General features: G+C 31.6%; 4 protein-coding genes and 1 pseudogene across 6 annotated transcripts in view; all 5 read left to right on the top strand.

Annotated features, from left to right (window-relative positions):
• Positions 1–2624, top strand: part of LOC114398784 — a 12473-nt gene extending 9849 nt beyond the window's left edge. The window contains exon 5 of the mRNA XM_028360930.1: positions 2459–2624. Coding sequence (XP_028216731.1) covers positions 2459–2624 — 166 coding nt within the window. The remainder of the gene's footprint in view (positions 1–2458) is intronic.
• An 8618-nt stretch (positions 2625–11242) lies between these two features.
• Positions 11243–31423, top strand: LOC114398785 (annotated as a pseudogene).
• A 14581-nt stretch (positions 31424–46004) lies between these two features.
• LOC114400389 (transcription factor ICE1-like) lies at positions 46005–49714 on the top strand. Its single transcript, XM_028362830.1, has 4 exons — positions 46005–47107; positions 47717–47947; positions 48493–48663; positions 49373–49714. The coding sequence occupies exons 1-4, from the start codon at positions 46316–46318 to the stop codon at positions 49454–49456; spliced, it is 1278 nt and encodes a 425-aa protein (XP_028218631.1). The 5' UTR covers positions 46005–46315; the 3' UTR covers positions 49457–49714.
• A 10898-nt stretch (positions 49715–60612) lies between these two features.
• Positions 60613–70392, top strand: LOC114400755 (aspartokinase 1, chloroplastic-like). Of its 3 annotated transcripts, none has more exons than XM_028363378.1 (14): positions 60613–60904; positions 61029–61570; positions 61728–61810; positions 61943–61983; positions 62166–62320; positions 62449–62598; positions 62736–62831; positions 63086–63202; positions 64745–64864; positions 64957–65049; positions 65137–65253; positions 65576–65692; positions 65944–66006; positions 69975–70392. In XM_028363378.1, the coding sequence occupies exons 2-14, from the start codon at positions 61175–61177 to the stop codon at positions 70113–70115; spliced, it is 1689 nt and encodes a 562-aa protein (XP_028219179.1). In that variant the 5' UTR covers positions 60613–60904; positions 61029–61174; the 3' UTR covers positions 70116–70392. The 3 variants fall into 3 exon arrangements, with proteins under 3 accessions (XP_028219179.1, XP_028219180.1, XP_028219178.1); XM_028363379.1 differs by having other exon boundaries at positions 60613–60868; XM_028363377.1 differs by having other exon boundaries at positions 60613–61570.
• A 1531-nt stretch (positions 70393–71923) lies between these two features.
• Positions 71924–72089, top strand: part of LOC114400876 — an 813-nt gene continuing 647 nt past the window's right edge. Inside the window, exon 1 of the mRNA XM_028363536.1 lies at positions 71924–72089. This exon is cut by the window's right edge and continues 647 nt beyond it. Within this exon, the coding sequence (XP_028219337.1) occupies positions 71966–72089 (124 nt within the window). The 5' untranslated portion in view covers positions 71924–71965.

Here is a 72089-nt window from a genome sequence, read left to right on the forward strand (position 1 = left end):
GCTCAGCCATGCTATAAACCTTCCTACTAAAGTACATTAGACTTGTAAAACCATTTTATTCTAGACTTCTATGTACATTTTAATGATGAATCAGTTGTCTTTAATCAAATACCAATGATTAATTTGTTTCTTAGGATCTATAACTTTCTATATAAGAAAATCAATTTTAGCAAAATAAAAATACAATAGCATAAATTTGTATCTTATTTACTTTTTATGAAAACTTTATCTTCATTAATTATATTTGTCCTTGCATCATGTGCTTCAATGTGCAATGTAGGTGGTTTATGTATGCATTGGGTGTGAAAAATCCTATAAAATCTCTATTTGATAGAATACAAAGGTGTTGCGACAAAATTATTATGTTGATCAATATCTAAGAAAGGAGTACAAGACATTGCATATATGAAAGGAAAATAATATGTAAAATTCATGTTATCCATTAGATTGCCATTTGCAGGAAAAAAAAGTTATTTTTCAAATTTCACTTCAAGTAAATGTTTCTCAATTCATTCCTTAAATTGTCGCATTAAGATATATCACCAATAAGTTGTCAGATAAACATAATCAGTATCAAATATGCATAGGTAACTTCTATAAATTAAAACTTTTTCAATATAGTGTAGTTTTAACATGTATATTTATCTACATCAATTATTTTAATAGCTTAACTATTTTGGTAATCTATAAGTATAATAAAAAAAATTAGGCTGAATTGATATCGATGTCAATGAAATGACAACATTGTCAATACAATGAATGTTATTATAAAAAAGGAAGGAGTAATTTCACTAATTATTTTTTTCAAATATTTTAATATGGTTGAAGCTAATTTTGAGATGGTGAGAGAGGTGAAGGTATCCCCTTATATAATGTATATATAAGAACACATGTTCATCTTTATTAATTTTGAACTTACCATACTCTCATAAATACGACGAGGAATAATGAAAAAATTCATATGAATAAACATGTTTTTAGAAAACAGCTAAACTAAAATTAATATAAGCAATAATGCATAATAAGAAAAAAATTAAATATTAATTTTAGTGTAATAGAAATACGGACACACAGAAATAGCAACGTCTGTGTTTCTACTAATATATATAAAAGAAATAAGGAAATAAGGAGAGTAGTATTTTTTTTTCTTAACCTTTAGTTTATTACGAAAAAGATCTTGACTAATCCGGGGTTCGACCGGGATGTAAGTAAGATTTGACCAAAAATTATTAGGTATTATCTGAATGATTCAACTTTAACTTTAACATATTAACCACTGTGTCGAATCACTTAATATGTCTTTAATATACCTATAAAAAACAATAATTGTTTAATCGTACTTCATTATTTATTAGTTTCATAAGTGCTTTTTTTTCAGAGTCATACGGTCATATTAAGTATACTGATTTTTTTTTTCTCAATAGAAGCATTGAACCAATTCACAAGGAAAATATGAAATATAGGCCTATGCTGATATATTTGCTTTCCTTTTTTGCCAAGTACGTTTCCATTTATTTATTTTTCTATTTTTTATTATCATATATTTTCTTTATACCCTAAAATTGATATAAAATTATTATTCCAGATGTATTTTTTAGAATAATGTATTCTTTTTAACATTTTAAGAAGTATTTTCCATAATATACTGGAATACTATTTTATGTTTTGGAAAATATTTTTTAGAATGTTAAAAATTAAAATTGTGTTCCTAAAAAGTACTTTTTGAAACAATTTTACTTTTTTTAACATTTTGGTGAGTACATTTCAAGTATATTGTTTTATATTCTAGAAAATACTTTTCAAAATGTTAAAAAAAATGCAAAATGAAAAAAAAATAATCAAGCAACATACTATGACCATTAAAGGAAAATTTGCATAATAGTGAAGAAAACATATAATTGACTTTGGTCCTTTAATTTGGATGACTCTAAGAGGTACTTTGATGTTGTAACTTGGAGTTTGGTGGATGAAAAAACTCTAACATTGGGGTGCGTTTGATTCGCTAAAAAATAAGGGATTGAACAACACAAAAATATATGTCCAATGTTTATTTAAAAAATGATTGACGGACAGTACAAAATAAAAAAGGATGGACTAGACAAATACCCAAAAACTTGTAACTCATCAAACCTCAGTATAACTTTTTGTCTAATGTCTAACAAAAGTAAAAATACAATATTATTCCTATTTTCTGACAATTCATTATCCCACACTTTTTTTTCTTTTTTCATATGTGTCTCATTCTCTAAGCCTCCATCTCCAAACGTCGTACATTAGCCTCTGACGAGGCTACCTTGGCTGCTGGTGTGGGCACCTTGACTGTTGGCGAGGACCGCATGGACTGTTATTGTTTCCTTTTTGCTCATTATTTCTTTCTTTTCATTGTTAATTTGTTCAAATGTTCTCATCATCATCTTCCTCATTCTCGTTGTATTTTTTTTCTTTTGGCCAACTCCAGTGAAGCTGCGTCACGCCACCGTGCCTCTGCCACCATCGCCGTGACCCTATGGCAGCCTCACGCCGCTAGGCCATGTGCCCAGTGCCGTCAGGAGCCGCGCCTCCTCCATGGAGGTGCCTCTCCTTTGTTGCACCGCCAAGATGTTGCTAATGCACCTAGGATTTGATGGTAAAATTTATATTATTTTGTCCAGTACATAAGCACTTCAAACAAAATACAACACAAAATTACTTGTACTTTGCATCGACCACCAAACAACGTACAATACAAAAAGTTATCTTATGACTCAGCTACTTGTTCAGTGTTGTTCTGTTTGTCTTATCTTTTTAGCATTCAAACACACCCTATAAGAGACTGATCAAGGGAGGAATAATGACAGACCACTACAAGAGATTTAAGGATATTAAGGAAGAGAATGAGGGGAAGGAGTGTGATGGAAGAAAATGGAATGTGTTGTTGCTATAATAAAAGGAGTGTGTCATTGTGCAAAAAAGGAGAGTACGAGAGGAAAAGTTTATTTAAGTAATTTGGTTTTTATAAAAAGGGAAGGGGAGTGTACTTAGCAAAAAAGGGTGTGGATATAGGAAAAGACAAAAATATATTATGAATCAACCTTTGGCCAAGCTTTGTCTTAACAAGGTAGTTGGAGGATGAGAGTCATGGGTATAGTATTGCTATTGTCACTACCCAAATTGCTAATGGCACTACCAAATTGTTTGAAACGTCCTAATTGCCCTTAGCTTCATTTCCCCACACGCCCTCCCCTTCCCCTTATTTGTTCATCAACTTTCATGGTGCCACACCACCCTCCCCCATCCAAATCCAGCCTCCAATGGATCATTGCACAACAACTTCGCCTCCAACGGCACTGCACCACCCTTCCCTTTATTTTTGATTGAGTTTGTTGTCGTCGCCTCCCTCAACTCACTCCACAACAACTTTGCCATCATCATTGCCCCTTCCCCTACAACTTAATCTTCGTTGATGCTGTCGGCAACCTCTACATCTTTGACACCTTCCTCCGCAAGATCAATGTTGCGCCAGACTTCTCCATCCAGGTTCCTCCACCACCGTGTCATGCATTTGAGAACTACACATCGCAATGCATGCCCCACCCCCATCTAGATCCAATCACTCGTTCTCGTTTTTTGCATTTTGTTGTTGTTGGTTGGATCCTAACAGACGAGGGGGTTGTAAGGAAGGGGGGAAGGAAGGGTTGGGGGGTTAGGGGTCGGGGATGTTTGGGTTTGGATTGGTTTGGTTTAATAGGCGGGGAAGGGTTTGGTTTGGTTTGGTATGATAGGAGAGGGTTACAGGGAAGGGAAGGAAGGGTTGTGGAGACAACAACAAAAATACGATTTTGTTGTTATATAGTGTATAATAGAATCCTATTTCTGTTGCACACATAGGGTAAAAATAATTGAAATACGATTTCATTATATATTGTATAATGAAATCGTCTTTTTGTTAAAAAAAATTTCAACCCCACTCAACAATGGAAACACGATTTTATTGCACATTTGTACAATAGAATCATGTTTCCATTGCACATTTGTGTTTCCATCCAAGGAAAATTTTTGAAATATGGCACCCACCTGGATAGTATCATTAGCAAAAGTGGTAGTGCTGATAACAACTCCCTTATGGGTCTTTAACTCTTAATGTATGCTAGCAGGCTTGGCGTTTGTATTGCAGCAAAATGGTTCCGTATTTTTAGGAGACTTTCAAATTTTATGCATTAATTTCCTTAGAATTTCATAGTACTGATCCTTTATGTTTGAGTCTTTTATATATGTGGCTTATGACACTACCTTTCTAATAACGTTGTATATGCCTTCAAAGAATAACACTTTAGACTTTTGTTTTCAATTTGATACACTTCATCCTCTAATTTATTAAGATGATCGCAATCAACATTAAATGGTGTGAAAAGAAAACAAAATTGTGGTATAATTTCCATTGACTTAGTGTGTATTCGGATGAACGTAGATAAACTTAATTTTGAAAGGAACTGATTTTGTAAAATTCATCTTGTTACAATTAATTTTGAAGTGATGTGATTTATGTATAGATTTTTTTTTATAAAATAAATTTAGGAGTAAAATTTAATACAAAATTTTGGATCCAATGCTGAAGTTCTTCACAATTAATTTTGGACTCATAATCAATTCTAAATTCTTCTTCAACATGAAATTAAATATATATATATATATATATATATATATATATATATATATATATATCCAAAATTAACTATGGACTCCTAATTAATTCTTTAACGTGAAATCAACCAAATACTTAAAGATATAAGTTAGTTTGAACAAAAGTAAACATGATCAAACAAATATGCAAATTCAACGGGGAAGAAAAAGATTGCATAATTTTACCCTTGATAACTTGCATGAATTGGGAATTTGGTAGGGCCGTGAGATTGTCTTATTTGACAATGAAGCATGTAAATTCTTATGTATAATGGAAATAAAGAAGGACCGGAAGATGTTGCTTTCATTAATGGGCATTATCTTCCTTAAGGATCATTAAATAAGATAGATCATGACAGCCAAAATCATGTTCATTCTTCATGATAATCTCTCTCACCATGAAAATGCATGTCCAACATTACAATTTAATTTATAAGGGTAATTTCAATCAAACGCTGACTGATGTAAGATTATTCCATTTTAACTAGATATCTTAGATTCAAATTTTGAATATACAATTGCATTCGTTACTCAAAGATAAAACTTTGTCGTACATAGCGATTATAACCAACTCAAACATGATCCATAAGATAATATATGAGGTCTAGACCAAAATATTATTGGATAATGATTCTTAAAGATAGGATTTTCTATTGGGTATTGACGATTTGTTTCGTATTATTAAGAGTTTTTGTTTCACAGATTAAAAGTATACACATGAGAATGTAAGAATGTAATATTCTCATGTTTGTTACAAGTTTTAAAAAAGCACTCTCAAGTATTATTGATTCACATTATCATTCCCTCCATTTTTACTCCCATTAGAAGGGACGAGTAAAATATGAGAAAATTATTGTCTAATATACATGCAACTTCTATTTTTATTTAAATTATTTTAAATTTTGAAAAACTATTCCCAAGAATATTAAAATGCAACCAAACATTTTTTTTAAATACTCACAAATTCCCATCTTATATTCTTGGGAACAACATCCCTAAGAATGGAAAAAGTTCCATGAAACAAACGTTCCCTAATTTGTTTATGTTCGAAGGGATATTTAATTTCGATTATATTTTGAGTTATCTCAGTTCAATTTAGTTTAGTTTCATATATTTTTTAAGAGTATAATTTTTTAAACAATTATGTATTCATAATATAATTTATTGATTTAATAAACAATATTTTGTCTTTTTTGCACTAAAGACATCTCTCAATTGATAGTTGAAGAGTTTATTTCAAAGCGTAAAGATAACCAAAGTAAGTTTTACCTCTTTCAACAAAGTTTTCTCCATTCATATGGTCAACAATTCAATCCTAACACTAAGGAACTATCTACCAATTGTGCTACGCCTTGTTAGTTTAGTTTTTCTATCCTATGTCAAAGGCTATAAGTGTTTCTCAGTCTATGGAGTTAAAAACTAATCTTGCTTGTGGTGCATGAATGTCACTATCCCAAAGAAATTTTGTATACAGATGAAATCAAATACGGATTCTCTCATTAAACAAATTGTTCCCTCACATGTAAATACAACAAGACCTTGTACCATTATACCAACCCTATGGGTTAGACCTTGTTAGTTTAACATGATATTTTTAATATTGTTTATCTTAAAATATAGTACCTTCATCCCTAATTATAAGATATAGTTTTAAAATTTTTATGTCATTTTTTATAAGACTTCATTTCAATTGACTTGTGCATTAATTATTTTGTTTGACTAAAATATCCATATTTATTTGATTCATAAGTGAATGCTACTTTGAATTGTTTCTTTCTCTCTCTTATGAGGATTAGAGAAGATGAATAGATTCTCAATAATGTTAAGGATAAATTTGAAAAAAATATTACAATTAAAGATAAATTTAATGCTAATACTTAAATCAATCAATTTTCTTAATATGCATAAATTAGTCAACAATGTCTTATAAATAAGAACAAAAATAATGCATATATTGTGAGATATAATTTAATTGTAGTTATATATTTCTTCAATTCTATGATTTAATTGTACGTAACATTGATGTAAAAAAACAAGCTAATTTATAATTTTTGTCCTCTTATTTTTAAATCAAGACATTTAATTTTCTTATTTTTTTAGGATAAGTAATTTTGCTCCTTCTATCAATTTACAACTGATCATCCAAAGTCAAACATTAAGTTTATGTATTAAATTATGTAGGTGATTGACATGATATTTGTGTGACAATAATTAAATAGAGTGAATAATAGAAATAATCATGATAGGAGTTGAATTCATGATCTTTTATTTAAAAATAAGATAATAAATAACTAAGTCACTTGTTTTGTTTAGTTAAATTTATATACCCTATTTTGTATTTATCAATGGTTAAGAGTTATTATTTTTTTTTAAATTGTAAAATTTTATAAATTAAAAAATATATTTAATATATAATTTTTTTAATTTTATTTTATATCATTTTATAAATTTTTATTTTGAATAGTTTACATAATTTTATTTTAATGTTACCAATTTATAATTGAATTTCATAAATTAATATATAAATTATTTTGTAAATTGATTTTAATATACAAAATATTTTTACTCTAATTGTATAAATCAATATAATTGCATCAATTAATATGTAAATTATAATTTTATTTTAATAAGTAAAATATTTTTATTCTAATTATATAAATTAATAAAATTTTAATATTTAATTTTCTAAGAAACTTAGATGATAATATTTTCGTTTTAAATATAAAAAATTATTTAGTAAATAAGTGTTTTAGTACCAATTATATAAATAAAAAATTACATAATTTAATATGTAAATTATTTATATAAATTATTTTATGTAATTTACAAAAGTTATGTAAATTTTTTTATATATTAATAATACAAGTTTTTATTTTAATTATGAAAAGTGATAATTTTTTAATTTTATATATTATTTAAATATTATTTAAAATTTACCTTATTTGTATAAATTACATAAAATAATTTTTAAAAATAATGTATGTATCAGTTTATATAATATTTTTAAATTATAATAAAATAAGAATAATTTTTTATGTATAATAATTTATTAATTTATATTAGAGTAAAATATTATAATAAAAAATGCATGTAAAATTAAATATGAAATATATATATATATATATATATATATATATATATATATACTAAATATTTTATTTAGTTTATAAATTTTTGTTATTGACTAATAATATATGTAAAATAGTACTTATAAAATTAGTTAAACAAAATAAGTGTTTTAATAATTTATTATGTTTTTAAAATAAAAAGATCGTGAGTTTAATTTTTATCGAGACTCTTTTTATTTTTTATTTTATTTAATCATTTATATCATATAAACAATTTACATAAATATCATGTCAGCAGTCAGCACTAATATATTAGATCATTAGATGATTAATTAACGGTCAACGGATAAAAATCATAATTAAAAATATAAAAACAAAAATTATAATTTTTATATATATATATAACATTGACCTTAATATATTATGTTGTAAGTCTTATTAATCCGATTTTGTCTCAGAACATATGTTGTGGGTCTTAATTTAACTTAGTTTTTTTTATTCATTAATTGAACTGAGTTTAGGTTCATAAAACAAACCATATACGAAATTTCATGTCAGATACATATAAACTTGTCCTAAAATTTTCCATAAGCACCCCTAATTCCTTTTACTCCATTTTCAACTCTGTCCATGTTCATTCTTCATGAATGTAGACAAAATATAATACACGTTCTTCATGAATGTATAATAATTAAGAGATGAATTGTTATTATTATTATTATTATTATTATTATTATTATTATTATTATATACACATTTTAATATATATTAGGTTTTTTACAGAATAATTTTTATTTAATAATGAATATTTAATCTATATATATAATTTCATATTAAAAACCATATTTTTAACAAATGTATATAATTTATATGAATATATTATATTATAAAATATAACATTTAATAATATTATTAAATTATATATTATATATAAAAATATTAAATATAGAAAATATGTTTTTACATATTTATATAAACATTACATTAATAATTTTTGTTAAGTAGATTTTTGTTTTTAAAATTTAAACAATTTAAAGTATTTTTATGATGAACAGTAATTAGAAATGAGATTTTTTAATATGTATAGTTAAATTAAAAATACATTAAGAGCCGTGCTAATTGGTACGAAAATATTTCACACGAATAGGTACGAAAGCCACATGTTTTAAGTTTGATCGGATAAAAGCAATAGATTAAAAAGTAGAATGAAAAAGTAAATGGAAATCACGGAAATAGCTACAATTCGTATGTGATTTCGTGCGTAACTTTTCGTAATACTAAGCGTTGCTCTTCCGTACATTAAATACATATACACTGTTACATTTATTATATTTCATAAATATTATTCGAGTTTACTATATATTATATTTAATAAAATAAATAAATAAATAATACTATTATTTATTGTCCAAATAAATACTAGAGTACATTAATAATATTAAATACATACATTATTATACTCGTTCAAGTGTAATTTACTTGTTCCTTTCAAACAAAGTGTAATTTACTGGTTTGTAAATAGATATCATTGCGTTTGAAATTTGAATTTATTGTATTTCCAATAATACATTAAATTAAAATCTTAAATTGCATTGTTTTACTCATTTTATATAACGTATATTTTTTTATCTGGATGAATCAAGAATAAATTTAACTCACGCACTTAAATTTCTTTGACTTTTATATCACATATATTATATAATGTTACTTAATTTACCTTATATATAAAATATCATTTTATCACATTCATTGTTTCAGTTGTTAATTTAATTAATTATTTTTAATAGATAAATTTGACTAGTATACTATAATCACAATATAAAAATGATAAAAGAAAATAAATCATAAACATTAATAATTTTAAACAATCACATCTTATATGGACTAAAATAACTATCTTGAATGAAATTGTTCTTATGAGCTATTTTCCAATGGGATTGTTTTTATGAATTTTTTTATTGACAGTGTTTATAGAATTGTTTCTCAATTTTGTATATTTTTTATTATACCATATTTATCTTTATATCTAAATTACATTTTAATATTTTTTAAAAATTATCACAATATGGAAAAATTAGTTTAGAAATAATCGCGTGCGTATGAATACATATGAAAAGTCATATTTTCAATAATCATATATTATATTTATTAATTTTTAATTCATTGTTTTTATTAGTATATTAAATTTAATAAAACATTTTATTTAATAATTTTACTAAATTAAATGATAAATTACATTTAATAAATATAATAAACAATACTGTTTAATGTTTATATAAATACCATACTAATAAAATTAAACAAATAAATAATTACATATATTACATTTGATAAATATTATTTTATAATATTATTAAATTTAGTTATATATTGTATTTTTTAAATGAATTAAACTGTACTATTTAATATATCAATACATGTATATTATTTTTTTCTATCAATTTTATTTATATTAAAATAAGTATTTATCTTGAGTAAGCAAAATAAGTATTTATCTTTTGAATTAGATAGACTAAAATACAAATAATATATCATACTAAAAAATAATTTGATTAATTAGATAATTGATATATAATAATATAAGTAAATTAAGGTAATATAATACTACTACATAATACCGTTAGTAGAAATTCGTAGTAATATTTATACTATCAATTTATTTCTATTAGACAAAGATTGTATTGATAGAGGCTAATTCTAAAATTTAATAGTATTTTTTATACTTTAATAAATGATTTTTTTTACCAATGAAATTTCTTTTGTAATACGTGACGGAAGCACTGATTGGCTTTTTGGTTCATACATTTAATACTTCTTTTTTTTATATATGAAAAATACTTCTTTATTTTTTAACCAATGAAAGATACTTCTAGGAATCCAAACGAATACATATAAAATATTTTTTCTGATTTTTTAATTTTATATTTATTTCTATTAATTAATTTTATAAAAAAATAACTTTCTCAGAATTTTAAATTGATTATTCAAAATAGAAAACAAAACAGTTGCATATTTTGACCTTATATATTGGATCAAGCAACCTAATGGTCAATTTTTTCCATCGATTAAAATTTATTAAAAATTATAATATTTTGTATATTCCACTTATTAATTAATGAATTTCACTTGTAATTTCTTAATTTTTTTTTGATAAATTTTAGTTATAATACTAATAACTAATAATGAATTAAAAAAATATATTAAAAAATATTATTATTTTTGAACTTAGGAACCAAAGACAAACAGGCGATTAGTTTACGGTAACTCACGTATTCTTGGTTAAAAATATTATAAGTAAACCTTTATTTAAATAATACATTTTCTTTAAAAGAATACTTATATTATATGTTCATCAGACAAGATAAAACAAAAAACGTTTTGCAACTCTTTCCATAAATATTACACTCATCAACCTTCATTTCTTTATGTGCTTTCAATTCAACCCGTGAGATCCTCTAAAACTCCTACACTCCACACCTCTTCTTGTTTTCTTTTCCTCAGATCTTCACGCCGGCATGCTCAGAACATTAGCCAGGTTTGTCATCTTCAACATTCCTTTCTTTCTAATATCAAACCTTAATCATTTAATAATTGGTCAATGTCTTCGTAATTTCTTGTGCAACCTTTGCTATGTTGAATTATTACTTGGAGCTACTGGGATTTTGAAAGTTTGTCTTTTGATTAAGATTCAGTTAATTATTTTGCAGGGTGTTCAAGCGCACCATCACCCTTAATAATGATTTGCTTCAAAAACGCAGCAGATTCTATGCAACTAGGGTTGGTGGAAGAAGGTGAGTCTCATTAAAGCTCTTTATTATAATTGCTAGTGTTTAAGTCCTGCTCTTCATTTAATGAGTGCTATTATATAGTAGTATATATGCAAATTCTTGGCAAAGAGTTGAAATTGAAACATAATTTGATATTTGAGAGTAGCAGCTTATATATTTAATCTTAAAAGTGTGTGTTTGAAAATGTTAACTTGCTAACAAGTTTCACCTTATCAAGTTAATTATTTAGCTCAATTAATTAATCAGGATGCATGAGTTATTGTAAGTTTTCCTATTTTTACTGATAAAAAAAGTTCACCCTACCAAGTTGTGAACTTATAAATAATTTCATCCTTCAAAAACATTGAATTGTAATTTTGCCTCTGAAAGTTTAATCTGAATTACAGTATATACTAAATCCTTCTTGCATATAATGAGTTATACTATTTTTTTTATTTATTTTCTGGGCTCCGATTACTTTTCTAAATTTCCACGACGTTAGTGTGGAGCATGCTTTTATTTATATTAGAGAGAAGAAAAAAAACCATTCTCTTAAGTTTTCAATTTTCTTTCGTACAAGTAATGATATTTAGACATTTAGTTTAGTTTTTGGAATTTTTTTAAACACCCATTAATATTTTCTTGGAATTAACTTGTTTCTGATTTGATTTATATATATTTCACAAGTAATGATATTTAGACATTTAGTATAATTTTTGTAAACACCCATTAATATTTTCTTTCTTTACATTATCATCATATACTTTTCTTTCTCTCACCAAGTGTTGAATAACATTTGGGATATCCAAAAATCATTTTTGATATTTCACCACATAGGAAGGTAAAAACTATAATCACTACATGTCTTGTTCAACTTCAGTTCTTAACAGTTAATATGTACAATGCAGATTAGATAAATAAAGAGAAAAAGTAAACAGAAAAAGGTTACTAGCTACAAATCTAAAACCACTACTTAACTCAATTTTAGTTAGTGGCGTTGACAAATAAAAAAGCAAAACACTGTAGAATACTAATAGTTAAGTACTTAAGTTCCTTGAAGTTAAAAGAGACATATAAATAAATTTAAACTTTGAGAACGGAATTCCGTGAAGCACATGGAACAAATTGTGCTAGATGCCTCCAATTTGCATATGTTCTCATGCTGTAGATCTACCAAAGAGAAACAGCTAACTTAATTTAATTGAGCAATTTTATTTTTAAACGTGTCAGCCACTTAAGTGATTCTTGTAGATTTTCCAACTAATAATGGAACAAAACAGTACAAAACTTTGAAAACAATTTCAATCCCTTTATACACACACAAAGTCGTTTTCTGCCTGGTAATGACATTTCTAACCAGAATTTGTAATTCAGTGGGAGTGAGTTAGGGTCTTGTTGGGATAAATTTTACCATAAACACTTATAACAAAAATAAAAAAATAATTTATGCATAAGTTTAATTTGTAGATTTTTTCTTTCATTTAACTTCTTTAAAAAACTTACTTCCCCATTTATATTAAGAGTCAATTACATAATTCATCAAAATTAAAAAAATTAATTAATTAATTTAGTTGATAATAATAAATTTATCTTAAGTATAATATTTTTTTTAAATTATCTTTATCATTAATATTCTTCTCTCTTTTCTTTTTCTTGGTATAGATTATTCTTTGTTCTCTCCCATCTAATTACTATAGTAATTGTCTATCAATATACTAGTTAATTATGAGTATTTAGTATAAAAATAATTAAATATAAGAAACCATACGAATTGAGTCTTGTAAAAAAAATATCATCTTTCATTTAAGTCTTATAAATAGAAAGGAAAGGAGTATTTTAATCTATGTATAAATTAATTTTAATTGATGAGAGAAATTTATTTTATTTTTCTTTATTGTTTTCTTCTCTTTATTAAAAAAAACCTTTAAATAAATTACAATAAATCATAGATTTAAATCTCCATACCATTTGGTATATAAAAAGAGGAAAAAAAAAAAGTAAATCAACTTTCTTAACCTTAACATTGGAAAGCAAACCCCATTACCAAGGATACTTTCTCTTTGCTCGTACTTTTTTCAAGTCCTTTAAGGAATATGCAAAATCTTAATCAATCTTGTACGAAGAGAGAATTTGGTCCACAACATCATCCTCCAACTTTGCGAAAAAGAAACGATGCTTTCTGATTTAGACGTTGAGATGAAGCCGATAGCATTATTTTTAGATAGAGCCCATATCATCATCATTTATGAGCATTCCATTATTCCCATGATTCCATCTTGCACACAATCGATTTTCTTTTTTCTTTTTTCTTCCCCCATGATGATTGACATTCATTCATTTTGGTTCCAAATAGCAACAGGTTAGAGGGAAAAGTGGCACTCATAACTGGATCAGCAAGTAGACTCGGCAAGGCCACGGCCCATGAGTTTGTCCAGCATGGGGCCCAAGTAATTAGGGAAATGCTAGGTGCACCCAGCAATTTATTGAATGGGCCATTTTGTCTTTCATTAAAAAAGTTAAATAAAACATTTAAAAAGCTTTCCCTCTCCTCTCCCGGAATCATTCACGCCTTCTTCTTGCTTCTGCTTTTCTTCCCTCTTCCGCGAGCTTACGTTTTCTCCTCTCTGCGAGCCCGGCTACTGCTTGTTTCGGTTGGACGACATTTCCATTTGAGGTAGGTGTCCCTAACCTTCCCTTTACTTTTATTATGCACTATAGTTGTAGCATTTCGGGTAGGTTAGAAGAACCTTAGGTTAGTGGAACCTTAGGGTAGAAGACGCCAGAAAAAATGGGGAAGGGGAGCTTACGGTGGTGCCTTCCGGAAGATCCTTTTAGGGTTCTTCCAGAACAAGGTCTTCCGGAAGATTTTCGGAAGAAGGGTTCTTCCGGATGACCTTTCAGTGCTTCCGGAAGCACTTTTCGAAAGACCCCTTCTTCTAGAAAGTTTCCGGAAGAAGTAGTTCTTCCGGAAGTTAGGTTTTTTTTAAAAAAATAGTTTTTTTTAAAAAAAAAAGTTAGTGTATTTTATTTATAAATAAAGTTGGTTATTTGTATAAATTAAGTTGGCTATTTTTGTTAATTGTTTTTGTTTATTTTTTATATCATTTTAGTTGAGTATTTTACTAATTATTTAATTTTAAATTACTTATGTATTTTTTTATAAATGAAGTAGTTTATTTTTATAAATAAAGTTGTGTGTGATTTGGAAATTTTTTTTAAATACTAATTATTTTTTATATATGATATAAATTAAGTTGTGTATGTTTAGAAAATTTTTTTCCCATTTTTGTTTTATTTTTATATATAATTTTAGTTGTGTATGTTTACTAATTATATATTTTGAAATTAGTTGTGTTTTTTTTGTCTATAAATAAACTTTTTTATTTTATTATAAATAAATTTGTTTATTTTATTATAAATGAAGTATTTTTTTTATAAATGAAGTTGTTTATTTTTTTTTAAATTAAGTTGTGGATGTTTAATAATTAATTATTTGTACATTAGTTGTGGTTTTTTATAAATGAAGTTTTTTTTTTAAATTAAGTTGTGGATGTTTAGTAATTAATTATTTTTATATTAGTTTTGTTTTTTTTTTTATAAATGAAGTTGTTTATTTTTTTTTTAAATTAAGTTGTGGATGTTTACTAAATAATTGAGTTATGTTTTTTCTATAAATGAAGTTTTTTAAATTTTTTTTAAAATTAAGTTGTGGATATTTACTAATTAATTTTTTTTACATTAGTTGTGGTTTTTTATAAATGAAGTTTTTTTAATTAAGTTGTGGGTGTTTAGTAATTAATTATTTTTATATTAGTTGTGTTTTTTTTATAAATGAAGTTGTTTATTTTTTTTTTAAAATTAAGTTGTGGATGTTTACTAAATAATTTAGTTGTGTTTTTTTTATAATTTTTTTTAAATTAAGTTGTGGATGTTTACTAATTAATTTTTTTACATTAGTTGTGTTTTTTTTTTATATGAAGTTGTTTAATTTTTTTTTTAAATTATGTTGTGTATGTTTTCAAATAATTTGATTTAAATTAGTTTTATTTGTTTATAAATAAATTTGTTTTATTTTTATAAAGAAAATTGTTTATATTTTGACCGAAAAAAATACGTGTTCGACATGATTTGCAGATCATGACTAGAACACGAGGTTTAGGTTGTGCCATAGGTAGACTTGTAGGCAGAGATAGACATGATGACCATGATGCAGCTGATGTTCCCGAGAGGCGTAGGCCTACTGCCTCAGCCCATAGGCAACGGGTTCATCAGATGACTGCGGAGGGACGTGATATGGTTGAGGACGTTGCTGACATGACTGACGATGTCCCTGATCTGGCTGCGGAGGCACCTGAGATGCGTGCGGACGTACAAGGTGCTGATGGTGCTGAGGGGTCAGGTGCTGATGATGCTGCTGAGGGATTCCCTAGTGGGCCACGTGACCAGTCAGTGCTGGCATCATTTGCGGACCATGTTGCACATGCTGTTTGGAATGGACAGATATTTTAATTTGTTAATTATTTATCATTGTTGATTTATTTGTTTGTCATTAATTTTTTTAAATAATTGTATAATTTGTACTTCAAATCAGGAACGTCCTGATTTGAAGTTAGTGTCACATGAGAGGAAGGTGACACTGATTGGGAGGCCAGTGCCTGAGATTGAAGGCCTGGTGGCTGCCACAGGATTAAGTCCACTGATCGATTGTTCAGTTATTACTGGCGATCCTGGACTGATATCCGCATTCGTGGAGAGGTGGTACGGTGAGACTAGCACCTTCCACCTTCCGGTAGGAGAGTTGACGATCACATTGGATGATGTGTCGTCACTCCTTCATTTGCCCATCGCTGGTGCGTTGCACAGTTTCCATGCTCTTTCTATGGAGGAGGCCAGATTTTTGCTGACAGAGTTGCTTGAGGTGTCTGTCGAGGAGGCTAGAGCCGAGACAACACTGACACGTGGGGCATATGTACGACTAGGATGGGTTCGAGACATTTATGAGAAGAGATGTCAGGTTCGGCGGTGGATTGTCGCAGCTCGCGCTTATCTGCTACACCTGGTCGGTTCCATTCTTTTTGCTAATAAGAGTGCAACATACGTGCATGTGGTTCACCTTGACGCTTTCCGAGACCTCGCTCAGAGTGGTGGTTATGCTTGGGGAGTTGCCGCGCTGGTTCATATGTATGACCAGTTAGATGAGGCTTGTAGGACCACCACACGACAGCTTGCGGGGTACTTGACGCTACTACAGGTAAATTTTGTGTTTTTTAATATGTTACGTTCGATTATGATTTAAACATGTTTTTATGTTATGTTAACCTCATTTATTATGAAGTGCTGGATCTATGAGCACTTCCCTAATGTGCACCAGTGCGTGACAGATGATACATACCAGGAGACGTCCCCACGTGCTTCCCGGTGGTTGACGTCGAAGGCGCACATGAAGGGAATCACAGAAGCACCTTACAGGGCACGTTGTGATGCTTTGACCGTCACAGATGTGTCCTGGTTGCCGTACACGGAGCATCGGGGGGTTAGGTGATGAGGACATGACCAAGAGCAAGGGCAAGGATCCACTTGAAGGACTTGGAGGACCTATGACAAGGGCTAGAGCAAGGAAAGCCAAGGAAGCTCTTCAACAAGTGTTGTCCATACTATTTGAATACAAGCCCAAGTTTCAAGGAGAAAAGTCCAAGGTTGTGAGTTGTATCATGGCCCAAATGGAGGAGGACTAAATGACACCACTTTGTCTCAATTTTAGAGTGTTTAGTTTGTCTAAATAATGGCCCAATCCTTGTAAAGTTGGCTGACCAAAAATATGTTTTGGGTTAATCAACTAAAAGGGCTTTAGTTAGGTTTAGTTCAAGTTGTAATAAGGGCCCAATTGGCAACCTAGGCATCAGCCTTTTGGGAGACCAAATGGTGGCTGACTTGTTGGCTGTTGGGGGTGACTTTTGGTTGCCACAATTTCAGTTACACTCAGCCATTAAGTTTTTTTTAATTCCCTAGGTTAATGGCATTAAGTTATTTTAATTCTAGGTTAGTGGGTCATTACTAAAATCTGCTGTAAAGCTTCTATATAAGCTGAACCATTTTATCAATAAACACAAGTTGAGTTTTATTCAGAAAATTAGAGTTTATCTCTTTTATCTTAGTGAGAGTGATTCTCCTAAATTCTTGAGTGATTCAAGAACACCCTGGCTGTATCAAAGGACTTTCACAACCTTTGTGTGTTGCCCTCGCTGGAAAGAGTGATTATTTCCTTCCTATCATCTTCACCCTTGTTCTTTCAAACCACAATTCCAGAAAATCAACCTCTGCCCAAAATTATCTCGTGACCATAACTCCCATTTTACACACTCAAATTAAGTGATTCTTGAGCCTAAATTGAATTTCAAACGAGACCTTTCACCTCGTTTTGGAATCACCTCATTTGGAGCCCTGTAGCTTCCGTTATTGCCATTTCTATATTTCTGTCCAGCCACCACTTAACCTACGTTTTACCATTCCATTCATCCATTTTATGCCAGAAACCACCTTATTAAGACCCACGAAATTAACCACCTTATTTTCCATCCTTTCCTTAATCAATTTCCGCATTTTCCATCAAGGTTTAATCCTAGACGATCCTAAGTCAGCCCTTGTGCCATGAGGGTTCATATCATTTGGTATCAGAGCTCCGGTTCTAGGATCAACACTTCCTTTGCTGGAAATATTGGGTAACATCCTTCTTTATTCTCTTTGCCATTTATATTACCTTCTTATTCATATATATTTTTTTTAGGCTGAACCATTGCAAAAGTTAAGCCTTTTGATCTCTTTGTTATAAAAAAAAAAAAAAAAAGAAGCAGAATTTCGTATAAGCAAAATTAAAAAAAAAAAAAAATTGGGCTGAATGGTTCATGCTTGAAGAACTTAAAAAAAAAAAAACTCTTTAAGGTAATATATTGGTTGCATGAAGGATTGTTACTTGAATTCCTAAATTCTGAATTTTATTTCCTTCATTTGTGCCTAAAAACATTGTTAGCCTTTTTCTTGGTTAACCTTTTCCTTGTCTAGCCTTACCTTACACATATTGGTGAATTGTTCTTTGTTGTGGCCATAATCTCTTGAATTGCCTAAGAACTCAAGGGGAATTAGAGTGGTAAAAGGCAAGAGTGTTTCATTAGAGAAAAGCCATAATTGTGTGATACACTTGAGTGGGTGAGGTATTCAAACAGCAACTATAATTGTCTTGTTACGTTTGATTTGTTTGTTTGAGATGTCAGGTACTAATCCTAATGATGGAGTGGGGCTTTCGCAATTCCAAATGCAAGCTTTGATGCAACATATGGAGAGGTTAATGAAACAACGAGATGATGCGCTCCATGAGAGGTTGGATCAAATGGAGAATAGAGATCATAATGAAGAAGAAAGGAGGAGAAGAGGGAATGATGGTGTTCCTAGACAAAACCGAATTGATGGTATTAAACTCAACATTCCTCCATTTAAAGGAAAGAATGATCCGGAGGCCTACTTGGAGTGGGAGATGAAAATAGAGCATGTTTTCTCATGCCACAACTATGAGGAGGACCAGAAGGTGAAGCTTGCCGCCACGGAGTTTTCCGACTATGCTCTTGTGTGGTGGAACAAGCTACAAAAGGAGAGAGCAAGAAATGAAGAGCCAATGGTTGATACATGGACGGAGATGAAAAAGATCATGAGGAAGCGGTATGTGCCGGCTAGTTACTCAAGGGACTTGAAATTCAAGCTCCAAAAACTAACCCAAGGCAACAAGGGGGTTGAGGAGTATTTCAAGGAAATGGATGTGCTCATGATTCAAGCAAATATTGAAGAAGATGAGGAGGTAACTATGGCTCGATTTCTTAATGGTTTGACTAATGATATCCGTGATATTGTTGAGCTGCAGGAGTTTGTTGAAATGGATGATTTGCTTCACAAAGCAATCCAAGTGGAGCAACAATTAAAAAGGAAGGGAGTGGCTAAGAGGAGTTTTACCAACTTTGGTTCTTCTAGTTGGAAAGACAAAGGTAAGAAAGATGGGGCTGCTACTTCTAGTAGTTCCACACCTATCCCATCAAAAACTCGCTCAAAGTCCCAAGAGGAACCCTCTAAAAGGAGTAGAGATGTGAAGTGTTTCAAGTGCCAAGGCCTAGGACACTATGCTTATGAGTGCCCTAACAAAAGGTCCATGGTTCTTAGAGATGGAGAATATATAAGTGAATCTGATGTTGAAGAGGAAGAGGAGAGTGAGTACGTAGAGGAAGAGGAGACTCCGGAGGGAGATTTGTTGATGATTAGGCGGTTACTTGGTGGTCAATTGAAGCATGAGGAGGAGAGCCAAAGAGAAAACATCTTTCACACTAGATGTTTAATCAATGGCAAGGTGTGCATGGTGATCATTGATGGAGGTAGTTGCACCAATGTGGCTAGTGCTAGATTAGTGTCAAAGCTAAATTTAGCTACTAAACCACATCCTAGGCCATACAAACTTCAATGGCTTAGTAAGGATGGGGAGGTGCAAGTGAGGCAGCAAGTGGAAGTGGACGTTTCCATTGGGAAATACAATGATAAGGTACTTTGTGATGTTGTTCCTATGGAGGCCAGTCACTTACTTTTGGGGAGACCATGGCAATTTGATAAAAGAGCCAATCATGACGGTTACACCAACAAGATCTCTTTCATGCACCAAGACAAAAAGATTGTGCTCAAGCCATTGAGTCCACAAGAAGTGTGTGAGGATCAAAAGAAAATGAGAGAAAAACTTCTTCAAGAGAAAAAAGAAAAAGAAAAAGTGAGCAAAACACTTGAGAGTGAGAAAAAGAGGGAAACACTTGAGAGGAAAAAGAGTGAACAAAAGAAGAGTGAAACACTTGAAGTGAGGGAGAGCTATTTAGCCACAAAAAGTGAGGTCAAGAGGTTGTTTCGTGCTAAACAGTCACTATATATCTTGTGTTGCAAAAATCAGATTTTGACCACTAACACTTTTGATGATTTTGAAGTGCCTTCTAGTGTTAAAACTCTTTTGCAGGATTTTCAAGACATGTTTCCACCAAATGTGCCAAGTGGACTACCACCTTTGAGGGGAATTGAGCATCAAATTGATCTCATTCCAGGAGCTTCTTTGCCCAATAGGCCAGCCTATAGAAGTAATCCACAAGAAACCAAAGAGATTCAAAGACAAGTGGATGAACTCATTAGCAAAGGTTGGGTAAGAGATAGTATGAGTCCTTGTGCTGTCCCAGTGATTTTGGTCCCTAAAAAGGATGGGACATGGCGCATGTGTTCTGATTGTAGAGCCCTTAATAACATCACCATTAAATATAGGCATCCTATACCTAGGCTTGATGATTTGCATTTTTGGAGGACTTTGTGGAGCAAGTTGGGCACTAAATTGTTATTTTCAACCACTTGTCACCCACAAACCGATGGGCAAACGGAAGTTGTTAATAGGACTTTGGGAACTTTGCTTAGGACAGTTTTGAGGAAGAACTTAAAAACTTGGGAAGCTTGTTTACCCCATGTTGAATTTGCTTACAATAGAGTTGTTCATAGCACCACTAATTGTTCTCCTTTTGAAGTTGTTTATGGTTTTAATCCACTAACTCCTCTTGATCTTTTGCCTATGCCTAATGTTTCTGTTTTTAAGCATAAAGAAGGTCAAGCAAAGGCGGACTATGTGAAGAAGCTTCATGAGAGAGTCAAAGATCAAATTGAGAGGAAAAATAAAAGTTATGCTAAACAAGCCAACAAAGGGAGAAAGAAGGTTGTCTTCGAACCCGGAGATTGGCTTTGGGTGCACATGAGAAAAGAAAGGTTTCCAGAACAAAGGAAATCAAAGCTTCAACCAAGGGGAGATGGACCATTTCAAGTGCTTGAAAGAATCAATGATAATGCTTACAAAGTTGAGCTGCCCGGTGAGTATAATGTTAGTTCCACCTTCAATGTCTCTGATTTATCTCTTTTTGATGCAGATGGAGAATCCGATTTGAGGACAAATCCTTCTCAAGAGGGAGAGAATGATGAGGACATGACCAAGAGCAAGGGCAAGGATCCACTTGAAGGACTTGGAGGACCTATGACAAGGGCTAGAGCAAGGAAAGCCAAGGAAGCTCTTCAACAAGTGTTGTCCATACTATTTGAATACAAGCCCAAGTTTCAAGGAGAAAAGTCCAAGGTTGTGAGTTGTATCATGGCCCAAATGGAGGAGGACTAAATGACACCACTTTGTCTCAATTTTAGAGTGTTTAGTTTGTCTAAATAATGGCCCAATCCTTGTAAAGTTGGCTGACCAAAAATATGTTTTGGGTTAATCAACTAAAAGGGCTTTAGTTAGGTTTAGTTCAAGTTGTAATAAGGGCCCAATTGGCAACCTAGGCATCAGCCTTTTGGGAGACCAAATGGTGGCTGACTTGTTGGCTGTTGGGGGTGACTTTTGGTTGCCACAATTTCAGTTACACTCAGCCATTAAGTTTTTTTTAATTCCCTAGGTTAATGGCATTAAGTTATTTTAATTCTAGGTTAGTGGGTCATTACTAAAATCTGCTGTAAAGCTTCTATATAAGCTGAACCATTTTATCAATAAACACAAGTTGAGTTTTATTCAGAAAATTAGAGTTTATCTCTTTTATCTTAGTGAGAGTGATTCTCCTAAATTCTTGAGTGATTCAAGAACACCCTGGCTGTATCAAAGGACTTTCACAACCTTTGTGTGTTGCCCTCGCTGGAAAGAGTGATTCTTTCCTTCCTATCATCTTCACCCTTGTTCTTTCAAACCACAATTCCAGAAAATCAACCTCTGCCCAAAATTATCTCGTGACCATAACTCCCATTTTACACACTCAAATTAAGTGATTCTTGAGCCTAAATTGAATTTCAAAACGAGACCTTTCACCTCGTTTTGGAATCACCTCATTTGGAGCCCTGTAGCTTCCGTTATTGCCATTTCTATATTTCTGTCCAGCCACCACTTAACCTACGTTTTACCATTCCATTCATCCATTTTATGCCAGAAACCACCTTATTAAGACCCACGAAATTAACCACCTTATTTTCCATCCTTTCCTTAATCAATTTCCGCATTTTCCATCAAGGTTTAATCCTAGACGATCCTAAGTCAGCCCTTGTGCCATGAGGGTTCATATCATTAGGGCCTTTGAGGAGATTTCATCATTCCAGGGTCAGCTGAGATGGGGTCCTATGGTGGTCACAGCTCGACCGGAGAGGGTGGTACGGCAGTTTGGTTACATCCAGAGCATCCCTCCGCCGCCTGTTAGTGCTCGATTGTCACACGATGATATAGATGACAGGTGGATGCATTTTGCAGAGCACTTACTACCTGTGGGTTAGCTTTGTCTAGTGCCTGGGCAGGTATCTGCGGATTACATGGAGTGGTTTTTCCGCATATCTCACCCATTCATGATACCGACCCAGGCAGGTGACCAGCCGAGAGATGCACCAGCTGCAGACCCTGAGGACTACATACAGCTGCCCAGCCCCCAGGTTCCAGTGGCATTTGACCCCCCTCCACATTTGGTAAGATTCTTTGCGCGTTTAATGTTTGATGAGTTGTTATTTATTTTAAATTTTATAATAAATGTTTTTAATGACTTTGACAGGATGATTACGACGGATATGAGACGATTGCACAGAGGTTGGAGCGTGTGCTTAACCTTAGGATAGTCACTGCAGGCACAGGGTTATATGAGATTATGCAGGACTGCCTGACGATCGCGAGAGGGGGAGTCAGTGCTGATGGAAGTGTCAGTGCTCGTCAGATACGCCGTACGGACCATTGATTATTGTATTTATTTTTTGTCTTGTAGTTGACGTGAATATTTGTAATTATTACAATTTTTTATTTAATATAGTTGACTTGTTTTGTACAGTTTATTATTTTATGATATTAACTGACGTATGGATTGTGATTCGGATCGTGGTCCTTAAGCGAAGTTTTCGAGTGTTTTAAATTTATTTTTTAAAAAAGTGAACCTAAAATCATGAGTTTTGTTCGTAAGAATTACATTAAAAATAAATGTTTTTAAAATCATTCATAATTCATAATTCATAATTATGTGTTAGTAAGATATTTAAAGTAATTATCATATATAATAAATTATGATTCGATCATAATTTACACTATTAATATATTTTTTTATATAAAAAATAATAAGCTCGTACCAAAAAAAAAATATTAAAAAAAAATACTTGACAATGAAATCGCCATATAAGATACTACAAAGATCACTTCAAAAAAAATTCATGTTCAAGTACCCATGTTTGAGATTTTTTTTCGTGGGTGTGGCAGTACCGTGAGACAATGGAGGGCGGTCATTTCTCGTGTTTGGACGTCAAAGAACCCAAAAAAATTATTCTTGTTCCCCGGTTCCGTCAAATAACACGTAAAAACAAAGCCAGGAAATCCAAAAAACAGGAATCCGACCTTTTTTCATGTTCAAGTACCCATGTTTGGGATTTTTTTTTCGTGGGTGTGGCAGTGCCATGAGACAATGGAGGGCAGCCATTTCTCATGTTTGGACGTCAAAGAACCCAAAAAAATTATTCCTGTTCCCCGGTTCCATCAAATAACACCTAAAAACAAAGCCACAAAATCCAAAAAAATACAAATCCGACCCTTCTAACAATTGATTTTTTGGACCATTGAAACAACACATTCAACTTTATTATGGGAATTAAACACGCCGTAAACAGATAAAGGTTACATCAACGAAAAAACAAAAAATAAACATCGCATTCAGTTGTTTAGCGATGTCCCAGTGACCTCATCTTCGATTTTCACAACATATTTAGTAAAGACAGCTAAAATTTCTATTGGTACATATTTTTTCCAGTAGTTAGATTGTACTAACACTTTTAGCAGTTCTTCGTTGGTCCTCAGCTCATTTATTTCATATTTTATAACCGTATCTGAATACTCAAAGCGACCTGATTGGCGGAAAAACAATCGTCTTACCGTTTGTGATTCGTGAATTCCAAGAAGGGGAATCCCTTTAGGTGCAACTTGTTTTATTAAATTCTTCAGTTCATCGATGGTACATGTTGAAGGAATTTGAAATTTCTTAGGATTTTTTCCTGTGAACGCGCATCCAACAAATTTGTTCTGCGGTGGCATGTTCCATTTCCCGCTGTAATACAGGATCGCGTCATGAGTACGGGGCATAGTGCGTTCAAGTAAGTTTATTATTCCATCTGGTGTTCTTCCAACGGTGCATAATAACTCAATCGGACCAACACAAGAAAATTGATCATTACACATTAACATTATGCACCGTTGGAAGAACACCAGATGGAATAATAAACTTACTTGAACGCACTATGCCCCGTACTCATAATTTCATACACTGAAAGCGAATTTGGTTACCTGTATCGGTGAATGGCTTCCAGTAGTGAATTTCATCCAAAAATTGTTTGTCGGATAGCTGAAGGGTATTGTGTATTCTGGTTTTTAGGCTTGCAAAATCACAGGTATTTGGTACTCGAATGGGCACCGGAGTTGAAGTTTGGAAGTAAACGCCAGAATCATTGTGAATAATTGATCCATTTGGAAAAATGAAAGCCAACCTTGAGTTGACAATCGTTTGACTGCTAGTTTCTCCTAAAAATGTCATACTTTGTGTATGAATTGGGAGACTATTTGAAGGCAAGATAATGTGTGATTTATTAGTCGTGTCTGCTATATATATAGATGGTTGTGACCGAGCGATTGCTTAACTTTGTTTACAAAAAAATAGACACGCGTGAACATGTTTCGTGTTTATGTTTCCTTCAGAATGTGTAGTCAAGTCAGTCAATGTGTTGTCGCGCTCAAACTTTAATACACATGCAAGTCATTATGTGTTGTCAATTATGACAATGATGTATGCTACACGCGTAAATGATTTTTGTTGGACCAACAATTTTCTTGCTTAACCAAACGAGTACTTAATAATATTAATTGGTTAGTAATGGATTACAACAAATTATATCGCATAATGAATACAATTACATAAACAATGCATGTTTAGTCTTCATTTAGGTCGACATAGTGTCTTTTGAATGACATCAAGCTTGTGCATTGTTGCATTCTACTAATATATGGAATTGTCCACTGCTTTGCCTGAGAATAACAATTGTTTGACCACAACAACACTGGAGGCGGTAAGGGACAATGGTCTTTCAAATAAACCTGTTGTACATCAACAAAGATTATATCATGCGGTGACCGTGTCAAATGAACAAGCGAAGTCATTGCATAATTGTTATACTAACTATATTCAATGTACCTGAACAAAATGATTTTCAAACACGTGACCGACACATCATGCGGTGCCCAGAAGAATTAGGTGGTGATTAACTTCTAAGAGGAAAAAATGTCATCCTTTGTTGTCGGGACAGCGATACAAGGATTACGTTATACCGTGATGCAATCACATATCCCATCTCCGCTATATCCATCCACTTGTCCACACTAACCTGAATCAACCAAACATACACATGTAAGTAATTTAAAGTTTGTTTTTTAAAAAATTAACCTAAAAACATACCTTCGAAAACCCATTAACAAGTAGGGACAACTTTAATTGTTCAAATCTCTCTGTGCCACTGAAGAGGTTCATGTACTCATGCGACCACCTGCCAAGTTCTTTAATCTATTCATTACGCACTAACGGCCACGAATTTTCCCCCATACCTAATAAAGCGGCAATGGATCGATATCCATAGTTACCGTCCACTTTCACATCCACAACGTCACGAATGAAACCTTGAATGAATGGCGCAAATTGATCCAACATCGGGATGATCCTTGTTGGCTGAGGCGGTTCAAAACATGATGCACTGCGTTTGACTGGAGAGTTGTTGCTTTGAACAAAATGAAAAGCATCAACATACTCCCAGTAAGACGGATCACGCTTTGTGGATCTTTGACTTCTTTTCATCGGTTTCTTCGGTGCACCTTTAGTGTTGACCTTTGACGGAGGAGGGTGCATAAAGTTATGATCAGGGTATGCAATTTCTCGGAGTTTACTCTTCAGAGTTACTTTGCCAGACACATCAAGTTCATCAAACCTTTTAGATATGGTCTCTATCTCTTCCTTGATGCTGACTTCCGTCTCACATAACCCTTGGTCTGAAAAACAAAGTCTCCTCCAGAACATATGGACTGACTACAATGGGATGCTGCCAGCAGTATACCTAGAAAGCTCACATGCACAAGGAAGACCGTGCGTGCTTCTCATCACACAATCACAAGAAGAGGGATTGTTGTCGAGATAACGTAGACGGTCAACCTCAGAAGCAATCTGATTTAAAGCGTCCCTTGAAACCATCCCAAGAAGCCTCTTGTATAAGGTTTTTTTATATACATGGTCAACCACATGCGTACTGGTTTCAAAGGATGCTTTAATTTCGACGTGTTGCAGCGTGATCATGTTGTTCATGGCATCCCAAACACTACATAGGTCTCCAACGCTATTTTGTAGTACTCTTTTGAGAGCCCAATGAGTTGATTCAACCCTACATTTAAAATACACAACAAACATCAAAATATACAACAATTAAATACCATTTATTACTAATCCTTACTAACAAATAAAATCAGTTCACCGATTAAAGATTTGCACTTCGCCTTCACATTCTTATCGATATGAAACCTGCACAACAAATTAGTAGACTCGGGGAACACAGTTTTCACTGCATTCATCAGTGTTAGGTCTCTGTCAGTGACAATAACAATAGGGAGGCGATCGTTTCTTAAAAATAGGCCTCGAAATCATTCCAAAGCCCATACAATATTATTAACACGCTCAGCATCCAGATATGCAAACCCAACAGAGAATGTCATCGCCGTTGGTGTCACTCCAACAAAGTCAAGTAGTGGGAGTCTGTACCTGTTTGTTTTGTAGGTACTGTCTATAAAAAACACCAGATGACATGCATTGCATAACTTTACTGCATCTGGGTGATACCAAAACAGATCACACACCACAACTTCATTCTTCAATCTATGCCAATGAATGTATTGATCACGTTCGAGAAGCTTCATCAGATGCTGCATTTCGGTATCAGCTCCTCTTATTGAAGAACGATATGCATTTCTTACATTGTAAATTTGCGTTATCATGGTGCAACTGTTGGCATTGTGTTCCTTCAACGTTAGCAAGATGTTTTTTGGTTTCACCATCGACTTTGTCATATCAGCAATAATTTTCTTTTCTTCCTTAGTCAATCGCCCAGCGTATGAATGTCCAACTAAGGACTTGGCCAATTCATGATTGTGAATCCCACAGATCAACTTCACCATCCAACCTTCCCCTCCATGCACTAGTTTCCCATGAAGCCTGAAGGGACAACCACATTTCCTACTCCCAGTGTCTTTTCTAACAAATTCTTTATTCCTGCACTTGTACGTACCACTCCTTTCACACCCAATTAAGACAAATGAACTTCTTCCTTTGCTACCGGTCTCTGTGTCAGACCTCATAATCACTGCAACAAATCCATTTTCATGGGCAACTGTTCGAGCCCATTGCAAAACATCATCTCGAGTACCGAATACCTACAGCGCAACCCAAACATATTAATTTTTATACAAAACATCAATTCAACCAAATGACTCAAATTATCTATGATTACCTGAAACGTATTAAAAGCATTTGAACAATCCACATGTGGTCCATTCACCCCACATTCTTCTTCATTATCATAATCATAATCCATATGAACTTCTTGTGACATCGCATAGTCATACCTCCATTGATCTTCGTCCATCTTAAGGACATATGCATCATACACAAGTATATTCAAATTATCATATAACCACATCCACAAATTTACTACACATTAAATAACAAACATATTAACAGGACATATGCATCATACAGAAGTATATTCAAATTATCATATAACCACATCCACAAATTGACTACATATTAACTAACAAACATACTAACAACTAATACAAATATATTCTAAATTTATAACTGCATTATTTACTTAAACTAATCTTAACACTATAATAAACAACTAATAAAACATTTTTCTATTACAACAAAATACAATTATGTTACCTAAATCATTTAATATTATACCAAATCATTATATCGGATTAAACCAATAATCCACAATTATATATATATATATATATATATATATATATATATATATATATATATATAAATTTTAAAACAGAAACAAAAAAATTTGTTAATTATGTAACATTCCGGAAGAACTTCTTTCGAAAACAGCTTTTTCTTCCGGAACCAGCTTTTTACTGTTTTTCTTCTCTAAAAACCAGCAAGAAAACATAAAATAATACCCATAAATGCGTACCTCCGACGAAAAACTTCAAATACGGAACACCTGCTTCACGGGACCACCAAATATTCAAATACGAAACACCTACTTCACGGGACCACCAAATCTTCAAAGCTACACAGGGTGAAATGGAAAGCAACATCAAGAAAAGGAAAGCAACGAAGGATGCAGGTGAAAAATGGAAGTGTGTAAATAGAAAAGGAAGCGCAGTAAATTTAAAGAAAACTACACAAGGGCAAAATCATCATTACATATTCATTAAATATTATTTTATTTTTACTTATTATTATAAAATCAAATTTATTTTTACTTGACATTGTTATAAAATAATAATTATTTTTTTATTATATATTAACTTTTGTAATACAAATTAAATGTTATCATAATAAATATTTTATATTTTTAATAAAATATACGAATTAATTAATTTTTATGATTTAAATTATACTAAATTGTCACACAAATTAATATTTACATATACATGCGCGTAAAAAAAAATTACAAATATTAGTCATAATTATGTTCACTAATTATTTATGTATAATAATATTATTTATTTTATAACTTAATTTATTCATTAAAATAAAATAATTACATAAAAACACCATTTTTTTTTAAAAAAAAATTCCGGAAGACCCTTCTTCCGGAGGAAGAAGGTTGTCTTCCGGAAGAACCTTCTTCCGAAAACATTCCGGATGATGTTCTTCCGGAAAGTATTCCTGACTTCTTCCGAAATCACAAAATCTACTTCCGGAAGAAGGTTCTTCCGAAAATTTTCCGGAAAATGAAACTTCCGGAATGATTCCGGAAGAAGGTTCTTCCGGAAAGAGGCTTCGCGGGAGGGCATTTTCGCCCATTCACTGTTTGTTGGGTGCCCCAACAATATTGTTGGGTGCACGTAGCAACTCCCAGTAATTATTGCTGACAATGACACGGAGCTTGGCCCACAAGTTGCAAAGGAGTTGGGCCCATTAGCCCGCTACGTGGAGTACGATGTCACAGTGGAGGCGAGTGTTGCTAGGTGCACCTAGCATTATTGCTGGTGCACCCAACATTCTAAAAAAATGGCAAAAATGCCCTTACTTGATTTTCCTCTTACGGATCAAGTTGATCCGGAAGAGAGGAAAAATAAAAATTTTGTTAATTATACAAGATATTTAAAGATATTTATTTTATAATATAATTTATACATTTAAAGATATTTATTTCATTAATTATAATATAATTAAATTTATTTATTTATTTTATTAATTATAATATATTTATAAATATTGGTTTATTATAAATAATTAATGCTAATCAATCATAATCATAATTCATGCTAATCAATCAATCATAATCATAATTCATGCTAATCAATCATAATGCTAGGTGCAAATTTCATAATCAAAAACTGCATTTTAAAATTGCTAACTCTGAATTTTGTGTGTTTTTGATTCTGAAATTTGCAGCTTACTTCATCAAGGTTATTTCTTTGTAACAAGGTGTTCTTTTGAACTTTGAACAAGGTCAGTACTTGATATATTTGACGAATTTTTTTTTCAACGTTTAGCATTACTTTGGTAGAAGAGTAAATATTGGCTGTAATTTGGATCATTCTTATTAGATTGTTGTTACAATTTGTTTTGACCTTAGTCACAATTTGGTTGTAAATAATGACATGTTGACATATAGATAAATAGTATTGATTGATTAGCATGACTGATTGATTAACATTAATTATTTATAATAAATCAATATTTATAAATATATTATAATTAATAAAATAAATAAATATATTTAATTATATTATAATTAATGAAATAAATATCTTTAAATGTATAAATTATATTATAAAATAAATATCTTGTATAATTAACAAAATTTTTATTTTTCCTCTTACGGATCAATTTGATCCGGAAGAGACTTCCGAATCAACTTAATCCGTAAGAGGAAAACCAAACAAGGGCAATTTTGTCGTTTTTTTAGAATGCTGGGTGCACCTAGCAACACTCAGTGGAGGCTCAAGTGGCGGAAGCCGTGAATGTTGTCATGGCCCACTACGGCAAGCTCGACATCATGTACAACAATGCGGGCATCCCAAGCCCATCAGTTCCACCAGGCATAGTAGACCTAGACCTTAATGAGCTTGATTTTGTCATGAAGATCAACAAAAGGGGAATGATTGTTGATATTAAGCATGCGGCCCGAGTCATGATTCTAGTGGGCTTAGGGTCCATTCTATGCACATCAAGCATAAGTGGGGTTTTGGGTGGGCTTGGGCCTCATCCTTATACAATATCAAAGTTTACAATAGGGAAGTAAAATCTTTGGCTAGTGAGCTATGCAAAGTTGGGATTAGGATCCATGCATATCCCCAGCTCCAATTCCTACACCTATGGTTTTGGCTCAAATAGGGAAGTTTTATTCTGGTTTGACCCAAGAACAGATAGTGGGTATTGTGAATGGGTTTGGTGAGCTCGAAGGTGCTAAGTGTGAGGACATTGATGTCGCAAAGGCTCCTTTGTACTTGGCATCAGATGAAGCAAAGTTTATCTCAGGCCTAAACCTCATTGTGGATGGAGGATTCACCAGCTTTAAAAGTCTTACATGCCATCTCCAGATCAAACTGTTTAACCCTAGTTATTAACTGAGTATAATTTCTATGTATTGTCGGTGTAAATCAACCAATCAAAAATCATGTTAGGTATGATTTTTATAATTATTATTATTATAAAACTCAACAAATTTATGGCATATGATAATTTATAATTAAATGAGTGTAAAATTTAATTATATTGTGAGCGTATAGATTATTTTCTCTTGTTAATTTGTGTAATGTACTATGGTTGGTTTATGAGTATGTTGAAGTGGTTTTTTTTTTTTTCTAATTTAAGAAGTCCTCTCTATTTATGTTTTGATCCAATGAAAAGAGTGGCGTACAAAAATTGAGTTCAGTGAAGTCCTGAAGGACAAAATAAGTAAATAACTGTGATGAGATCAAACTCTTGTGGTATATGTTAAAGGCATAGATAGAGATAGGGATAAGAGTGAAGGGTCCTATACATCTGGTCTGGCCCACGGGATGGTTGCCATGAGCAAGGTGTGGCCTACATATTTGATAATTCGTTATGGTCACTTTTGTATACACTTTACACACATTTACTATGATGGGACATAGGTGAAGGTACAAGTGATTCCATTCTACGTTTATAAAAGTTTAATTTCCAAATTTTATTCATATCACGAGGGTTACAACTCAAATGTTAATAAACTTACCCACCTAACTAGCATGTAGTGTGGTCATAGTCTTCTTATCATGCTCAGAAACGTATCCTAATATCTCAAGGTAAATCAGTGAGGAATAATGAAATCAACAATGATTCATAGTCTACAAAGTTATGTTTGTTAATAGGAAATTTTTAAACCTGTTACAAAATCGTGTACAATTTTTTTATTTTTCAAATTCAACACTGAAGTTAGAACCCATCTTCCAGCATATAGTCATACTTATTATACATTTTACAATTAGATTTTAATTGATTATACTTGTTTTGAGGAGACAAAAGTATCCAAAAAGGCATCCAATGAGATTTGTCTCTAGTTTTTAAAAATCTATATTCCTATATAAATAAAGACAAAAAAGAAGATTTCAAAAGACAAAACAGAACGACAGGACACAATTTTCAAAAAGGTCGTTATTTCAAATGCAATATATGGAGGTAAGGATAATTTTTAGCTTTTTATATTTTGACACGAAAAATCCTATAAATTTAATGTTTATTTAAATAAGCCAAAGGAATAATACTAATGTAAAAACAAGGTAAAATTTATTTTTGTATAATTTAAATTTAAATATAAATATATTTGAATATATAAATTATGTTTTAAATTTCGAATAAATGATTTAAATTATAATTAATATAAGTATACTTTTAGTTATTGGCAATCTCTTTTAAAAATAATATAAAATAAACATTTATGACGTGTATTGTACACACTAAAATATTAGTTTAAAATATGAGAGTGGATGAAATAGAAAAAGTTTTTATGAACAAGAATAAAAAACACATTTAAAAAATATTTTTAAATATATAATTAGCTTACTTCACTTTTTATACTTGTTTTTGTATGTGTATTTTTTATTAAAAATTACAGGTATCTTTCATAAGAGACAAAAAAAAAATTCTCTTTAAATATTTAACAAATACATGCCTAAAATTTAAACTCAAAATTATCAATTAAGTTGAAACAATTTCACATAAATTTATTCAAGCATCCTAATTGCTTTTGTATATGTTAGAAAGGAATTTTTTATTATCTCTTTATTTCTTTTTAAAATAATTTAATATTTTATAAAATATGTAAGAGAGTATAAATCCAAAAAATTTGTACTTTACACGGTTAGTAGAGAAAAATAAAATGAAAATCAATTGAAATTAAAAATGTACAATAAAACAAAAAAAAAGGTAAAAGCTAATGGCGGGAAAAGGTTCATTTATAAGGTCACGTGTATCAAATCCAAGACAGATTTTAAGTATTTATATACATAATATATTTATCTTGAGTTGAGTTGTAAATTTGTAATCTCAATTCTTAAAATAATTAAATATGTTTTTATTCTTTTAAATTTGGATAATTATTTTTTAGTTTTTTTAAAAAAAATTATTTTTATTAATTATTTAAATTTTTGAAAAATTACTTTTAATTTCTCTTTGTTTATTATATTTATGGTTTTATAATTTGTGATTACTTTTAACGTGAAAATAAATATTTTTAATTTAATTTTTTTAAAAGTAATTTCTAACGATTTTAAATAACCTAAATACTTGATTCATATGAATTGATGATTTTTTTTATATATTTTTTGACTGTTTTAAAGAAGAAAAATAAAAACACAAATGTTGAATTGTGATATTTTTATTTTTATTTATGGTAATTTTAAACTGTGACAAATTATTTTTAAAGAAATTAAATTATAAAAGTTCAGCTACGAAAACTATCATAAATTAGACACTATTAACAAAAAGAAATAGAAAAATTAAGTAATATTTTAAAATTTTGAGATATTAATAATTTTTTAAAAACTAAAAAAATAATCATTCAAATTTAAATGCCCAAAAACATATTTAAATCTTCTTAAAATATGTGAACATGGAAATCTTAGAACATGGATAGACATGAAATCCTTACGTGAAATAATATTAACATTTATGTTTAAGGGTTGTAAATAATTAAAATATAATTGATAGTTAATTTAAGTGAAAGTGTGTTAATATTTAAATATGTGATTTTTGCACCAACACAAATACAACTGTAAAAACTAAAATGAAAATATAAATGGAGAGTGTGAGCTGTAAAGACAATGACTTTTATACATTCCTTTGCCATTCAATTACTATGGTCCCACACTTTTGTCCGGACTTGGCTTCAACCCTGCATGGGCTTCTGATTTCTGCCCCTTCTAATCTCCAAAGGATCTAAGAGGCTTTCTTCTTCTAGACATGGTGACGATAACCACATTTTATTTAAATGCACACATAATAATTATTTTATAAAAATAAATATTTTTTTTTATTCAAATGAAAGAGTCGAACTATTAGAAAATTTACAATAATTTTCGTTTGTTTTTCAATCAATTGAATTAAACATAACACAAATATCATTTATATATACAAATTTTAGTCTTAACATAATTAAATATTTTTAAAAACTAAATTTAAATTTCAAAAATTTATATATTTATCTTATTATATGTTTTTAATATCTAGATATATAAGGGCACTCCTATTCAATAGTAGATTTTAAAAAATGAGTCAATGGAATCATTCATTAAGTAGGAAAGATATATGAGTTATTATAAATTTTTTAACATTGTTTATAATTTTTATGGATAACTTTTTTATATAAAAAAAAAGCCTATAACTGGGTGCGAAGAAAGGCCGAAAGCCCAAAACTAATCATGAAATAAGGGCAGGTCTAGCTAGAATTAGAAATATGACTTTAATGTACAAGCAATTATCAACAACTGGTTTGCTATAGTAGGAAAATTTATATCCTTTGTTTTTTTGGGTAGTGGCTTCTACAAATATTAGGAAATATGGATGAGCTACCCAAAAAATTAACTAATTAAGAGAAATGCCGTGGACGTACTCTCAGACATATTTTACCTGAAAACACTTTTTTTTATTAGTTAAAATTTATTAAAAATTATAAAATTTTATGAATGTTACATTATATTTATATAGTGAATCTCTCTCTTAATATTATAATTTTAATTAGTGAAAGAATTAATGTGTATTAGAAGGATTGTGTTTCTAAAACTCTTTAAAGTCAAAGTTTTTTATATATAATTTTAAAAGTTTTTCCTCACGAGATACTTAAAAAAATATTTCAAAGGAAGAATAATAAAAAAGAGTTGTTTCGTATTCTCTTGATAAAGAAATTTTTATAAATATTTCAATTATTTTAAAAAGTTTGATATTGATTGCTTTTAATATTATTTTTTCATACAATATAAATTATATGATTAACGAATTCATGAGATGATACAGATTTATATATATGTTTTGATGCAAGAGAGGACTTGCCCTTGTCTTGGCTCTTGCATGCTACTCTAGTCACTCACTTTCTATCCCTTACCTTATTTGCATGTGAGCCACGTGTTGTCGTCAAGATATCGATGACAGTGTCACGTGACCAGTGATTATGTTTGAAACTGATCTTAATAGTATGAATTATAGAAGATGGACCCTAAAATCTATGTTGGCTACGCAATCAAAAAGGGTTTTGCTTTTTTTTCTGCCATCATGAAATGATATATAGAGTTTTCTGAAACAACACCATTTCAGCGAGGTCATTTGGAAGTCCGTTGAACTTTTCTTCTTTTCTTTTTAATCTATCTTATTCTTATGTAAAATATGTTCGACTTGTCGATAAATGATTTCGATCATAAAAAATTGTGATTAGTTATTTTTTAATGGAATTTTATTTTCTAATTAATTTTTTATTTATATATAAAACTTGAATCTCAAACCTTACTCAAGAAATTAAAGACTAATTAATTTTAGGAAAATACTATTTGGTATGAAAATTATTTTTTACTGTTGCACGACTGGTGATTTTTGTCATAAATTCATTCATGTGTTTTTAAAATATGTTAATGAATATTTATTTTTTAAAAAACTCATTGACCTACTTTGTTACAGGTACATTTCGTGTCTTGTATTCTTCGTACCGAATAACATAACTACATAACTGTTAATTATACTCAAATTAAAGATATGTTGATGTTTTATATGTATGATAAAACGGTAATATTTTTAACATTCTATAAAAAAATCCTAAACAAAAATAATGTACTAAATATCTTAGAAATATAGAAGAATAATATTATCGTTACTTAACAATTAAGAGAATTGTTTTCAAATATTGTAGCACAATTTAAAATGATCAAAGATAGAAAACCCTAACATGAAAGAAGCCAATGAGAATTGAGTGGGGTCGTTTCAAACACGCACTTCTTTTTTATCTATAATTTTTTTTTTGTCCTTGAAGTTTGATGAAATCGCTTGGTTAGTTTGCAGATACAAGGAGGGAGGGACAAGTGGATGGGAAATAGGGCAAGCGTTGAACAAGAGTACGTAGGTGTGATAAAACCAGGGATAAAAGGGATCACGAGATGCTTGGGTTTGTTTTGAAATATTTATTCCAAAAACTTGCTTTGAATATTGCTTCGTTCAAATGGCAACTTGAGGTTCAATTTCTTGTTCAAGCCACCATAATTCTATGATAGACTATACTCGATAATTGATTTTATAAAGCATGGCTCTATAAATAAATATGTAAGTACTGATTTAAATTTTATAGCTGTACAAGATTAAGTTGTAAAAAAACATTCTTGTGAATTTTCAATATTGAGATAAATAACTTTTCTTGGACTGATCAGAAAACCACTTTTTTTAAGAAAGAAAAAGGACAAGGCTAGACTTAATTTCCCAAATTAAAGTTTTATTTTAATGAAAAAAGATAAAGAATAGAGTTTAAGTATCACTCTCAGAATTAATGATATATGACCACATGTAAGCAATTTATGGCTTTGGCGCCTCAATGATAGAAAGTTGATCAAATATATTGGAAACAATCAAAATAATGGAGCAAGAATGAGAAAGAGAAAATCAATTTGCTCTGTATATTAAAATTTTCATGAGGTGTATATATTTCTAATTTTCTACCTTTTCGCTTTCTGGTCCCCAAGGCCCAACAGTAAATCTTATAGTATCTTTAATTCTTTATCTTCCCCGGTGAATTAATAATTGAGTATATGCATGCATGTCATAGATCATTCAAAATGTAAACTAATCAAAAGAAACTAAAAGGACATGTAACAAGCTTGTGATTTCATTAAATTGTGGCTGCTGGGTGCTCTTCTTAATTTAAATCTTCAAGTTTCAAATATTTCTTGTCAACAAACATGTTGGCTCATGGAAACTACACCACTTGTTCAAAATCCGAACAACACTGTATAGTTGATGAATCTATGTTGGTTTGTTTCATGAACTATTCGATCCTACCTCACCAACGTTTTTTTTCTTTAAAAAACTGGGTAATCATGATACTAAGACTAATATATGTGAATTGATTTATTATTTAAAGCAATATAAAAAAAGCATAAAAGGTTTTGCAGATAATTTAATTAATTACTAATCATTTATATACAAATTTTGCTTGGGGAGTACTTTTCTTGTATAGTAACATATTTTACTAAAATATTGCATTTGCATGTGGAATGAAAAGACCTCTATTTCTTAATTTTTTTTTTCATTTCTTTTATTATTATATATTTTTAAAAAAAAGAAATGACATGAAGATGATACAGATATTCTGGAGAATGCTCCTATCATTTATTTCCTCAAAACTAAGCATGATAATGGAAAAATGAAGAGGAAAAGAAGTTAATTAATGAAAAGGATCGTTTCCATGCATATGGAATTTGTTTTGGACGCGGGCACAACATTAATGTGAAAAATTAGAAATGAAGGAGGCGGGTTCTTCATTTATGGTTGGAGGTTCTAAAAATATTTTCATGCAGACAATTATACTATATTCTACTTAAGCAAGCTGGTTGTTCTATTTGGTTTCCTGTCTCATATGGACATTGTGGACTATTTAGGAACAGCATTATTTTTTGCAACAAGAAGTTGAATTTTTTATTCTGTTACGAAACTCATTTATGCTTAGATCTTCATCCATATGGTTTTGTGATTTATATTTAAGAGGATTACATCATTATTTAATCATAATTCACATCATTGCCATATATAATAAATTTATCGCTTTTATTAATAACCATTTTAAAAGTAATATCAATAATAATTTGTAATTAAAAGATAGTATAAAGTTGTTTTAAATAATCTATATCACCGTTAAATTATATAATTTGTAAGTGAACCTTTTGATTATATTTTGATAGTTTGAGAACCCTTATACTTTTTTATACAGTAACTCTTGTCTTTCTTAGAAAAAAATTACTATATATACGTTGAACTCTATGAACTATGAAGTATGAACCATGTATCTTCTGCTTATATTGTCTCATATTTGCACGAAATGGAATAATATATTCACTCTTTTCACTTCTTTTAGCAGAACAACCCATCTAATATAAGGCCCCATTTGAGGTGCTTTAATTTTTGGTTTCAAGTTTTAAAATTTTTACAGACTAAAACTAGTTTTCTGTTCTTAATTTTTAATTTAACTTTTTTGTTTCCAAATAGTTGTCAATTTTAGAACGATGATCTTATCGAAAGAAAATAGAACAATGGTCACTCTTGAGCCTTGCACGAGATCGTAATTGCCACCATTGGAGGTTTTTGCCGACAATTGGTTTCACGGTTGGTTCTGAAAGATTGTACAGTAAAAAAACTAATAATACACACAAAAATTTCACGAAATATAAGATTGTAACTCATCCCAAACAGTATATCATTGTAGTAGAGTATCCCAGTCAATGATTATAAGAAATAATAACACCCTTATACAAATACATTTTTCTCTCAATAAAAATCCAAATAAGAAATAATAACACCTTAATACAAATACATTTTTCTCTTCTTGAAAGTTAAAACAAAAACAACTTTTAATTTATTCAACTAAGGTTTATCTATTAAAATTTAATATTTTATTTTACATTTAAGTCATGTAAATTTTTATGATAAAAAATTTAATTTCTAATATATATATATATATATATATATATATCTTATATTTTGACTTAAAACTTTACTGTTGGTTACTTGCATGGCAGTGGAGTTGCCATGTCTGATTGAAGTTGGGAACCGATTGGTAGATGTTTCGTTTCGTTTCAACGAGGGAGGAAAGGAAAAAAAAAACTTAAAACTCTGAATAGGAACATCTTTTTCTAGTTTTCAAATCTCACATGAAAGTCTTTCAAAATTGGGTGAAAATCAATTTCAACCCCAATTTTGCCAAACAGATTTTATTTTCAAAAATATTGTACGACATCAGAAACTCTTTTCACTAAATATTTCGATGTTCTAACATCACCATTCATGCAAGATATACTTTAATTAACAATTTTTTTAAAATAAAAGAAACATAACATATTGACAAAAACTTACTACTTCACTTTTTTGTTTATTTCACAAATATGATATATTGATATAAAATATTTACTCTTAACAGCAAAGAGAAAAATGACACCCCAGTGAACCAGCCATATAATTATCTTGCAGAAGAAAGATTTTTCCCTGCTTTTCCCTGTATGCGTGTGAGCTTGATCAATATATGCTCTAATGGGCGTTTCAGAAAATTCTGATATGTAGTACGGTCGTGGCACAATTGGGTGATTCACTGATTCATGAGTGTCCGAACAAGTAGTAACACCTAACAGCTACACATGCTGAATCCCGTTCGAACCTAACTTGGGTTGAGACATGTGGGTTTGCCCAGCCAAACTGTAACCCTGTACCCCGTAATTCAGCTATGAGTAATTTTTCAGCTTCAATGTTGCCATTTTCACTTTTACCGTGGAAGATGTTTGTAACATTTTTTTTCAATATGTTCAACTTTTTTTAAAAAAAATTAAACAAATACTTTTGTGAGTGATTAAAAAATAAACAAATTTTGGCAGTGATCATTGTTTTTTTATCATTCTCAATCCAATCAAATTTAATTAGTTTGGTTCGGTTTGATTTTTACAATTTTTTTGAAACCTAACTCATTCATGAATGGTTTGGTTCGGTTCGAACCAACAAATTACTCATTTAAATTTAATTTTTTTTCTTCTTAAAATTACTAATTTATACCATGATTCATATTAATATCCAACACAATTAATACAATATTATCATATCATATGTCTGAAAATAGTAGAATTGATTCATTTAATACCATCAATATAATATTCTACAATAGACTAGACTTGACTGATACAAATTAAAACAAAATATTCTTCAACAATATTTATTATAATAATTTAAATCACAACTATTTCTTACAAACTAATTTCTTGCAATAAGTTTTGGTACAACCAGATTTGCTAGAACTAGATTTATTGCAACAGGAAAATAAATATGAAAAAAAAGTGAAACAAATAACCATGTACTTGAAAGTAATACCTTAAAAAAATTTCAATAGTATTTTCAACACTTGAAGTCTCAATATTAGCAGTATCTAAAGCCAAACCAAACAAATCAAAAAAATTTGATTGATTCGATTCGGTTTCGATTGAATTTATAAATTTAAACTCATGATTCAACTAATACATGAACAATTTTAATCAATTCAATTTGATTTTGACCAAAATACATTAATGATCCAATCCAAACTGGTTAAATCGATTTTGGTCTATTTGGATTCACGGGAGACCCATACCCGTAAACATCCCTAACTTAAAGTATAATTGATTAAAATAATGACTTGAATGACTACGTAGTATACATTATTTTACACTATTAATTAGTTAAAATATTATTAGTATATGTAAAAGTGTACAAACTTAACATATAATGACAAGACTATTTTATACTATAATTTATTTTCTTTAAAATAAAAATTGGTTGAATATTTAACTAATTGATTATACGTTTCCCAACACAATATTTAGTTGATTGATTGAAATATTTAAAATAGGATTAACAATTGTTAAATATACCTCCATAAATCCTTAATCATACCTCCCGTTCATATATGTAATTATTTATTAATAAACTATAAACATTGAATATATGTTTAAGGGAAAAAATATACATGTTTGAAGAGTACTGTCACCATATAATTTGTTGGAAAAAACAAAACCTATTTTAATAATTTCTATATCTTGAAAGAAGTTAATCTTTAATTATCAATTAGAATATATCCTTGATGCAAACTATAAAAAGTGTCCCCTTATAATTTCAAACAATCAAATCTTTGTTTATAATAATAACTAGTGAGGTTATTGGTGAGATGCACGCGTTGTTTTCTTTTTATATAATTTATAATTAATAGCAATTAATTGAGAACATAAGTTTTTAATCAATCCAAAATCTAATATATTAAATTTTAATTTAATCAGTATGTTCATTAATTTAAGAATTATAAAAGTTTGATGCAAAGAAGTTTTTAATGTTTTTATTATCAATGTTGTTACCTAAAATTAATTAAATTGAATTAATATAATTAATCATTGATTTTTATTATTTTTTATTAGCAAAACATAACAACCCCCTTCCCTGTCCAACTTCAAAAAATAGTTATTGGAAACTCATATTAGCAGGGTAGCTTAGCTAATCACAACCACCTTTTTTACGTCACATGGTTCGCACGCCAATCCTTTTCATAGCAAACATCTATAATGTCTCTTCCATAATTGAGAAGGACAAGAGAAATTAAAAGGAAAATGAGAGATTGAGAAGAAGGGTTTGAACGATTTGAGAACATAGTTGGTAAAAATTGAGATTGAGAGGATTCAAAGAATGTAGTCAACAAGTGTGAGATTTTAGGACATAAACTTTGATAGTACTAAATAAGGAGAGAGAACGAGAGAAGGGCATAAATTCCGAGATAAATTTTGAAACTTACAAAAATTGAGTTTTTGTTCATTTGAAGCAAGAGAGGACTTGGAAGATGAGAAAACACTACTGCGTTGTTAAATTGCAAAAATTGAAAAAACATTTACTCCTTATTCAGTATCTGCATACTAATTAAACAAAAATTATGCAAATCAAATGTCATTAAATAAAACTAATAAATGACCAATAAAAAATATTTAATCTATAATATATATATATATATATATATATATATATATATATATTATAAAATAAAGTTTGATTATATGGAGTAATATCACATCACATATTTATTTCCACTAAAATTATAATTAAATCACATTATTCAATTCAATTACTTATTCAAATAAATATTATTTTATTATGTAAACAAATTATATTTTATTATATATTCATTCTATTCTAATAGGGCATTATTTAATTATTATTTTATTTCTGTAAATAACTATCTTATCATAAATATCTAAAATAATAATTAATAATTATTATAATTAATTAATTCATATATTAACTGATTGGTATATTTTAAATCTTAAAATGATTTTTTCTATCATAATAAATAAATAATAATTATTTTCAACAACTATTTAGTAAGAGTGCACAAATATGAAGGTTTAAACCATAATGGATTCGTCAATAATAATTTAATTATTACATTTCTATGCTTTGTCATTGTCTTCTTCTTCCCCATCCTTCTCAACTCTACCATATGCTGACATTTCTTACTCCTATGATCGATCCTCTTTAGAACTTAAGAAAATCTTGCATGATTTGAGTTACAATTATAAATACTTGAAAGTATATTGTTATTTTCAATTTCGTTCATTATTATTTTTCTCTTTTGAAATAACTAATAGATGACACTTTTTATTCATTTCATTCGGTTTCAATGGAGACATCAATTAATACAAACAAAAAACATAAATGCATCGACCTTTTTATTCTTTCTCTAAAATAAGTTTTTTTTCTTCTTTTTATCTTTTTCAATTTTATTTGAATGTTTTTTTACACAATTTGTTTAATATTTAGTATTGAAGATTTGTTTGTTAATGCTATTTTATATTTTATTCACTTTCAATCTATTATTATTTTTCAGTTTATTAATTTCATTTTAAATAGTTGATTATTGACAATTTTTATTCCTTTTATTTTATTTAGTTTCAATGGAGCAAATACATTGATTTATTTTTATTCTTTCTCTACTTTAAGGTTTAGTTTATATTTTATATATTTACTTTTTCTTTGATAGTAATATTTCTTTCTTTTCTTTTTTTTTTAAAAAAATATCTTTCATTATTTTTCATTTGATTTTCCTTTTCTTTTCTAAGGTAAGATTATATATGATTTGTCTTTTTTTTAAAAGTATTTTTGTTGTTTTTCATCATTTGCATTGTTCCTTTCTAGAATAGTCAATGCTAATATTTTTATTCTTTTTTATCTGGTTTCAATGGTGGGATAAATGCAAACAAGAAACACAAATTATTTAAGCTGAGTTTTTATCTATTTTATTTGATTTTTTTTACATATTTAGTCTAATAGTTTCCATTTCTTTATTTTTCCTTAATTTTTTTTTCAAAGGAACTACTTTTTTAAAATTATTTATGATGCTCTTTAATTTTTTTTTTCAACCATACGTACTAAGAAGAAGACTTTATTAGAAGAGACAATACAATACATGCTTAGGTGATCTTTATGCTTTGCCAAAATTAGTAGTTGACATAACACTATTGATTGGAATATATCCTTGGTGTAAACAATTTTTTTTTTATCTTCTTCCTCTAGTGTAATATTTTTTTTTTAATTTTTATCATTAATTTATTTTTATAGTTTATTTTATGCTTTTATATTTTCTTCTTCTAACGCAACATATTCTCAAAAGACAAAACATTACAAAAATATTATGAAAATAATTTAACAGTATTATTTTGGTATACCAAAATTTAAAATGAATGATTATTTTCAAAGCTAATTTAATATAACACTTAATTTGGTATATTAACACACACATTCATTAAAAAATATACAAAGTAATTGATAATATATTACAAAATTATAACACTATAAAATAATTCAAGTTATCAAATATAAATTTGATATTCATGTAAGACACGAGGTATTATGCTAGTTAAGGTTGAAAGAAGAAGAGGAATAGGCATCAACATTCAATTAAGTTTTTGAAACATTTAATTAAATTACGGCTAAAAAACATTAGTAAATCATGACTAATTTAATTAAAAGAATTAAATTTCATGAAAATTATTGGCAAAAATATTTAATTAAGTTTTGAAGCGTTTGATTAAATTATGGCTAAAAAAAATTAGTAAATAATGGCAAATTATTACTAATTTAATTAAAATAATTAAATTACAAGAAAAAACAATTTTGTTGATGTGGTATATTGATAATGGTGAAAATTTTAGCGGAAAGATGTAGATTGCAGAAATAACAACTTTTATATATAATATAGATTATAGATAGATAGATTATATATAATAGGTTATTATGGATACAAACTACAAAGAGAAGCAACAATAAAAAGTGTAAAATCTAAAACCTTTAATTTTATTTTTTTTGCTAGATATTTAAAAGCTTCAACTACAAATTTAAGAATTCACTAAAGAGAAATAATTAACAGGTTATTTTTTGGATAACTAAATAAATATAAATATTTTTCTACTAAACAAACATGATATTTTTTCAACTCAAGACAAATATTATATATATATATATATATATATATATATATATATATATATATATATATATATATCAATACAAATGGAAAAGAATTAAATATAAAAGGAAAATTTATAAAATAAAATTACAAAGAAAATTAAATAATTATTGCTTTGCTCTATTCAATTGCTTATTTCCTCTTTTTATTTTGAAGTAATTTTTAACTTATCAAATTTCTCGTAGTTTCATCATTAAATTTACAACATTCCATTGGAAGAAGCATCCAACTGATATCCAATCTCACCTCCCTTGACATGATACTGTCCCAGAAAGGTAAAAAAAACAATGACACACACCATCAATTTTGAATGTGTCTTAGTAATGACAACAATTTTACTAGGTCGGAGAATCATATGGTAACATGTAAAGTTATATCGCATTTCATATTTCATCCAGTAGGACAACAAATGTCCAATGTTTATTTTATAAGTTGTTATGTTATTTTTTTTCATTTGTCAAGGTCTAAATTGTGTTTCTTAAAACCAGAAATGACACATGATTAATGAAAGATTACCTCTTGATAGAAATAAATGACAAACAATGTAATAATGAAAGAGCAAAACCTCCTCTATATTTAAGTAGGAAAATAATGCCCTCTTGATATTTCCATATTCAATTTACGCTCAATGCAACATTAATATATGTTATCAAATTTGAAACAACAAATATAATTTTGTGAGAGTTAGAAGCTTTAAATGACAATGGAAAGACAATTAGGATATAGGAGAGATTTGTGTGGTGGGAGCTGCAAGAAAAGAAGAAGATTTATATATAATAATAATAGTAGTAGTGAGAAAAAAATAAAATTTTATAATTTTATTTTGAAAAATGATAAGTTCTAAATCACAATAATAAGTATTTGAACTGTGAAGAGTAATAAAAAAATGAAAACTTTTTTTATATCTAGATCATATATATCTTCTGGAATAAAACAATTACAAACGATAAAACTTTTCCTCTAATATTTAAAAACTTGAACTTTATATTGTTGATTAAACTAAAATAACTTTACAAGCCAGGTGATACTTTTATTTTATTTCAAATATTGTAAAAGTTGACAATTTGTAATTTTTTTTACTTCTATTTTAAGTCTGTTTGCAATACTTTTATCATTATAGAAATTAAAGAAAATTACATTTTATAAAGTAATAAACCAAAATAAAAGTTTTGTAACACAAATCATAAAATGATCTATCAGTGTCTTGTTGATCTAAGTAAAACTCAACTTGAATATTACTTCAAACCATTTTCATAATAATAAAAATAAAAAAATGTTAAAATGATTCGATAATGACAATGTTTCTTTGTCTTAACCGCGATATCTCTCTACATCACAATAAATACACTCAATGGCTAATTCCATTGGAATCAGGTAAAATAGTTTACAAAGAACACCGTTATCTCTTTTTGGCTGTATGAATTATCAAACTTTAACAGAACGCAGTTACTTCCTTTCCTTAGGAATTCTAACAGAACACCATCATATCTCAAACACTATGATACAATAAGAGTTAAATAAGAGAAGAGTTTCGAGTTTCCCCCAAATAAAAAAAACCAACAGCGCAGAGAGAAACAGACACACATGGATAAACCACACCCCACCAACCGTTTCCCTCTCCATTCATTTCCTGGCCACAACAAAAAAACAACAAACACAGCAATATAGCATCGCATAAACGTTCTCACTTCTCACTTTTCTTTTTCCCTCTTCTCCGTTTTCATGAATATGGAGCGCTACACGCTACCGGCACCACCCAATATTATTCCCGAGGAAGAAGAAAACATTGCCATTGCCATGGGTGCCCCTCTTATCCCTTCCTTTAAATCCATGCTTCAACAACACCCTCAACAACTTGACTCTTACTTTAACTCTTCAATTAGTTCTACTACTATCCCTTTTGTTCCTAACATGGACTCTTTTCTCTCTCTTGACCCTTTCTCACCTTCTTTCTTCAACAACAGCAGCAGCAGCAACATGGCCCTCGACCCGGGTTTTGATTTGGGCCTGGACACTGGGCTTCACTCTTCTGCTCCTGCTCCCCATCTTTTTTCCCAGGCCCACATGATGGGCTTCGAGTTCTCGGACCTCGAAGCCCTGGCTGGACCTGGGAATGTAAATGTCCCGTTTGCGGACGGGGCAAAGGCGGCTGCTCTGCTGCGGTCTCCTCATTTCGAGCCGCCGCAGCAGCAGCCGACGCTGTACCGGAAGCGGAGGGGGACAGCCGCGGAGATTCCGGGGCTGGAGATGGTGAGAAGGAAGGGGAGGAAGTGGCAGGAAGGAGGAGGGGAGGGTGAGGAAGGGAGCAGTGCTGACGTGGGCGGTTCCGGGTTGAACTATGAGTCTGATGAGCAGAATGAGAGCAATGGGTTGAAGCTGAGTGAGAATGGTGGAGATAACAAGGGGAAGAAGAAGGGGCTGCCCGCCAAGAATCTCATGGCGGAGAGGCGCCGCCGGAAGAAGCTCAATGATAGGTTGTACATGCTCAGGTCTGTTGTCCCCAAGATTAGCAAGGTATGACTAACAAAAACCACAAAATTTGGTTTTGGAAATAATTATTTATTAACTGTTGGTCATTACTGGTTTTGTTTCAATGCTTGTTCTCTTGTTGTTCATTACAGATAATTATTAGTTGTTGTTTCAATATAGAATTAGAAATAGGACAAAAGGGTGTTGCTAAGTTTCACTTTGATAATCTGCTTAATAAAAACTTTAATTTTAATTGGAGAACACCTCCAAGTCTCTTTTAAAGTCTTGTTTTTTCTAGTATCATGAAATTGTGCCTTTTTTAGTGCCTTTCTAAGGCGTTGGAAGATAAATTTATTATTTAAAATTGACTTTTAACTTCAACTTTTATTTATAAAAGTTTGTATCTAATTTTGTCCTTTGAAATATCATGGTATTGTGCCTTTTTAAAATTGTGTCATTTTGTGACTAATGTTTGGTGGAGAATCTAGTGTGGGGGGTTGTGTATTCATGTCAGTTTTAACGAATTTGTAGTTTAGAGGACTGTGTTGGTCTGATTGTTGTTGCCAGTGACTGGTTTATTAAGGTTGAGACAATTCCTTTATGTATTAGGAGCTTAGGAATGGTGCATACTAATGTTCTTTCATTTGTTGGTAGATGGATAGGGCTTCAATACTTGGGGATGCAATTGACTACTTGAAGGAGTTGCTGCAGCGGATTAATGATCTTCATCACGAGCTGGAGTCAACTCCACCTGGCTCGTCGCTGACACCTTCTTCTTCTACAAGCTTTCAGCCTTTAACACCCACCCTGCCAACCCTTCCCTGTCGGGTCAAGGAGGAACTGTATCCTGGCACCTTGCCAAGCCCTAAAAACCAAGCTGCAAAGGTGATTTTTGATTGACTTAGTTGCAAAAATTGTTGTTTGTGCAAGGTGAAAATTGCAGCCCGTTGTTTGCAGACCATGTGAATTATGTTGCAATTGAAACTACAACTAATGCATCTGATATTTACAGATCTTAGATTTGTATAATTATAATATAAAATGAACTTGTGAGTTATAGCTGGTTAGTATATCTTGATGGCATGTGGTGGAGTGGATCCACAAGGTGAGCAAAATTTGCACCTCTCCTCATATCTCCGGCACTCCCTTCTATAACGTCCTGCTGTCACCTGTCATTTTGGCTAGACTCCTCCCCCTCTTTCAGCTAACAGACTTCTCCTACACATTTCCACTACTGCTCTTTCCTTCCTTGCCTGTCTTCTTTCTCTGGTAAACATGAAGTGGAGGCCAGCAGTTGTATTCCTATCAAAGTCTAAGAAGAAACTAATGATTACCGACTAGATTGATATATTTTTATGTTGACAGAATTTAATTGCATGTTGATTTGCTAAATTGTTTTAAATTGACTTTAGTGTTTCTGACATTTATAGGTTGAGGTTAGAGTAAGGGAAGGGAGAACTGTCAACATTCATATGTTCTGCACCCGCCGACCAGGTCTTTTGCTTTCTACCATGAAGGCTTTGGATAACCTCGGATTGGATGTACAGCAGGCTGTTATTAGCTGTTTTAATGGCTTTGCTTTAGATGTGTTCAAAGCTGAGGTATAATTCTCTCTCCTGTGCCAAGCTTCACCTGAACATATCTATTATTGATTTGCCTTACTTTTATTATGATTCTCGTCATTGATGTTTATTTGGGAATTAGCACATTATGCCAAATGGCATTGCTTGATCCATGTAGCCAAGTAGCCAATCCTAACTAGTGGGAGAAGGCTTGGTGGTGGTGTACTGGTTGTTGATGCAACACATTCTGCATATTCAATATTGATTTCTGGTGCCTACATCTGTTCATGAGACAAATGTGATAATATTTTGTCTTCCAAAATTATACCGACAATCTTGCAACAGAGAATTATAGCAATTGCAAAATTAACAATTTAGGTTTGACTTTCTGAGTTGCATTTGATGTTGAGGTTGAATCTTTGTTAAAAGATTATATGAAGAGATTTGAAGAGAAGCTTGACTTGGTAGCAGAATAATGGTTAGTTAAGAGTTAATAAATTGACATGATACATGAGTTTGAGAGCCCCATCCCACGGGTCAAATACATACGGGGTGTGTTAGATGATAGGGACCCCAGTTCTAGCACAAACCTTAGTTAGAAGTGTAAAGATTAACTTCAAAGCTTGAAGAAAAGTCTTATGAGACTTCTCTTTGTTTGTTCTAAAGTTTTTGGTGTTTATCACCAATCATTAACTGTACACCATCTTGAGTTTTAGCTTTGATTATAGCCTTTCTTGTTTCTTACCAGCAATGCAGAGAAGGCCAGGATGTCCTCCCTGAGCAAATTAAAGCGGTGCTCTCGGATTCTGCTGGCTTCCATGGTATGATGTGATTGGAATGCTTGATAAATGCTTCCCCCTGATAGAGGAGCCAACCGTAGTTGCTGTAGCTTGCAGTTTGTAAATGCATTGCTTCTTCTTCTCCTTTGAACTGTTTAGGCCCAGATCAAATAGGTTAGTTAAATCTGTAGTTTTAGGAGTTAGCTTTGATATTTTGTTCAATTCTGCTTCTGACGAAAGCGAACTTATGCTGTTGTCTTTATTATTAAGAGATGTAATAAATCGTTTTATTTCTTTTCGTTTCTTTTTTATTCTGTCCCAATCTAGTTTTGTATTAAGTTTGTTGCCTATTTATCTTGAATAGGATACAACTCGGTACAGTCTTAAGAATTTTGATATTTTTCAAGAGAATAGCCTCTTGGCCTCCAATGCCTGGAGTAGAAATCATTTCACTGTCTTCAAAAATTGAAAAAGTCCTCATAATCTAGGCCTTTCAAAACAAAAATGTCTTGTAACTCAGTAACTCACAGACCATGTTCAAAATTTAGTAAGTGAAATAGGATTTGAAAGAAAACCATCAGCAAAACGGGAAAAACCAGAAAAACGGGGGTAGAATACTACGAATACATCAAATTACGAGAACAGCATCAACAAAACTAACACAGAACAATGTTAACGTGAGTTAACAACATTAACAACATTATATATGAAGACACCTATTGTTCTTGTCAGGCAATATTTCACCTTTATCACTTAATACTACACAAGATATAAGGTGGGTTGGGTAATTAAGAAAAAAGGTTGCGGGCGGGTTCAATTCTCTGCTAACAAAAACTAGCATTTAAACAAACTAACACTTGTTGATAAGAAAAAAAAAAACTTATACTACACACGTCACTATAGCTTGCATTCTCTCCAACTCCCACATTCATGCTCCCAACAAGTCTCCCCCAGGCTCCAGTCCTTCATCCAAGTCTTTGAAAAATCTCTGTTTTGTTCTACAACAAAGATTGAATTACCAGATGCAGATTGCAGAGGATATATTAATTTATTTCTCTTTATGTAGAACAAAAAATGATTATACCTGTAGTCAAATCTTAAAGAGTGTGTCCGCAGTGATACAAGGCTCTTGCAGTCTTGCTTATCTTTCCATTATCATCAACACCCGTGTTTCCAAAAACATTCATCCTTGTTTCTTCTATCATTTTAAGAATATAAAAATAGTATATATGTCATAATTTAAAATTAAAATTAAAATTAGCATACACTTAAGTTTCACATTGATTACGTATGTTATAAATATTTATATATTTCCATATAAATATACCATTTTAATATTATGTAAATATCCGAACAGTCTAGTATAATTTGTATTATGCATTGTATGGACTTAATTTTTTTTAAATTATATAAAATTTTATATGAAATAAATATTTTACATTGATCCAGTAAAAAAAAAATGATTTTAATTACATTGATTTCCGTTCTCTAATTTTGAACAGCTTGGAATTAAGGACATTGCAGAATGATGGATTCAATTAAGAAAAGCCAGTAATATGCACCCAATGATATATTGAATGTTTGGAACTGCTACAAGAAAAAGTTAAATTTATAGTAGGCTGGGATTTAAGAATCCATCACTTATAACATATTGAGTGTTCAGCATTGTTGCCGGTACACCCAGCATTCTAATAAAATGACAAAATTATTCTTGCTTGATTTTCCTCTTACGGATCAAGTTGATCTGAAAGTCATTTCCGGATCAAGTTGATCCATAACTTCCGGATCAGCTTGATCCGGAATCTTCCGGATCAACTTGATCTGTAAGAGGAAAAATAAAAAATTTGTTAATTATACAATATATTTAAAGATATTTATTTTGTTAATCAATCAATCATAATCATAATTCATGTTAATCAATCAATTATAATCATAATTCATGCTAATCAATCAAATTCCCTAAAAGATGATATATCTATATATAATCATAAACATGAATTATGATTATATATAGAGAATTATGATTGATTGATTAGAATGAATTATGATTATATATAGATATATCTTCTTTTAGGAAATTATGATTGATTAACATGAATTATGATTATGATTGATTGATTAGCATGAATTATGATTATGATTGATTAACATTAATTATTTATAATAAATCAATATTTATAAATATATTATAATTAATAAAATAAATAAATATATTTAATTATATTATAATTAATGAAATAAATATCTTTAAATATCTTGTATAATTAATAAAAATTTTATTTTTCCTCTTACCAATCAAATCGATCCAGAAGTCTCTTCCGGATCAACTTGATCTGTAAGAAGAAAACCAAACAAGGACAATTTTGTCAATTTTTTAAAATGCTGGGTGCACCAGCAATAATGATATTGTTACCAAACACAAAATGAACCCATTAAGATTATAAAAAGGAATTTGATGCTGTTTGTGTGGGCTAGTTATCCTCTAAAACCTCTCATAATAACTTGAACAAGAAACCTTGTCACCGTTCACATCCAGAGCTTTTAGCTAAGCAAAACACAGGCTCTAAAGTAGAAGGAAGCGCCACGAAAGCTGTATTGGATTGGGGGTTGCAAACATTGATCCTTTTAGTCTCCAAGATTAGCTATATTTTATGTAATCTAAGGGATACAACCAGGATCTAAGACCATGTGTCACGGGACAAAATACATATATTCAAAATAGAATAAGAGATGTGATATCATTATCATATATATTGACACAACTAACAATGAAATATATTGGGAGAAATAATTATCTTATCTTATCCTATTTTTTATGAGTCAATTGGAAAAAAGACAATTAAATATTTAAATAAAAATAATAAATACATGGAAGGAGTATAAAATTAGGGAGACAAAATATACATATTTAAGATATTTATGTATAATTTTTTAGCAAGTGCATCCCGTGAAATGTATGTACATCCGCCACTGGCTACAGCAGCATTCACATTTTATACGCATTGGGTTGCATGATGGAATCAGCCCTTGCTTGAGGGAGACATTGCATCATTTCATCATGGTGATTATTATAACAGTAAAAAATGACAAACCGTAGTTTGTGCTTGTTATGGCATGCGATGCAACTTTTATTTTATTTTATCGACTCTTGGATTGAACTATGTATATCATAACCTTTCTTTCTTCTTAATATGCATGTTCCTGTAAGTTTCATATGTTTGTACTCTTATTTGTGCTGGTTTGGTTGTGTGTGAATTTTCTTTGGGCCGGTTATAATCAATTCTGACTTTTTGTTTTTTTAAAAAGCAGGCTAATACAATGATTCCATTAAAGGAAATTTAAGCCTATTAATAATATGATTAATTGGTAATGAGTTTTTAACACTTAATTCTGATATAGGTGAAAGACACTATATGCCTAATTACTAGGCTCACGACAAGATGTACCTAGAGTTAATAAATAATATGTTTAGGGTTTCTTTTGTTGTCAAGATATACAATTGTTCTCTTGTTTTTTTTTTTACTTAAATATATTTTTCATACATGGAAATAGGTCATTTTTAAATTACTATCTAAAATTCATTTTTTGTCAAATAACTATTTGATTTTTTTTTTGTTTCAACTTAGTACCAGTTATAGCAGATAGAGTGTCACGTCATCAAACCTTATCACTGAAACCTCATTATCATGTCATCACCTTCTCCCCCTCTTACAGCATGCCAGCTGCTTCACGATCAACAACAACTCAATTTCGAAATCAATTCCGCTCACCTGCGAAGCAATTCAAGCACCTAGGAAAAAGGGGATTACTGTTGAAAGTTACACAAAAATTTAATTAATGAAAAAACTAAAAAATTCAATATCGTACTCTTTGCAACTTGGAACCCTAGTACAAAAAGGGAACACAAATCATCAAAAATTAAAGAAGCGAACAAACTCAAAAAGTATGAGAAATTCAAATTCCTTTTTTATTAACTATAACAAGAAAAAATACTGATATATAATTGGTGTAGGTAATTATTTACATAGCTTCCACCACACAAGTTAACTTGAAATGGAACCAAAGACCCAAATCAATTACTAGCTACTAACTAAAAGCTGAAAAATTCAAAGTCCTTTCTTCGATTAAGAGAAAAGTGAATTTAGATGTGGCGATTTGAACTTGAACTCGACGAGAGCTAGGATGAGAGATCGCGACTAGAGTGAAACGCTAGCTGAATTTATAGAAAACGATGACACTTGCGCACGTTTTACTAAAAGTGCGAACTAAACCAAGTGAGCAAAGAAGAAGAAGAAGGAAAAAGACGTCGTTGTAGAGTAAGAGAAGTGATTCAGAGGAAGGTCTATGGTTGAACCGAACGAGACGAGAGGTGAAGCGAAAAGCATTTTTTTTCTCTGAGCTCAGCGTGAAAAGGGTAAGACGGGATGTGAGATTTAAAGGAGGGGTGCATGGAGGTGCGTGAGTTTGAGGGAGGGGAACCTGAGGAAGAAGGTGATGATGTGACAATAATGTATTAGTGATTAGGCTTGATGATATGACACTATCTGTCACATCATCACTTAACAGAATAAGACTAAAGACAAATACTAAGTTGAAACAAAAATTTTTTAGGTAGTTTTTTTGACAAAATGAATTTTAGGTAGTAATCTAAAAATGACATATTTTTTAGGTATGAAAAATGTATTTTAGCCTATTTTTTTTATTGATATTGGTTGCTCCATTGAAAAGCTAATTTAGAGCTTATGATCAGGTGGTGCCAAGGAAGCAATTCTTGGCATATTTGACCATGTCTTAACAAGACTTTAAATCAGTATTTTAAATTCATATAAAGTGCATCATATTTTGTGTTATTTTTGCTATATATGTCACCCCACTAGATATTGCTTATGGATGTTTGTTTGATGTAGACTAATACCATGATATCTCTTTTATCCTGTTCTTTTTCATTTCCCTTTTCCTTGCAAAGAAAATTTGGTTTGATTAAGAGCCAATTCATTTTAGAGTCACAGTCATTGATAACTATTCAAAATCTCTATTTATGTTGTGTAATTTACATTTTGATAATTCATACTGTATTTCATTTACATTTAAATTATGATGACGCTCAAATTATAGTTTCAACAATGTGGCAAATTATATGCATGGTTAGATCCTCAAAGAGGGACATGTAGGAGAAATTAAGGTAGGATATGAAAAAACACAATCTTGACTCATCATCAATTTTGATTGGTGTATTTTTTTATTTGGGAAGAATTTAAACAACATTTCAATTTTTCAAAAATTTGGTGTTCTCTTTCTCCTAGTGTAAGGGTTTACTCTTATTTTGCTAGGATTTTGACCTGACGGAAGATTCTAGGGTTTACCTAATCTCCTGTGACTTATTTTCACTGAGGCCTACCTAACTTCTGACATGGACAAAGGGAAGAAGAAGGTGGAGGACGACGATGAGGACCCTATAGTGGTTTTATCAAATGATGAGGTACAGGACGAGGAGCAACATGAAGAGGCATGAATGGTAGGAAAATGTTGTCGGATAATGTGATCAACCCTCGGGATTTCAAGACTACCATGGTAAACTTACGGAAAGTAAAATTAGGGGTTGAAATAAGGAATGTCTCTAAGAACCTATTTTCCTTTAGGTTTTTTAGACACAAAGATAGGGATCTTATCTTAAAAGGGGCACCATGAAACTTTGACAAAAAGCTCATTGTCCTGAAGAAGCTAAGGAAATATGAGTCACCAGAAGAGGTGGACTTATCTAGATCACCCTTCTGGGTGAGACTGAATGAATTACCCATAGGGTTTTGAATAAAGAGCACAATTGAGGTGATAAGGGGAGTATTGGGGAAGTTTCTTTCATAGGATGACAAAGATCTGAACCGACTAGGCTGCTATCTTTGTATAAGAGTTTCAATTGGCATTATAAGACCTCTAAGAAGTGGAGTGAAAATTAAAATAGGAGAAAATGGGGCAAAGAAGAGACATATAACATTTAAAAGGTTTTGTAACTTTTGCTACGTATGTGGAAAGGTGGACCATGTGCTTAGGGAATGTGACAAGAGGAACGAGGAATTTGATGATGAAGAGCTAGAGAATTACCCGTTTGGACCAAACCTAAGGGGCCTTTCTACGAGGTCTGAGGTTATAGCTGCCAACAACCATGATGTGTCTTTTGGGAGATTAAAAAACCTAGCCTTACCATAAAGGACAAAGGCCCAGATCTCAAGACATCAATGGATGATAAGGCTAATGAAGAAGGAAAAGAAAGAGGGACCCATCAAAGAACAAAGGATGAGGCCATTGGTTCCATGTAGCCCTCTCTTTAGAGAGCATTTCCCTAGTGCAGGAAGAACAATTAAAGGAAACAACCAAACCTTTTGGAGTGAGTATAGGGGGGATCAAGAGTGCATTAAAGAAGCATATAGGGAGAAATGGACCTAAGTGAGAAAACAAGAAGGTGCTATGTTTGTTCCTAAACCAAAAGGAGAGGAAGGAAAACATGGGGAAGAAAAAAAACCAGCAAGTAAATACCCTCCCAAACAAAGAAGTGAAAGAGGGAGGTGTGTGAGAAACCAAGTTTTCCTTAAGTAGAGCGACACCTTCATGGGGGTAAGAGACCTATGGAGGGAGTGAGGAATGAAGTAGACATGGATGTGGAGGAGGAGCAACCTCCTAAAAAAACTCAACTATTCATATCGACGAGATCTATTTAACAGATCCTCCAAGAGCCATGAGAGCCATAACTTGGAACTATCGTGGGCTTGAGAATCCACAAGTAGTGCGAGCCCTTAAAAAGCTCATCAAAAATGAAGTTTCTGATGTTGTTTTCCTCATAGAAACCAAGAAGAAGGTTACGAAAATTCAGTTTTTAAAAGGTGTGGATCTCTTGAATAATTTGGTCGCGATTGATTGTGAAGGAGGTGGAAAGCACAGAACGAGAGGCTTAGCAATTTTGGGGAAAAACTCTATTGATGTGGAGGTGAGATCCTTTTCACTAAGCCATAACCATGGGGGAAAGCCTACATGACTCTATTTTATGGTTTCCCTAATGTCGAAAACAAGCTAGACTCTTGGAAGTTGTTGAGAAGTATGAAGCCTCTAGAGTTAGCCCCATGGATCTATCTTGGAGATTTCAACCAAATTCTAACCCAAGAGGAAAAGTGGGGAAAGTGTCAATCCAATTTGCAACATATGATGGAGTTTAATAGAGTTTTTACTAATCTGGACCTATATTACTTAGTTTGTGTGGGTCATAGATTTACTTGGTCTAATATACGGCAAGGAGACAAGAACATCCAAAAGCGACTTGATAGGGAAATGGCCAACACCTTGCAGAGAGCTTCTTGGGTAGATTCAGTGGTTTCCACTTTGCCAAGGCATAAGTTAGATCATAACCTGATTTTGGTGGAATGTTATGACTCTTCCACCAGAAAGCATCCCAAAGACAAATAACAAACTCGATTAGGAAGATAAAAAAATTCAAATGGGGATATCATAACTAAAGAAAAAGGTATCGAACTTGTCATTTCTAATTATTTTGTTGGCCTTTTCAAATCTTCTCAACCACAAGATATTGATGCAGTGACCTCTCTGGTTGTTGGGAGGGTGTCTGAGGGCCATTGTGCGACCCTTAACTGGGAGTTCTTTAGAGAGGAAGTTTGGGATGCCTTTCACCAAATGCACTTCACAAAAGCCCTTGGCCCTGATGAGGCCCTTGTGGTGTTCTCATATTGGGGATGATGTTACCAATAAGGTTCTGCACTATCTCAATAATGAAGGTGACCCCCGGATATCAACAAAACCTTCATCGCTATGATTCCCAAGATAAAAAAAACCCGACAAACCTACAAAGTTCCACCTTATTAGTCTTTGTAACGTCATCTTCAAGATGGTTACAAAGACCATAGCTAATAGATTGAAGCAGATTTTGTCGGAGGTGGTCTTAATGCCCTGGTTTCTTTCAAATGCTTTCACCACATGAGTGTCAGACAATGTGGTAGAAAGGGCTACATGACCATTAAAGTGGATATGCTAAAAGCCTATGATTAGGTCGAGTGGGACTTACTTATCAGTTTTCTTCAATCTACGGGATTTCCCCAAAAATGGTGCAGTATGATCTATAGATGCATAGCTACCACATCTTTCTCCGTGCTTATTAATTGTCAACCTGGAAGGAATTTAACAGCAGAGATAGGGTTACACTAGGGGGATCCCCTTTCTCTTTATCTTTTTATATTGTGCATTGAAGCCTTCTCAGCCTTTATTACCAAGGCAATGGCAAATAAAGTCCTTAACACGATTAAAGTTTGCCCAAGGGCGCCTAAGTTTCCCACATCTTCTTTGTCGATGATAGTATCCTCTTTGTTAGAGCAATCCAATGAGAAACCCTCTATATCCTGGTCATCGTTGAAGCCTATGAGAAAGCTTTGGGGCATAGGAATGATAGGATTAACTTTTCCAAAATTGACATTAGCTTCAGCCAAAATGTGCCTTCAAACAAATCTCATGAGCTAGCCATGCTTTTAAACATAAAGGATGTTAGTCACCATGGAAGTTATCTCGGTTTGCCTACCCTAGTTGGGTGATCAAAGGTCTACATTTTTCAATATGTGAAGGAGAGGGTGTGGAAAAAACTGAAAGGGTGGAAAGAAAGCTTCTTGTCAAAGTTGGAAAGGAGACTCTCATAAAAGCAATCATTCAATCTATTCCCATATACATTATGAACTGCTTTAGGCTCCCTTATGCACTGTGTGAAGATATTGAGAGGATGATAGCTAGGTTCTACTACGGGGTAACATTGAAACCAAGAAACTGCATTGGATTCACTGGGACAAGCTATCTGAACCTAAATCTAATGGTGGATTGGATTTTCGTAGGATACACTTTTTCAACAAAAGCCTTTCTCGCTATGCAGCTTTGGAGGTTGATCGAGGAGGAAACAAACTTGGCTTCTAGGGTGATCAAGGCCTGATACTTTCCTAACTCATCCTTGTTGGAAGTGAAGAAACCGTTTAGGCCAAGCTACAATTGGACTAGCATTATTTCAACAAAAGACGTGATTGAAGATGGTTCAAGTTGGTGAATTGGAAACGACCATTTTGTTAAGATTTTGGTTTGATAGGTGGATTCCCAGTAACCCAATCTTACTAAATTAACACATTGCTCAGGATCTCAAAGATGAAGGCCCTTTCAAGGTTGCTGAGTTGATTGACCATGAAACTCACACCTAGGATGTGCAAAAATTGAATGCTATGTTTCACCAAAGTATCTGCCAGATAATTCTTTCTATCCCCCTTAGATACTTTAAGCCACCTGATGATGGAACCCTGATTTGTGAATCCAATTTTTAACATCAGCAAACTGGAAAACCAATTTGGAACTCTATGAAATTGGGGAAAATAAAAGGATAAAGCGGAATTAGAGAAGAAGATGGAAAGAATAGTGCCACAATCTTGGAAGATTGATAAGTTGAGGATGATTCGCTACAAAGAATATAATTCTTTGATAAGAATCTAAGGTTTCACACAAGAACCAAGAGAGACACCTCTTAATTGTGTCTAATATGAAATTTCATAAAAACCGTCAACAAAGTGTTTAAGAAGTCTATTTATAACTCCTACTAATAACCCTAAATTAGGCCCAATTCCCATTAACTAATCTAATAACTAAAAGAATTAAAAATAACAATAAAAAAGGTAACAGTCCATTACAAGTCCAAAAATAGGCCCAAAAATATAATTAAAAATGAAAATAAATCTTATTCTAAAAGTTGACTAAAATAAATGAACTTCACTTCTTCTTCTCTTTCATCCATGAAAGAATTTAGTCTATTGTCAAGCTCTTCTTGAAATCTCTTACTCCTTGCTCAAGTGATTGGTCCATCCATGTTGAGCCCAGCTAAGCCAAACTCTTCCTCCTTGGATAGTCCTCTATCACTTAAGACGAGACTTTGGCGCTTCACGGACTCTAAGGCTTATTCTATTAAGTCAGGATACTCTCAAGTGATTAAAAAGATGATTGTGGAGGTGTTGTCATAAGATCTATCCCTGGGAAATTTTGTAAAGGTTTGTGGAAGATTAAGTTCATTCCTAAATGTGTCCACTTTGTGTGGAAAGTGTGCAAAGACATTCTCCTTGTGAGACAAAATTTGTCTAGAAAAGGCATGGATGTGGACCCAATTTGTCCAAGATGTGGCCAAGCGGAAGAAGACATAGTGAATGCGTTCCTGCTTTGTGATGAAGTGAGGAGAATTTGGTTTGCCTCAACTTGGGAGGAAGAATCAAAGTTGGTCAAGGATCTTCCTTTGCGGGCTGGTTTGTAGAGTGCCTTTAGCTTAGGGACCTGGGCTTCTCAGCCAAGATTTGTGAATTGTTATGGGCCATTTGGTTCCACAGGAATCAATGTTTTTCCAGCAAAAGAAGTATCCCTTTGAGTTTGTTTTGGAGAAAGCTCGTTCCATTTAGGGTCCTATAAACTGTGGCCTCTCTCCATTTAAACCGAATCCCAAAAGCTGGGTACGTCCTAGGGAGGGAGTCATTAAGGAAAATTTTGATGCTTCCCTTAAGCAGAATCATGGAACTGGTTTGGGAGTGGTTTTTCGTGACCACTATGGTGAAGTGTTATCTGTGGGCTCTGTCCTTCTCCCTAATTGCTATGAAGCGCATATTATAGAAGTGATAACTTTCAGGGGGGTTGCAAAAATGACAGTAAATCTTTCCTTTGGTTTGATCCAATTCAAATCGGATTTCCAAAGACTAGTTCAAACGTGGAAGAACAAGGACTCGACTGGTAACAACTATTTGGACAATGTGATCAAAGAGACTCTGTAGGATTGTTAATCCTAATTCTCCCAATATGTTGATTTTTGCTCATAGATCAGCTAATAGGGCTATGATTTTTTGGCTAATTTTGTCTATGATTGTATAGAAAGATACCGGGTGGAGAAGATCCCTCACCAATTACAAACCTTCATGTCTTCTTATGTAAGACTTTTTGTCCTTTTTTTGTGAATGAAATATCAATCTTTATTTTTTTTTAAAACATAAAAACATTTCACCATTAAGTAAAAAAAATCATCATAAACCTTTACATTACATGAATTAATTCAAAATTCAATTAAATTATAAAGACTTATATAATATTTTAAAAGAGGAAAAAAAGTTTTAGTCCTTAAGAAGTTAGTTAAGGAAATAACACGTTTTTGTCGTTTCAGAAATGAAACAGAGAATAGCCGCCACCAGAAGCGTTGCACTCACTTTTCCCTGCCATCACAGACAGTCACAGTAGTTACTCTTAGTCAACACCAGAGGCAGAGAGACTTTTAGCTCTCGGTCAAAATCACTTCCACCACTCTGATCAAAACCACTGTTCCTAAAATAAAACCCTAACCTCTCTCAAATTTTCCATTTTCCGAGTTTCTTCTTCTGAACCGCTTTCCTGCATTTTCGCCAAACTCCTTCTCACAAGTTATTTATTACTTTGAACTCCATAAATAGCCCCCGGTTTCTGCTCGAACAACCGTTACATGAAATAGAATTAACTATTGCTTTTTATTCTTTCCTTTAGTTTTTGAATTTTGATAATTTCATTGTGACTGAATGGATATAATTTGATAATTTTTCGCAGATCGAGCTTTGAACATTTGAGGCATTTCACTGATAACTGATACAGATTACCGAGGACATTTTGTTTTTCGTTGTTGGTTGTGCTTATTGTTTTTGGTTGGATTTGATTTGAGTTATTTGTCAAAATACGTATAACTCATAATAAGCATGGCAAGCACTATGCAACTAAGTTGGGTTAGTAAGAGCACGGTCCCCGTGGCTTTGAGTAGAAGAGTGTGTTGTCAATGTCAACCACCCCTGTGGCTGCCATGGCGAATTGGGTTTGTTACTCCCGTTCCCCTTGTGAGGAGAGTTTCGAGTGAGAGGGTGGCGGCACTCAGGGTTAGTTGCAGCAAGGAAACTGAAAGTGATGTGGTTGAGGGTGAAAGTGGGGGCTTTGCGGAAACTGAAATGAGTTACACATGTGTCATGAAGTTTGGTGGCTCCTCGGTTGCCAATGCTGAAAGAATGAGAGAGGTTGCCAACCTTATTCTGAGCTTCCCGGAAGAGAGGCCAATAATTGTTCTCTCTGCCATGGGAAAGACAACTAACATGCTTTTGCTGGTATTGTTTTTCTCACTTTTTAATATTTTTGTTACATTACTTTGGGGTTGCGTTTTGGTTGTGGTTGCATTGCAGGTCAATGTGGTCTGCAACTCGGTGCAATTGAGATGATGTAGTCTTCAATTTATAAGTAATGAGATACTTTTTGTCTTGTTAGGCTGGAGAAAAAGCTGTAAGCTGTGGAGTAACTAATGCTGATAGTATTGATGAGCTCAACATAATAAAAGATCTTCATCTCAGGTAAGGACAATCAATTTTCTTATTAACTTTTTTATGTTTAGTGAAGATGTTTTTGAAGAATAATGGGAAGTCACATTTTTTTTAGACTTAAAAGCTCTCTATTAGTCGTTGTGTGTTGTTGTCTTATTTTAGGACTGTGGAACAGCTTGGAGTGGACAGAAATGTTATTGAGAGTGAGCTACTTTCTTCCATACTATATCTTATTTTGGTTACATTAGTTTTTGCTTGTTATGTCATGCAAGTTTTTATTTTATTCTACCATAACATTTCTTTCTTGTCAATATGCATGTTCAAGTAATTTTGATATGTATGTACTCATATTTTTGTCAACATCATATTTGTCTGTGATTTCCAGAGCATCTAGAAGAATTGGAGCAACTTCTAAAGGGGATAGCTATGATGAAAGAGTTGACTCCACGGACTCAAGACTATTTAGTTTCATTTGGAGAGTGCATGTCCACTAGGATATTTGCTGCATATCTTAATACATTAGGAGTTAAGGCCCGCCAAGTATGTTTTGGTTGCCTATCTAAAACTTATTACAAATAAAAAAGTTTCGTAATGGCTGATTAGGATTGTCCAACTCTGAATCTCGATCAATATAGTTTGTTTCTAAATTTTATTTGTTTGTTTGGCAGTATGATGCATTTGAGATGGGTATTATAACAACTGATGACTTCACAAATGCTGACATTTTGGAAGCAACATATCCTGCTGTTGCAAAGAGGTTACATAGTGATTGGGTTTCTGATCCTGCTATTCCAATTGTTACAGGCTTCCTTGGAAAGGTCTTTTTGATGCCTTACATTTTAGCAGTTCTTCCTCCCCCTGCCTCAACACCTATCTCTCTAGTTTTCCTGTCTTTTACATTGCAAAAATGTGAATTTCTCTAGTTACAAATTTAATAATTTTTTCCTTCTTGCAGGCACGAAAATCATGTGCGGTGACAACATTGGGTAGAGGTGGAAGTGATTTAACTGCTACAACAATTGGGAAAGCGCTAGGGTTGCCAGAAATCCAGGTTCATACATAAACACTTGGTTATGAATTTTAAAATCTTGTCGGAATGTCAGTGCACTTGCTTTGCATATTAATGAATTGTTAGATACATGTTTGCATTAATTCCAAATTCTTGATGTCGGAAATGCAAGTGTCTTTTTGACTTCATAATGTAAAACCCAAGCATGAAATACTGCAAATTTTTATGCGTAATTTCCTTTGCATATAGATTTAATAAAGATAAAATGAAACAATTAATTTGAGTCCCTTAAACAGGTATGGAAAGATGTTGATGGTGTTCTAACCTGTGATCCAAATATATGCCCACAAGCAAAACCTGTTCCATATTTGACATTTGATGAGGCTGCTGAACTTGCATACTTTGGTGCTCAGGTATCATCATAATTTTGTTGACAATATGCCATGTACCATTTCTCTCATGTGTATAAAATAACAGGATTCTAGTAAGCATTCTTGGTTCTGATTTAGTGTTGAATCACATGTCTTATTGCTATGATGCAAATTATAAGCAATAATATTTTAAACTGTATATTTGCTTTACAAATCCAACATACTGGGATAAGGCTTGATTATTGTCATTGTCGTTGTAGTGTTAAACACAATTATTTGATAGGAGAAACTCAATACTGCAAATGTACAACTGGGGAAGGAATAGAGAAACTGAAAAAGGAGCCTACAGGGCTAATTGCAAAAGGCTATTCTCTTGACCATGGAGAGAACACCGGATAGAAGTTATCAACAAAGTAAGCCCATAACATATTGGGGGGGGGGGGGGGGGGGATAAAGAAAAGAAAAAACTCTTGGAAGATATAGCCATTCTGCTCCATCCCAATACACTTGAGAAACATAAACAACGTCAAGTATTCCAAATTCCAAAGCTTATTCCCTCTTGTAGTGTCTTTATAGATCAAAGTCAAATAACACCATTATGTTCAAAGAACCACATAACACCTGGCAACAAATTCTATTAGAAGAAACCTTTGAAATGTATTAAAAGAAATTGGCCAAAAGTGAAAGTTCTCCAAGATCTTGGAACAATTTATTCCATAATTATAGTAGCTGCTGACAATGCAAAAAAAACTGTGCCACTGTTTGGAACTAGACTTGCATAGCACACATATCAATGGCCATCCAAAGCTGCAACTTGTCATTCCAAATTAATATAATTGGGTGTCATAAAATCTTAATGTCCATTCCCGGGCTATGTTTTTGTTAATATATCAAAGTTTATGCTAAAGTTAGTATAAATTTATAGTTTTATAGTTTCCTCCCTCTGATGATTATTTCTTATGCAACAGCAGCTGATTTATAATTTATCATTTTAACCTTAATTTCTACCTAACAATAATTTTTCAGCCAAAACCTCTCTTGATTACATTTTGATTGCAATATTATTTTAATACAACATAAGCTAGTTCAAACATGCACAATGATTTATGTATCTTCTTTAATAATATATTTTTGGAGCTCTGAGAGTATTCATGAGATTTGACATGACTTTGCGGCTTTGATTATGGTTGCACTAAAACTGGTTGACTGTAAGGACTGATGTTTTGTACTTTTGTTCCATTTCTTTTGGACTTGATTTAAAATTTATTGATAAGAGAGAAAAAAAAAAGAGAATAAAGGAACAATAACATGAATAAATTAATACAAACACAGCCCTTAAACCTATGCTTAATAGCCATAAAAAAATATACCCCTAAAAGTGAATACTTTAATAAGAATGATCATTAACTGATAAAACTAGACTCACCAAATTATATTAGATCTTTACTATTTAAAAAAGTTGTTGCTCACAATATTTCTGTGTTATTTACCTAGCAGCACCGACATGAGCAGCATGATTATTGACATGACATGGGCTGGATATCAGATTAAATCTTGTGTATGAATTATTTATCTGATTTGCAGGTCCTCCATCCACAGTCTATGAGACCGGCTAGGGAAAGTGATATTCCTGTTAGGGTTAAAAATTCATACAACCCTAAAGCTCCAGGTACTCTGATTGCTAAGACAAGGGATATGAGCAAGGTTTGTATAATTGAGCCTTGGCATAGAGGAAAAATACAATTATCTGAAGGATGATTTTAGACACTGTTAAGTTTTCCTATTTGTGCTTGCAGGCATTATTAACAAGCATTGTTTTGAAACGTAATGTGACCATGTTAGATATTGTAAGCACTCGCATGCTTGGTCAGTTTGGGTTCCTTGCTAAGGTGAGAAAGCTAACACCTGTCAGACCTGTGCTCCCAGTGGTTGAGTCTCTTCCTATCTTCGAAGACTTAGGCTAACAGTTGATGCAGGTATTTTCAATATTCGAAGAGTTAGGCATATCAGTTGATGTTGTAGCTACAAGTGAAGTTAGTATTTCCTTGACATTGGATCCATCAAAGCTATGGAGCAGAGAGCTAATTCAACAGGTAAGCCTTTTTGTTCTACTTCCATTAACTTTATTGCTATTGATCTACTTCCATTTTTTGTTGATGAGTTATGATATTAAGAAATGGTGTCATTTGATCGATGGAGTATTTTCTGCCTACTGGGATAAGACGTGGACGTGGTTATTGTTATTACTTATTAGTATAGTTGATGGCCATCTTAGATAATATCTATCTGCTTGAGGTCACCCAGTCTTATACTTACATAAAGGAAACAAATGCATGCTCCATCCTTGCCCTGTCTCCAGTTTTGTTCCAGCCATTGCATAAGTCTAATCGGCTATCATTCTTTATCTTTAAACAGGAACTTGACTATGTTGTCGAAGAACTGGAAAAAATTGCTGTGGTAAATCTCTTAAAGACCAGATCCATAATCTCTCTCATTGGAAATGTTCAGAAGTCATCACTAATATTGGAGAAGGTTTTGTGTTATATTATCTCCCTTTGAATATTATTCTGAGAAATATTATTAAAAAGTTCTATTTTGATGCTTTGATGTTCTGTCCCTATCTTGGAGCATGGTCAAAATTGCATATTGCAATAAGTTCCTGGGCTTGTTTGATGCACTTTTTTGGACTAAGTTGATTCTCATCAACTTGCGTTCTTCTGTAATAAGCTAATGTTTTGCTCTTTTATTGACTTTAAAATTTACTGATTAGCCTTTTGTTGCAGGCCTTTCATGTTCTTCGAACTCTTGGGATCACTGTTCAAATGATCTCTCAGGGTGCATCTAAGGTATGCACTTTATAAACTTCCGATGTTTCTTCGTTATAGTTGGCTAGTTGCTGTTAAGAAATTATTAGCTTTTTTATCCTCAGTCACAAGCAATGGCTTGTATATGTCCTTGTTATACACTTAACATGTGTTAAGTTATCTGAAAGACTTATGCCTCGTTGTAATCTTTGCATGCATATTAACATCATATTTGTTGAAGGTAATAAACAATGAGTTTCAAATCTAAGATCTCATGCTAACCCTTGTGGGTTCTGTTAGAAAATTAAAATAATATAAAGGAAATAAATGAGAAGAAAATGTAAAGTCTTAAATTAAAAAACAATAGCAACATAATTTTAGAACATGAATCGACAATGCACTATATCATACAATAAACATAAAGAAATAATTCAAGGGATAAATTTTATTAGTCTGGGTTGAAGCACGCAAATGCTCCTTAGAGAGAAAATGTCCCCACTAGTAGGAAAATCTGATTGCCCTTCTCTCCCAAGATACGAAAACCAGTTGGTTCCGATCATCTTTAGCGAAAGGATGTTCGAACCTTCTGAACACGAATGCTCTTGTTCTAAAAAATAAGTTAAGAAAAGGAAGAAAAAAATATAGAGAGAAAGAAATCAAAATTGTTTTCGTGCTTGTGTTTTCTAAAGAGGAGGAAAGAGATATATATAGGCATAGATCCCTTATGCAACAAAAAAAAAATCTGACCATTGAAACTAACTTAGAAATATCAAACCTGTGACACCCTCTACCCCTCACATATATACTGATAAAGGAATAAAAATCCAAATATTAATTAATAGTATTTTTTTTTTACATTTGTAAATACAAGTTTTTCAAAGGGATAAAAGGCTCACATTCACTTTCTTCTACATCATATTCAAACTTGTCCAAATAAATAATAAAGTTATCTCGATTTAAGCAAGACCGTCTAAGACTTCATACAATTAATATAAAACCCTATATCCCAATGCCACATCCTATCAGAGCGTTGTGTCTCGACGTCCTTCAACACAAGGTTCCTTAAATCAATTCAGCTAGTCGTCTGCTCCCCCGAACATAAAGTTCAAGATCATCACAGGATCCAAACACAAACAACACACGGGAAGTGAGTTATCACATTCCTAATTAATAGAGAAACAAGACAACTTGATATACATATCATATAAACTAAATAAAATTTACTTACATGTAATTCACGTAATTCCACCACTTTTTCATTCAAAGTTCACTTTTCATCCATCAATCACATTTTTCAATCATCAATCACATTACACAAAAATCACATTCTCTGATCAAGACATAATAACAAATCAATTTCATAATAAACAATTAGCAAGCACATGAGACAGTTATGCTAAGACTCAAGCCTATATGCAATGTGGTACCATGTCAGTGAAAAACCACCCTAGGGCGCTTAGGAGTACATAACAAGACACACCACACAATGGGTTTGTCAGGTCACTCTCACTAAGTAAGATCATAGGGAGACCAGTCAGGGTCACGATGTTTTGCGAGAATGCTCCAATCATATGGGATCAGCATAGGCTTAAAGGAGCACTCAAACCCGGTGACCCCCAAGGCTTACACTCCGAAGAGTCCATCAGGGCCTCTCCCTCCTGATTCAGGTCCAACCCCTAAAATCATTTTAGCACACAGACACTGCTAGTGAATTATACAATACCCACGACCTCACACTCGTGTCTTAAGCACGTACAACATATTGCGCTACAATTTAACACTGGTTCCTAAATAGGAACCTACACTTTCTCTTTAACACTGGTTCCTAAATAGGAAACCTACACTTTCTCTTTAACACTGCGCATTTACACTTTTCTCAAGATAACACTGGTCGGGTTATTGTACAATTCACAGCTTACAACACAAATAATGTCACATCAAGAGTTAATCACACACTTATTCACAACCAAAACTCATTCACAATTTCACATCTCATAATGTCACAATCCACCATCACATGTTTTCACATATATCACAATTCAACACCTGTTCTACTTTACACTTTTACTCAATCTCAATAACAATATTATAATCTCAAGGCAACATATCATTCCACAATTCATCACATATTTCATTTATAAGCACTGCTCATGAATTATAAAATACCACGACCTCACACTCATGTTTCAAACATGTTTAACACAATTGCGCTACAATTTAACACTGGTTCCTAACTAGGAACCTACACTTTCTCTTTAACACTGCGCATAAACACTGGTCGGGTTATTATATAATTCATAGCTCACGATATAATTAATGTAACATCAAATGTTAACACATCCACTTATTCACAATTGAATATCATGTCCACACTTTAACATCTCATAACATCACATCAACCATCTCATAACATTCCCAATGATATTCATAAGGTACAACATACACATGTTCATAAAATTTAACCATAATATTCTCAAACTCCAACACTTAATAATTTTTGGAATCATACTATAACACTCTACAATATTATTTACATAAATTATTAATATAAATAACTACCTCTATATATATAAACTAGCATACATCATATTAAATCACAAATTTCAAAGTAAGCTTTCAATGCACAAATTCTAAATAATTATATGAACACTTTGGTCAGTTTCAATTATGATATTAGTTTTTTAATTTATATATAAAACCTAAACAACAAGAAAAAGAGAAAATACAAAATCAATATCTCTCTCTAAATTTCTCCTTACTTTATTTTATCAATTCATATTAATTAGAAAAAGTACTCAATTTATAGGGTTCACGCTCAACATAATAACATATCAATTTCACAACAATTGGTCTGTCAAACATATATAATTCACTGTAATAATTATAAGGATAAAATGAAATTGCAAAAACACCCAAAAACTCATTCCAATTGATATCTCTAAGGATCCCTACACATGTTCTCACTAGTTCCCAATTGTGAATAACTCATCCCTTACCTCTAAGCGGACTCACGTGTCTTCCGACAATGATAGCGGCATCTATAGCGGTTCCCTGAGATTCCTCAAGTTTTTCCTCCGACTGCTCCGATAGAATTCTCGAACGTCAGAGAGAATGAGAAGAGATTGAAGCCTCCGCTTATACTGTCTTCATGCGATTCCTTTTTCTCCCACCACGAATATTATCTCGCAAATCCCAATGGTGGAAGTGTGCGCAACTTAATTTTGAACAACATATCCAAATTTCATGAAAATCCAACGGTTAACAAAACTGGGATCGTAGTTTTACCGAGACAGTTTTGGGTTTCTGCGGGAAAATAAAAAGCTACAATGCGAAGGGTTTTCCTCTAAGCTCAGACATGATTTTGCAATTCCCAACGGTGAGAATGCTCGAAATTGGGTTGCGAACGTGGTGCTCAAATTTCATGACGATCCAACGGTGAATGAGTCCGAGATCATCGTTTTTCTGAGACAGGTTTTGTGGGCTGCGGGAAAAAGAAAGGGTTTTGAGAGGAGAAGGGGAAAAACGAAAATGAGAGGCAGAGGAGGCTGAGGAGTCAGTCTGGAAAACCTAGCATGTTGCTATTTATAGCTAGGGACATTTACGACCTATTATTTACTCTATTTATTTATTTTTATTATTTTTACTAAAAAATTCTTAAATTTATTTATGAAAAAAATGGGATGTTACAAAACCAACTAATAAATTGCATTGATCTATTAAAGCAAAATCTTAAAAAATATAAAAAATCTAATTTTACTTAACAAATTCTAGAACAAATAATTTATGTTATAAAAACAGAATTAATATGAGTATCATATTTTTATAAATTTTAAATTATAAAACAAATATTTACTAACAACTTCCTTATCCACTATCACATTAATATTTTTCTTGGCTTTTGGGGTTTATCAATTGTCAATGTCATATTCAGGCCGAGTATAAATAAATTACATTTATCTGCAAATTATTACTCTAGCGTTTTCATTTCATTATCGTTTGTTTCTCGCCAGGTGAATATCTCGTTAGTTATAAATGACAGTGAAGCAGACCAGTGTGTCAGGGCTCTCCACAAAGCCTTCTTTGAGAGCGAACTCTCTGAATTAGAGAATGAATGCATACCTAGAAATGGTTCGGTTCCTGCATTATCTTAGCGGTATACTTTTGTTTTGCCAATATAGCAGATTAATATCTTATCTTATAGGTTAAGAAATTTTTTGGCTAGGAGGAATAACGATATATTAGTACAGTATTTATTAGTATGTTATTGCCAGAGTAAACCTTTGTATATTCTGGTCGCCTCCTCTATAAGGGGGTTTGACCAGGTGCAAGCAGTTATTTATATTTTATTGTGAGTTTGAATAATCTTCTTAATACTTATAGGAGAATTATATAATTGATATCAATATCAATCATTATATTATTGGGTTAGAATTATATCAATAAACTTAGTCCTTTTTTTTAATTTAATTTTTTTTTTCTTATACCAAGAAACCTTTTCTTATATACAAAGGAAGTATAATAGTAGAATAGAATGACTTTACTTTATGGATTGTTTGGTTCAAAGAAGGAAAAGGAAGAGATTTTGATTAGATATCTTATGAACACTATGGTTCAAGGGAGGGGAAGAAAAGGAAAGAGAGATTTTGATTAGATATCTTATTAGGTTGAGAGGAGGGATTTTAATGGAGGAGAGAAGTAACTCTTTCTTGTTTAGTTTCCAAGGAAAGGAAAGAGATTTTAAAAATTAATTTATTTTTATATCCTTGTAATTTTGGATTTCAGAATATAAGTAGATTATCTTTAGTCAATACACTTAGAACCGTTTCAACCCCGATTCATGCTCTCCTTCGTTCTCCTCCCATTCTAAAAGTTAAACCAAACCAAACCAAATATGAAAAGTTTTTTAAAAAAATTCACTCTTCTCCCTCCTCTATCTCTCCATTTTTTGTTCAAACAAAACATTATTAGATGTTTTTTCTTTATGAATATTAAAGTATGATATGGAAATGAGTTTTGAAAGATGAAATTTACATTTCAAATAAATATTTAATTTGATAATTTTTAAATAAAAATATAACGATAGATTTTAGCATAAATTTAATGACAATTTGTTTTAAAAAATAATTAAAATTTAATTTAGAGATAGAAATAAAAGGGTAAAGATTGAAAGGAATAAATGGTTAATTTTTTTTATAAAGTCTAATCTAAAATGTTTTATACTGTAATTTTTTTTAAAAAAAAAACATTTCATTAAAATAAGTTTTAGAATGACATGACAATTAGAGAAACATAATCTATTAATGTTTGTTAATTGTATTTGCATGGATGATTTTGGAAAAAAATAATATCAATTTAAGATAAATTTAGTGCTTTTAATTAAGTTAACTAAAATTCTTAATCCTGATGAATTGTTAGTTGTATGTTATAATAAGAATAGGATGCAGTAATAGTTTTGAATATTTATTCTTTCGAGGGAGACAGTTGTTTATTATTATTTTAGGTATTAAAGTGTCTTATTCATTTTGTGATCCATGTCAAACAATATTTTCTTCTTCTTCTTATAAATGACCTTTTCAATCAAAATATAATTTTTTATTTCTTCAACTTAAATTTATTTAACAACAGTAAACATGATAAAATATTAACATCGCCAATAAAAGAATCTTCTATCGATTATATTAGTTTTTTTAATTAAAAAAAATCTATTTTTATATTTTTATGTTAATAATGATAATAACATTTTATAAATTAAGCTAATATTTTTTAAATATATTTTAATTTTAATTTTTAATATTTAAAAGTAACCCTGTATATATAACTCTAAATTCATGCATATACCATATAAATTCTCTAATTATTCTATTCTAAAGACAAAACGGTCATAAAACTGTGAAAAGAAGGTCATATTCGTAAAACAAGACCAGCGAGTGAGTGAGAATATACCCTATAAAACCCTAAAATCCATTAGGGTTTTCTTCTTCGTTCTTCGCACATCACACTCATGGCGTGCACAATCGACTTTCGCTGCCTCGACGAGGGTTTCGGCGGCAAAACCTACAAGCGCAAGAGAGAGCAGCAGTCGCAGCCTCAGCACGACGACAACGCCATCGACGGCGCCTCTCTGA

Source organism: Glycine soja, chromosome 19, assembly GCF_004193775.1.
Source record: "Glycine soja cultivar W05 chromosome 19, ASM419377v2, whole genome shotgun sequence".
In the NCBI taxonomy this organism is placed as follows: Eukaryota; Viridiplantae; Streptophyta; class Magnoliopsida; order Fabales; family Fabaceae; genus Glycine; species Glycine soja.

Excerpts from the sequence above, each read along its gene's own strand:
- LOC114400755 (XM_028363377.1), top strand. The coding sequence starts at position 61,175 with ATGGCAAGCACTATGCAACTAAGTTGGGTTAGTAAGAGCACGGTCCCC. Across the intron at positions 62,321-62,448 it reads TAGGAGTTAAGGCCCGCCAA|TATGATGCATTTGAGATGGG; the intron begins GTATGTTTTGGT and ends TTTGTTTGGCAG. Across the intron at positions 65,050-65,136 it reads AGTTTGGGTTCCTTGCTAAG|GTATTTTCAATATTCGAAGA; the intron begins GTGAGAAAGCTA and ends CAGTTGATGCAG.
- LOC114400389 (XM_028362830.1), top strand. The coding sequence starts at position 46,316 with ATGAATATGGAGCGCTACACGCTACCGGCACCACCCAATATTATTCCC. Across the intron at positions 47,948-48,492 it reads CTAAAAACCAAGCTGCAAAG|GTTGAGGTTAGAGTAAGGGA; the intron begins GTGATTTTTGAT and ends TGACATTTATAG. Across the intron at positions 48,664-49,372 it reads TAGATGTGTTCAAAGCTGAG|CAATGCAGAGAAGGCCAGGA; the intron begins GTATAATTCTCT and ends GTTTCTTACCAG.